Source organism: Bos taurus, chromosome 7, assembly GCF_002263795.3.
Source record: "Bos taurus isolate L1 Dominette 01449 registration number 42190680 breed Hereford chromosome 7, ARS-UCD2.0, whole genome shotgun sequence".
Taxonomy (NCBI): Eukaryota; Metazoa; Chordata; class Mammalia; order Artiodactyla; family Bovidae; genus Bos; species Bos taurus.
The window spans coordinates 63,613,507-63,685,595 of record NC_037334.1 but is presented as its reverse complement, the minus strand read 5'-3'; the positions used below and the strand labels follow the sequence as shown (position 1 = coordinate 63,685,595).

General features: G+C 39.5%; 1 protein-coding gene across 2 annotated transcripts; it reads left to right on the top strand.

Annotated features, from left to right (window-relative positions):
• Nucleotides 1–31,740: 31,740 nt before the first annotated feature.
• Nucleotides 31,741–49,446, top strand: NMUR2 (neuromedin U receptor 2). 2 transcript variants are annotated; one of them, NM_001035048.1, is given in 4 exon segments: nucleotides 31,741–32,565; nucleotides 41,214–41,298; nucleotides 43,759–43,884; nucleotides 48,378–49,446. In NM_001035048.1, coding segments are annotated over 4 exon segments (1,224 nt in total). In that variant the 5' UTR covers nucleotides 31,741–31,848; the 3' UTR covers nucleotides 48,674–49,446.
• Nucleotides 49,447–72,089: the final 22,643 nt, after the last annotated feature.

The window sequence follows — 72,089 nt, the reverse complement described above, 5'->3', positions numbered from 1 at the left end:
TTTTTTTTTTCTTAATAGTAGTTGTAGTAATAGTACAAGAACTAACAGTAACCAAGAACTAACATTTATTTAGGACTAATGCTGTGTTACTTAATTCAAACACATTGTCTCAACATTTCCAACAATCCTTTAAGGAAGATAATACAACTATTCCAGTCCTGCAGGTGAGAATCCCCAGGCTTGCAGAGATTAGGTAATGTTCAAGATCTCACTACTAATAAGAGGTGGAACCAGAACTTGAACTCCAAAATCCTTGCTTTTTATCTCATCTCCAGAGACATAGGAAAACCAATCCTTGCTTAAGCAAGCTCTCCAAGGGGAAAAAAAGAGAAAAAAACAATATACTTCTATCATGAGAGAATAAACTGTTTGTAAAAATATTTTCCCGTATACCTAGGAAGTCTTTTCCTAAAATATCTAGTAGGTCTTTAAAGAACTTTGGACCTGAGTGCCCATAATCCATTTTGGAACAGAGAGTTCTGTTCCAGAACTAAATGGGTAAGGTTAATCATAGCTTGGCTGTGCTTAGCCTTGTTCCCTAGCTGAGGACACCTGCATGAATCAATCATCAGTCAGCAGCAGTGTTGATGAAAGGTATAATCTCAAGAGGAAGATGACATAAGAAACTGTGATGAGGGCACTTTAAAATTTAGGGAACAAAAAATGACATCTTAATTCTTCCTGGTAAAAGTGACTTAACTGTCCTTAGAAACAACTTTCACAGACTTTTGAAATTACCTTCGTTTGCACTCAGTGTCCCTGGGGTAGATGTTCATATATCTACCCTCCTTTAATTCAACAACAACTATTTCATGCCCATTTTTCTGCTAGCACTGTAAAAAGACACAATAAATAATAAGAATTATGAAACATAATATTCAGAATAATAGAACTCCCGAAGTTCTATTAAAAATATTTAAGCACTGGTACAGCAATGTGCACTGATTTATCAGACCAGTGACTACCAGAATGCCATGCTGATACATACCAGAGAAACACAAGCCTTGCAGGAAGCATTATCATATTATTATATTGTTTTACAGGTCACAAGACTTTTTTATATCAAGCATCTCATTTGAATTTCATAAAAGGCAGTTAGGCATGATTATCCCCACTTCACATATAAAAATGATCAGAAGGGTAAATGATTTTTTCCACTGCTTTTTTTAGAGCTAGTAAATGGTATGGATGGGAATTGTCAGGTGTTATGACTCAATGATCCACAAATGTTCTACTATTCCCCACAGTCTCTGGCTCTAAGGAATCATCCTGTTGGAATAATACACATACACCTATGAAACAAAGAAAATACACTGAGTGGAGCAAACGTATATTAAACACAAGTGCTTTGGGCTCAGAGAAGGAACAAGGAGGACTGAAGGTTTAAAAACTGACCTTCCAAAAATGGTGGGAACTATCAAATAGTTCTGTGAGGATGTTCAGAGCTCCAAATATCCTTGATCAAATGCACCTCTGATATCCCCTCCCAACCTGATGCTCCCAGACTAGTCCAAGCCTCAGAGCCTCACTCCTCAAAGTGCAGTCCTCAAGCCAGCAGCCTCAGCATCAGCTTGCCTCACGTCTGAAAAGCAGAATCTAAACCCCTGTCTCCTCTTCTCCCTAAGACCTACTCAGTCTGAATTTTCACAATATCCCAAGGAGACTTGTAGGTGCCTTGAAGTTTGAGAAGTATTACTCTGGATCAACAATCATTACTCAGATAAGCTATGGACCTCCTCTAATATGATTTCACAGCCATTATTAACCATCACCACCATCCATTTGAGCTTTTCCTCTCAGTTCTCTAGAACTTATGGTTTATCCCAGAAAACTCCCTGATTCTTCCAACTTCTTTTTAGCTTCTCCATCACATAATGATGTGTGTGCTCCTTGTGAAACCAGGTTCCTTCCTGTGGAACTCCTGTCCCCTATAGGGCTCTCAGATGAAAGGTGTTTTTCCTTCCACATTGCACAGAGCCTGAAGGTGAGACTGGGCACTCTCCATGTTCCTCCCAATCATTTATAGTCAATTATTTCCTCCTTCTTTCTTTAAAAACCCACAATTTTTAAAGCATGAGCCATCAAGCTCTACCAGCCATCTTTCTGCTTTGTTGCAGTCACAAGCATCCCACCTTAGCTTCCTTAGTCAATGAAGACCTAACCTCAATGTATGTCTTACTCTGCACCCTTTCTATACTACTCTCTCACAGCCTCTTCACCTCCCCCACTCTATGACTACATCTTATAGTCTTGATCTTTTCCATATAAATGTCAATGTCACTATTCAACTCCTGAGCTTCTCCACCCTTTACTATCTCACCTCCAGTTTTATCCTTCATCTCTATGGCCACCCAATACCATGGCCATAGTTTGTTGTTGTTACTAATAACTGCATTGCTTGTGAAATATTTTTTCAAACATCTACTCTTATTTTTGCAACTATGTAAATTTTTACCCTCCCTTCTTCTCCTTCACAAATCATTGACCTACATCAGGACCTCCAGCCCACGGGACCCACCACTTTTCATTGTCCGTTACCTATCTCATTTCCCCAGTTCCTTCCTTATTTTTCTCCAATTCAATGATCAGTCTCTACAACCACTCCTTTTATATCTCCCCCAAATCCCTGTCTTCTCTCTCCTCTTTTACCATAGCTTGGCAAAACCTCAAGTTTAGTTTAACTCAATCCTCCCCCTAGTTTGCAACAATATTCAAGCAGCAGAAAGGGGCTGGAGAAAAACTCACTAACAGTCTAACTTGTCTCTCAGTAAACGTATGACCAATACACTAAAGTGGGCTTCTAGTACCACCCAGCAATTTCACTCTATGTCCGTAACTAACCCACTCTTTCAACCTCTGAGATGCATGTTCACATGTTCTCATCTCTTCTGAAATCTTCAGCCCTCTCTCCTTTTCCTCTCTCTCAGCTTTTGACATTTTATTTCGGTGAGAAAACCAAAGAAAACAAAAGAGAACCACTGTGTCTTTCTACCACCTAGCTTCTCAAGCCACCTGCCTCTTCTCTCATAAACTCTGTTTTCACACCTGTATAAAGCCAAATCCTCTATGTGTGTACTGGATCACAGACCCAAGAGTTTGCCCTTGTGACCCACATTTCTTTCTCCTCAGAATCAATTTTCTCCTAAATATGGGCTCATTCCCAAGAGCACACAAATAAACTGTGCTTTAATCTATATACTGAAAGATCCCTTCATTGGCCGCATGTCTCTCTCTAGCTATTACATTTCTCTACTCATTTTAGGCAAAAATTCTATGAAATATTAGTATCCTTTCACTCCCTCACATCCTATGCTCTTTTTAACCCACTTTGGACAGGTTTTCCTTCCACCATCACACAGAAGCTACTATAATCAGAATCACTAACAAATCCCATCTTGCCAAACCCAGGGCTAGTTCACAACTCCAGTCTGCTCTGCACTCCTTCCCCCGCTTTCTGGTACCTCTTGTGCCTCAGGCATCTTGGTGGGCCCTGGTGTGACCTCAATAACAACTGATTCTCAACAAACCTGAATGAAGTATTAATATTTCCAATTTAGCATACTCCTTATCCTAGAGAAAAGCAAATTTAATAACAGGCTTTTATTAAAAACAAAAACAGATAATAAAAAAGCAGCATGCTCCAAGGAATGTATCATGTAATGATATTTCAGGTATTATTACAGAAAGCTTTGTCATTTATTCACTTTGGAGACATAAAGCATTTCATGTAATCTCTCCAGGCCTCCATTTATCCATTAGTAAAATGAAAATGTTAGAACAATTCTAAGATAGTTGAAGTGTAAGAGAGAAATTCTAAGCATCCCTGAAAATGAAATGTATCATTGGTCGGTGGCTAAAGTAAGAACCAGTTATGTATGAAGATTAAAGAACTGGTTATATTACTGGTGTGAGGAGGGGGTGTCCTAATTCTTTGTCAAATATGAAAAATACGAGAGCCACCAATCTAGATTTATATCAGGGCCCTGGAAATTATGGTCCAATCACAGAACTTCATGGAAATATGCTCCCTCCTCACTTCTCAGAGCATGAAATTTATTTAATAGGAAAAAAGAGCTCTCATTTTACAGTTAGAGAGAAGGTGTATGATGCAGAGATCCAGGCCCATAGGAGGAGAGAGACGGAGAGACATCTCAGGAAGGATGAAGAGTGGGAAGGTCTGAGTTTCCAAAAAATGCTACCTACTTCATAGTTTACTGAATACTCGCTTTCTGACTTCTATATTGTAACTGAGAAAGCATAGCTATCTTTTACCAGTGCTCAAGAGTTCTTAAATATTTTAGGGAAAAAAAGTCAATTAATTGTTTATCTTCTTACAATGGCAAATATGCCTTATTCTATTCACTTTAGCATGGTTAAGTCATTATCGCAAGTCTTGTCAAATTCAAATCCAGGCTCCTGGTTCCATGGCTTCACCTCTTCAACAAGACCATACCTTCTTTATTTTGCCACTGGATGCAGGGTAGGTAATGACTACTGAAACTTGAATCTATGTCAAACATTTCCACTATTTCCAAAACTGGCTCTAAATGAGGACCTCCCTGCCAGGGCTGAGATGTGTGTAATCTGGGATGAAATGGGAAATTTGGAGGAATCTTGCTGGGAAAATTCTGGCAGACCTACAAAAAGAACAGATGGAGAACAACGTGAGGACTTAATACTGTTCCCTTCTGTTTGGCCACCACTCTTGGCTCCCAGTGTACTCTTGAAAAGACCCATCATGCTTCATGGACAGAGAATATTTTGTTTACTGGCAAGACATTCTGAAGCTTGATTTCCCCTCAGGGATTATAAATTTTATGGTGTGAATAATAACTGATTAATGGCAATTCTATTTTAACCAATATACCCGGACATGATTCCATATGACCACTGCTATTTTAAAAGTAATTGCCTTTTGAGGCTGTCCAGATGAACTGATGGATGGGAAGCCAACAATCTAGATTATATTTTAAAAATGTTCCAGGTGGAAAAAGATCTCTTTGGCTCCTTTGGTCCAATCTTCTCATTATAACCACGGGAGAAATTAAAGTGCCAAAGTAGGCACCTAACTTATCCAATATCATATTGTAAGCAGAAAGCCTTTCTAAGTCTAGAATTCAGATTTCCAGCTTTCCAGTCTTGTGTTCTCATGACTACAACTTTTCGTTTAGTAAATTCTGTAAGCCAAACTGAACACATAGCTCAAGCAAGCAAAGGAAAATATAAAACAAAAACAAAGAAGTAGTAGGTCTGAGAGACTAGGAAGTGACAGCCACAGAATGGAAGAGGCACATTTCCTCTCCTATTTGTAGTTGAGAGAGTGCCTAGGAGAGGTGCTGTTAGAGCATGTTTTTATCTATAATGAACCCAAAACTCCGAGAGTGATGTATCCATTCACTCATTTGTCATGTAGCAAATTTTATTGAGTGCTTGCTAGGTGCCAGTCATTGTGCCAGATGTTGGAAACACAGCCATAAGTGGAATACAGTTCCGACTTTCATGAAGCTTACTTTCCAAAGGAGTAGACAGACCGAAGAAGATAAAGCAAGTAAACACAATAGAAAAAAGTGATTATTACAAAAGAAATACAAATTGAGATTGCGGCAAAGATAAGAAATCAAAGGTTATAACAGGAAAATAATATGGTACACTTGATTCAGGGAAAATCTCTGAGCAAGGGATATTTAAGCTGAGAACTGAAGTAGGATAAAGAGGCAGTTTTGCAAGTCTCCAAGGGAAGGAACATTAGGGGCTGAAATAGATGCATAGGCAAGACCTGGAGGCAGGAAAGGAAGGTGGGTTGGAAGAACTAAAAGAAGTCTTTTTTTGCTGAAATGCATTGGGAAAGAATGAGAAAGGAGAAAGATGAGGGAGAAGTGGAGAGAGGCCAAATGGTGTGAGATCTTGTAGAACAAGTTGATGGTGTTGGGATTTATTCTAACAGCAAAGGGAAGCTAATGAAGGATTTCAAGTTGGGGAAAGATGTGATTCATTTTGCAATTTATGAAGATGACTTCTTCAAGATCAGATGGGCTACATTAAACTCCAGCCAGAAAAAAACAAATATCGTATATTAACACATATGTGGAATGAAATTTAGGAAATCAAATACAGGAAAAATGTATAGATGATCTTATTTACAAAGCAGAAATAGAGAACTCAGATATAGAAAACAAATGTATGAATACCAAGGGGGAAAGAAGGGGTGGGGTGAATTGGGAGACTGGGATTGACATATATACACTGTTGATACTATGTATAAAATAGATAGCTAATGAGAACCTACTGTATTGCACTGGGAACTCTAGTCAGTGCTCTGTGGTGACAAAGAGGGGACATATGTATACATATAGCTGATTCACTTTGCTGTACAGTAGAAATGAATGCAACATTGTAGAGCAACTCTACTCCAATAAAAATTAATTTAAAAAACAAATATATCAATTCCAAATAAATATATAAAACCCAGCCAGGACTAAAACTCTGGCGCCCCAACTCTGCCTGGTGATGAACATGTCAGTTTTCCCTCCAGTGTCCACCTCTCGTTGTTGGTGTCAACATTAAGTGAACTGACAGATACGAAATCCCTTTGAAGAAGCAATCTGAGCCAAATGGCTCCCAAGAGCGAAGAGGCCCCTTGTACCTTTCTTCACACAGCGCCAGTACACACGGGGTGCTGAGTATGAGCTGGAGACGGTGATAACCCTAATCCAGTTCTCTTGCTTGTCCTCATCTTTTCCTCACAACAAGCCTGACACGATATGCAATTCTTAGCCTGATTCATATATGAGGGAACTGAGGCTGAGAGAGGTTAAAGATCCTTGACATCTATCCCAAATCTCAATTAATTATATTCATTACTATGTCTCTTCTCAAACAGAAAGTTCTTAAGATCATCAGCTTTTGACAGTGGTAAAAAGGCAATACAAAGTCCCAAATTAACCTTACTATTAATAAAATAGATATACATTTCTACCAAGGTTCACCAATGTCTCCAAGAGACCCACATGTTTTGGTCTAAACTATAATTGTCACAGTAATACTCGGATATCATCCAATGATGTGAGGTCACCAAGTAGCAGTGGAGCCCTAGAAGGAACAGACAGAAATATATCAAAGGATGCCTAAGCTAATGGGCTTGGAGACGAAGAAACCAGAGATAAAAGAGTCTTGTTGTCAGATTGACTGAGACATATATTGAGAAGCCTGCTTTGAGCAATGATACTGCTCATCTCCTCAAGGTTTCCGGTCCATTAGTAATAACTTCCAAGTGAGCCAGGCTCTATTAGGAGGCTAGGTCAGTGGCTTTAAATGCCTAAATCAATCTTAATGTTGAGCGAGTATCTGGATTTATTTTTACCCCAATCAACTTTCTTCCCAACAAGGAAGAAAAGATTTGTTCCCTGAAAGCCTTTTGTTAAAGAAGAATTTAGTGGAAGAGCATATCAGAAAGAGAGAGAGGGGGAAAAAAAATGCTTTCCATTCTAAATTAATCAATCTGCCTCTTGGTTACTGAGTATCTTAAATGGTACCCATCTCTCCCCACCTCTAGCCCTTGTTTCCCCATCTACAAGTCAAAAATTCAGCTTAGGTTATATTTAACGGTTCTACTGTTCTAAAGGTCCTTGATCTTTATTTAAACTCCCAAATTAACTACTCTCAATAAGTCATGAATCTCAGCTATTTAGAGTCAGTAAAGTGCTTATAAGAAGCCATCCACGTACTCCTGGTTCCATTTGTTAACAGTGGTGAATCCTTGTGATACTTGGAGCATAGGAGAACAGTCTATGCCTATGCATAGAGAAGAGGGAAAGACTGTCCATTCTTCAAGGTACTGGGCTATGTCTTTGCTAATCTTCAAATTTTCATGAAATAGCTATGTGAGGACCCGTATCCATCCCATTAGCTGCCAATGGCTCCTCTCCAGTAACTCAAATATCCCTTTATTGAAGAAGCTCATACATAAGGAAGAAAGGAGATGGATTTACAACACTTTACTGATCCATTGCCTCTAACTTGGGATAAGTTCATGATGGTCTGTATTCAGGCCTATATTCCAGGATCACCATGGCAACACTTCCCATCAGTAAAAATGAGATGGTAATGAAGACAGCTGCTGTATAATAACTGCGCATAAACAAGGGCAGAGCTTCTAGAGGGTAAAGGGGAAGGAATACATACTTGTATTCTAAGGTTTATCAGAAGGGTGTTTCCCTGGAAGAGGTAAATTGATTATATGCAGTTCTTATGTCAAGATTTAGAGTTGAATGCTACATTTCTGTTCCCGATTTGTGGCACTGTCGTCAGGCTTGCCCCCTGTGGTCTGCTATAAATTGCACCTTGATTATCCAGATATTTGTTTCCCACTCGTATTATAAATGGGCCAGTATAGGGGAACTCATTTGGTGGTATATGGAGCATTATTTCTTTTCAGGGTCCAAGTCTATCTTTTCCTCACTTGCAGTAAATAAAAAGCAATCAAAGAGCTGAAAATCTTCTGAGAGTGCAGAAGGGAGTATCAACTGGGGAAACCCAAGAGTCTTACTTCGTCTTTCTATCTCCCTCATGTAGCACAAAGCCTTGCACTTGGTCGGCACTGGCTAGTGTTTACCAGATGCATGGATAGACAGGCAGATGGATATTAGGTTTCCCCTGCTGATATTCCTATTACACTGTTCTCTGCCTGCCCCAAAAAGTATTGTCTAGTTTCTCTGGTCCTGACACCTCTAACTGGGTAATTTGCTGCATGCTGCAGCACTTCCAGGAATGGGATATATCTTAGCCACTGCTGCTGCTGCTAAGTCACTTCAGTCGTGTCCAACTCTGTGCAACCCCATAGACGGCAGCCCACCAGGCTCCCCCATTCCTGGGATTCTCCAGGCAAGAACACTGGAGTGGGTTGCCATTTCCTTCTCCAGTGACTGAAAGTGAAAAGTGAAAGTGAAGTCGCTCAGTCCTGTCTGACTCGTAGCAACCCCATGGACTGAAGCCTACCAGGCTCCTCCATCAATGGGATTTTCCAGGCGAGAGTACTGGAGTAGGATGCCTAGGTTAATATAATCAGAATCTTGGCCAAAAATGACAGCTCTGCAATGCCTCATATTAATCTTGCTGCCTTTCTGCTTGAACTGCAGAAACGGCCACTCCATCACTCTCATACTCAGTTCAGTTCAGTTGCAGTCACTCAGTTGTGTCAAACTCTTTGCAACCCCATGGATTGCAACACACCAGGCTTTCCGGTACATCACCAACTCCCAGAGCTTGCGCAAACTCATGTCCGTTGAGTCGGTGATGCCATCCAACGGCCTCATCCTCTGTTGTCCCCTTCTCCTCCCACCTTCAATCTTTCTCAGCATCAGGGCCTTTTCCAATGAGTCAGTTCTTCAAATCAGATGGCCAAAGGATTGGAGTTTCAGCTTCAGCATTAGTCTTTCCAATGAAAAATCAGGGTAGATTTCCCTTAGGATTGACTGGTTCGATCTCCTTGCAGGCCAAGGGACCCTCAAGAGTCTTCTCCAACACCAGTTCAAAAGTATCTATTCTCTGGTGCTCTGCCTTCTTTATGGTCCTATTCTCACATCCATACATGACTACTGGAAAAATCATAGATTTGACTAGATGAACCTTTTTTGGCAAAGTAGTGTCTCTGCTTTTTATTATGCTGTCTAGGCTGCCCATAGCTTTTCTTCCAAAGAGCAAGAGTCTTTTAATTTCAGGGTTGCAGTCACCATCTCAGTGATTTTGGAGCCCAGGAAAATAAAGTCTCTCACTATTTCCATTGTTTCCCCATCTATTTGCCATGAAGTGATGAGACCGGATGTCATAATCTTTGTTTTTTGAATATTGAGCTTTAAGCCAGCTTTTTCACTCTCCTCTTTCACTTTCATCAAGAGGGTCTTCAGTTCCTCTTCGCTTTCTGCCATAAGGGTGGTGTCATCTGCATATCTGAGGTTATTGATATTTCTCCCAGCAATTTTGATTCCATCTTGTACATCATCCATTTTGGCATTTCACATGATGAACTCTGCATGTAAGTTAAATAAGCAGGGTGACAATATACAGCCTTGATGTACTCCTTTCCCAATTTGAAACCAGTCCACTGTTCTATGTGTGGTTTTAACTGGTGCTTCTTGACCTGCATACAGATTTCTTAGGAGGCAGGTAAGGTGGACTTCCACAGTTTGTTGTGATCCACAAAGCAAAGGCTTTAGTGCAGTCAATAAGGCAGAAGTAGATGTTTTTCTGGAACTCTCTTGCTTTTTCTATGATCCAACGTATGTTGGCAATTTGATCTCTGGTTCCTCTGCCTTTTCTAAAACCAGCTTGAACATCTGGAAGTTCTTGGTTCACGTACTGTTAAAGCCTAGCTTGGAGAATTTTGAGCATTACTTCGCTGGCATGTGAGATGAATGAGTGCAACTACGTGGTAGTTTGAGCATTCTTTGGCATTGCCTTTCTTTGGGATTGGAATGAAAACTGACCTTTTCCAGTCCTGTGGCCACTGGTGAGTTTTCCAAATTTGGTGGCATATTGAGTGCAGCACTTTAATAACATCATCTTTTAGAACTGGAAATAGCTCAGCTATAATTCCATCATCTTCACTAGCTTTTTGTCCCAAGAAAAGGAAATGCAAAAAGGCAAAATGGTTTTCTGAGGAGGCCTTACAAATAGCTGAGAAAAGAAAAGAAGCTAGAAGCAAAGGAGAAAAGGAAAGATATACCAATCTGAAAGCAGAGTTCTAAAGAATAGCAAGGAGAGATAAGAAAGCCTTCCTCCATGAACAATGCAAAGAAATAGAGGAAAACAATAGAATGGGAAAGGCTAGAGATCTCTTCAAGAAAATTAGAGATATCAAGGGAACATTTCATGCAAAGACAGTCACAATAAAGGATAGAAATGGTATGGACCTAACAGAAGCAGAAGATATTAAGAAAAGGTGGCAAAAATACACAGAAGAACTATACAAAAAACCAGATAACCACAATGGTGTGATCACTCACCTAGAGTCAGACATCCTGGAGTCCAAAGTCAGGTGGGCCTTAGGAAGCATCACTATGAACAAAGCTAGTGGAGATGATGGAATTCCAGATGAGCTATTCTCATACTGGGTACAACACACTACTCCATACCAGAAGCCTTACACCAGTTGCCTGATGGCAATTCAACTTGCTGCTGTCTTCTTCCAGCATGTTCTGCCTGCCAGACAAGGGTCTTTCAGAGCACCATGGAACTTTCCAGTTCCTTCCAGTGGATGTGACCACATTCAGTCATCTCAAACGGCTCATCAGAAGTCTTGTTGGAGACAGGAAGAGTTTCCCTGTCTGCTGATCTGCTTTATCCAAGGCCTGCTGTGCATGGACCTGCTTGGAGTATTTCTGTTAGATACTCTTGCCATGAAGAGCCAGTAGGACAATTCAAAAGCCACTGCTTCTCAGCTGAAAAGCTAAAACCTGGATTTTCAAGACAATCTCTTTAACAAGTGGTGCTGGGAAAACTGGTCAACCACTTGTAAAAGAATGAAACTAGAACATTTTCTAACACCATACACAAAAATAAACTCAAAATGGATTAAAGATCTAAACATAAGACCAGAAACTATAAAACTCTTAGAGGAGAACATAGGCAAAACACTCTCTGACATACATCACAGCAGGATCCTCTATGACCCATCTACCAGAATATTCGAAATAAAAGTAAAAATAAACAAATGGGATCTAATTAAAATTAAAAGCTTCTGCACAACAAAAGAAACTATAAGCAAGGTGAAAAGGCAGCCTTCAGAATGGGAGAAAATAATAGCAAATGAAGCAATTGACAAACAACTAATGTCAAAAATATACAAGCAACTCCTACAGCTCAACTCCAGAAAAATAAACGACCCAATCAAAAAATGGGCCAAAGAACTAAATAGACATTTCTCCAAAGAAGACATACAGATGGCTAACAAACACATGAAAAGATGCTCAACATCACTCATTATCAGAGAAATGCAAATCAAAACCACAATTAGGTACCATTTCATGCCAGTCAGAATGGCTGGTATCCAAAAGTCTACAACCAATAAATGCTGGAGAGGATGTGGAGAAAAGGGGACCCTCTTACACTGTTGGTGGGAATGCAAACTAGTACAGCCACTATGGAGAACAGTGTGGAGATTCCTTTAAAAACTGTAAATAGAACTGCCTTATTACCCAGCAATCCCTCTTCTAGGCATACACACTGAGGAAACCAGAATCAAAAGAGACACATATACCCCAATGTTCATCGCAGCACTGTTTATAATAGCCAGGACATGGAAGCAACCTAGATGTCCATCAGCAGATGAATGGATAAGAAAGCTGTGGTACATATACAAAATGGAGCATTACTCAGCCATTAAAAAGAATACATTTGAATCAGTTCTAATGAGGTGGATGAAACTGGAGCCTATTATACAGAGTGAAGTAAGCCAGAAAGAAAAACACCAATACAGTATACTAACGCATATATATGGAATTTAGAAAGATGGTAACGACAACCCTGTATGCAAGACAGCAAAAGAGACACTGATGTATAGAACAGTCTTTTGGACTCTGTGGGAGAGGGAGGTGGGGGATGACTTGGGAGAGTGGCATTAAAACATGTATAATATCATATAAGAAATGAATCGCCAGTCCAGGTTCGATGCAGGATACAGGAAACTTGGGGCTGGTGCATTGGGATGACCCAGAGGGATGGTATAGGCAGGGAGGTGGGAGGGGGGTTCAGGATGGGAACACGTGTACACCCATGGTGGATGCATGTTGATATATGGCAAAACCAATACAGTATTATAAAGTAAAAATAATAATAATAATAATAATTTTTAAAAAAATTCCTACCAGACAGCCCTGGGTTCTCATCTCAGTTCTGCTATAGCCTGAAGTAACCAAGTCTCTGAGAATCAGTTTCCCTATCTGCAAATGAGATAACAGTAATGGGACTATCCTGAAGAACAAATAATATGTAAAATGCTTAGGAATGACTGACGCTCTGGCAAGGAACAAAAGCCCTGCTGAGAATCACGAGATCACATACACCATCCTGTCTCCTCACTCGCTGCTGTTAGAATTACTGTCCCAGGCATGCATTTCATTCCTCAAAGACTCCGGTACCTGGTTTAGAGTGTCTCTTCACAAATCCCACCGTCATGTTGGTGCTTCACCTCCACATGTATAAATCCATATGACACTCTGCCCATTCAGTTTCATGACCATCTCATCTGTAGTGGCCCCCTCAACTCCATCTGAGCCAATCCATCTTGCACCATACTCTAGATTTTTCCTTTAACCATAATTATTCTATCTCTAAAATGACATATCTATGAATCCCACTCAAACCATATCCCCTATTTTTCCAGTTTGCCTCTTCAGCTATCCCCAAGGCAACTACCAGTTCATGAATTCATCACTCCTCTTTAAATTTCTATTATTTTAGTCTCCATGATCAATTATTTAAAATACACTTAATGATACTCAAACTCCATTGTTTCTCTGTTTTTTTTTTTTTTTAATTTACACTTTTCAGGCAAATCTCTATCCTATTTGTGAAACTTTACCTACTGTATTTATGACTATAATCCAACAATCAAGCATGATTGGTTAAAATCATAGAATAGAAAAGAGTAGTTTAGTAACATATCCATACTTGAAAGAAAAACAAGTCTTCTTGTGGAGCCAATAAGCCTCCATCACTCACCACCCTGTCACTAACAAGTAGGTTCCTCAATAGGAGACAGTTTCCCCTCTCACTCGCTACTATATCCTGGGGACAGAGCAATATCTGGCTCAACAGATGTATGCTGACGGATGGACTGACCGGTCTAACGTGGACCTTCATAACCCAGCAACCTTACAACTTTTACTGATTAACTCAGTTTCCTAATTGCTGATAAGCCTCTACTGTCCCCAAATTTCCACCTGACCTCTGACTTTTTGCCACCCATTTCCCTCTCCCAGTCACCTCTTTGATGCCTCAGTAGAAGTCATTTCTTTGTGCTTCACAAAGAAACTAGAAGCCCTCAGACACAGGCTGGAGTCACTCAAGTTTCTGCTACAAAATCTAGAAATCATCTTTCCTTCTGTCATGACAGAGGAGCTGTCTTTTCCTCTTTGTTAGGGTCAATTCTCCTAACTCTGGAGGTGTATGCCCCCTTTCCCACCTACTAACGAATCTTACACACATATAGTGTTCTTTTGCTCTTTTTAAGTTCTCTCTCTTCTGTCTTTCATCCATTTTTCTCTCTCTTTCAAAGGGATTCTTTCTGCTTTTAAAAAAATCTCTTTTATTAAAAATAGTAGTAATCCCATAACCCAAAATTTACTCTCTAGTCTCAATCTCATCTCTCTTCTTCCCCTTCACAGCCGAACTTCTCAAAATAACTTCTACAATCGCTGCCTATTCAAAAGTCCTCATTTCCTTACTTCCCTCTGTCTCCTCAGATCAGTGCAATCCACATTCCCCATGATTACAATTATACACCTTTTGTAGAGTCAAGAATGATTATCTTGACTTCTTAGAGAATCTCTTAGGCTCCTTCTATCTTGAAATTAAATGTTGGAATTCCTCAGGGATCCGATCTAGATCCCCTCTCATTTGTACTCTTTCCACAGGCAACCTCACCCACACCAAGAACTTTAATTGTCCTCTACCAACAAATCTTCACACACTTACATGTATAGTCAAGATCTTCTTTGTGAGTTCTAGTTATGTATATCCAACCACTCCTGGATTTTTACGAATAGCTGTAATCAAAATGTATCAAAGCCAACATGTCTAAAATAAAACATAATCCCCCCTAAGTTCAGGCTTATTTCCACCTTTTTTATTAATGTGAATTTACCTATATTTTGGCTGGTATGATTGACTAGATCATCATCCATTCAATTACACAAGACCAAACCTAGGAATCATAGTGATCACTCTCTTCTTCTCTCTATATCCAAATCACCAAATTTGTCTGTTTTACTCCTTAAATTTCTTCCAAATCTAATTCTTTTTTTTTAATTTTATTTTTAACTTTACAATATTGTATTGGTTTTGCCATATATCAACATGAATCTGTCACCCCATTGATCGTTAGGGTTGATTCGGCTGATCTGGCTGGCTAGGCAGGTGTCCCCTTCCTCCCTCACCGCTCCATGTGCATCCCTCCGGAAGCTGTGCACTCGGTCGAAGAGGATGACCATCCCCCATAGAGGAGGACCGGTCTTCGGTCCAAGGGTATACGAATAGCTGAGCTCCCGGCTAGAACCTCCAAACAAATCTAATTCTCTTTATCTCTGTCCCACAAATCTAGTGTAAGCCCTCCTCATTCATCTCATTTACTCCTACAATTATCTCCTGATATACTCTACATTGACTCCTAATCCCTCAAACTATTCATACAGTAACTGGAGGTATTATTTTAAAATGTAAACTTGGTCATGTCATTCCTATGCTTCTGATCCAATAGATTTTTATTATCTTAGGCTAAACACCAGAATACTTAAAATTATCCATTAAGTCCCACATGACTGCACCACACTCCCCAGGATGCTTTCATTTGTTCTCTGTATTTCAAGCACATGATCTTTCATTCCGTTCCTCAAATAAATCATGCTTCTGCTAGATATGGAACCTTTCCATATATTCATCTCTGTGTAAATTTTTATCCCTGAGCTCCCTTCACCTGGTTAATTTCTATACATCCTCTGATATCCTTATCTCCTCAGAAACTTCTTTGCCCTGCCAGGTAAGACCAAGTCTCCATATTACGTTCTAAGACTAATGAATTTCTCTTTCACCATAGTTACTCCAAATACAATCACACATCATCTTATGTGTTTATCTCACTAAATGATTGTCTTGCAACTAGATTCTAAGCATCATGGGGGCAGAATTATATTCAGCATAGTGTTTGATAAATAGCTTAAATATTAATACTGAACAAATTACTCAATAAATTGTAGTGGTGGTTGTGATAATAGTAATTATAAGGATGGTATTACAACACTCTTTCTATGGAGACAAACAAATCTAGGGAAAGAGAATACTCTGAACTCAAGCTTAGCCATATTCTCTTACGTGGCACACTGTTCTCATTTTCCTGGGTCCTAAATACACCCATGGCTTAATCTGGCAGATCAAAGAGGAAACAGTGAGATGACCATATAAAGACGTGACTTTCACAGGTTAGGTGATGGACCTGTGTTGTTATTGCCTGTCTGGTTCTCTCCTCCCATCTTCTAGTGGGGAACTGGACCTCTTCTATAATTCATAGCATTAGGCAAGAAACCTAAGCCAAGTCAATCTCTTTATTCCTTTGGAGAATGTCATTCTTAAGCAGAGATCCTAAGGGAGAGAATATAGTTGGAATCAGGTATCAAACAACAGTGTCCCAAAGACGCTGCTCATAAGCATCTACTGCCTGACTCTTCAGCGTTAACCTGGTTCCTCTCCTGCTCAAGGCTAGGTTGTTTAATCCCACGAATTACCCTTAATTCTGTGAATTGCAGAGTAGGCTACACCTAAACAAGTTGTGTTTGTTTGTTTGCTTCTACAGAATCATTGGTGCTCTCCATCAAAGAAAACTACCTGATAAGATGAAATTATATAGAACAGATTTTCTCATATCAAAAATACATATCCTCTTCAAGTTTTCATACAACATTTATACAAATGAATCATAGATTAGAACTAAAGAAAAATCGCAGTAATTTCAAAAGGCAGAAGTTGAATCAATATTTTAACATAAAAGATTTTAAAAATTCAATCATGTAAAAAAAATCACAGACTTATAAATTGCCTTCAACTGAAATGTGATTGAGGAAAAAAATCAATATTATATTTATGCATTCTACTTCAAACCATTTATTGGATGGTTGGCCTGCTTGGTACCAGTATAATGACCACTGATCAAGTCTTTTTATTAGTAGATCAAACTCCTTGAACTGTTAGTGCAGGAAAATAGCATTTATTGAATACTTGCTGTGATCAACATAGACAGCATATTTAAAAGCAGATACATTACTTTGCCAACAAAGGCCCATCTAGTCAAAGCTATGGTTTTTCTAGTAGTCATGTATGGATGTGAGAGTTGGACTATAAAGAAAGCTGAGCACTGAAGAACTGATGCTTTTCAACTGTGGTGTTGGAAAAGACTCTTGAGAGTCCCTTGGACTGCAAGGGGATCCAACCTGTCCATTCTAAAGGAAATCAGTCCTGAATATTCATTGGAAGGACTGATGCTGAAGCTCCAATATTTTGGCCACCTGATGTGAAGAACTGACTCATGTGAAAAGACCCTGATGCTGTGAAAGATTGAAGGCGGGAGGAGAAGGGGATGACACAGGATGGGATGGTTGGATGGCATCACCAACTCTATGGACGTGAGTTTGAGTAGGCTCTAGGAGTTGGTGACGGACAGGGAAGCCTGGTGTGCTGCAGTCCATGGGGTCTCAAAGAGTTGGACATGACTGAGTGACTGAACTGAACTGCTGTACACCAAATACTATGCTTAATTATTTATACCCATTTTGCATTTAATCCTCACAACAATGCTAATGAGTCAGGAATTGTTAATCCCACTTTGGTCTTAACTGGTATCTCAGTGGTAAAGAATCTACCTGTCAAGCAGGAGATGTGGGTTTGATCCTTGAATTGGGAAGATTCCCTGGAAAAGGAAATGGCAACCTACTCCAGTATTCTTGCCTGGGAAATCCCATGGACAGAGGATACTGGTGGGCTACAGTTCATGGGATCACAAAAGAGTTGGACATGACTTAGCAAATGATCACACATGCAATCCCATTTTACTGATATGAAATTGATGTTTAGATAGGGTACATAACTTGCCCAATGTAATATAGATTCAAGCAGCAAAGTTAAATCTAGGTCTGCCTAACCACGGAACCCTGGTTCTTCTTACTATACTACTGACAAGTTCAGTATCATCAATGAAAAAGCAAAACCTATGAAAGAAACGTGAGACCAGAAGACCAGAAAGAAACTTGGAGAAAACCTGATCATCACAAGTAAGACTCTAGTGTCACACAAGCTGAAAGCTTCCTGTCCTTCCAACTTTCTTCCCTCCTCCTTCCTTCCTTCAGGAATGTATCCATCCATTTAACCAGGCTTGATTGAGTGCTCTTTGTGCTTTCATGTGGCAATGCTGTCCTAGCCATGGAAGTGGAATAATGAGTAAGAAAGAGTGCCCTGCCATTATTAATCTTAATGTATTTATTGGGAAGACTGACAGCTTCTTTATTACTGATGTGTGTGTCTGTGTGTGTATTAGTGGCTCAGTCGTGTCCAACTCTTTGTGACCCCATGGACTGTAGCCCGCCAGGCTCCTCTGTCCATGAAATTCTCCAGGCAAGAATACTGGAGTGGGTTGCCATTTCCTTCTCCAGGGGATCTTCCCAACCCAGGGATCAAACCCAGGTCTCCTGCATGGCAGGAAGATGCTTTACCATCTGAGCTACTAGGGAAGCCCTGTAGTTGACAAGTAATAAACTGCAAAAATATCTTGGGAGCTACAAGTATTTTCCCAAAGTATTGTGAGAACTACAAAAGCTTTGTGAATAGGTGATATAAGAATAATCCATATGTTTCTGCATAAGGACATGGAAGTACACATATATAAAATAACTTGGCCAAGGACCCATTACGCTAAACATCCCTGAGATGGTGGAACTGGGGTTATATACAGGTCTTCAAGTCACTGGGATTAGGACTGCTAATCAACATTAAACATTCAAACAACTAAGATTATGGCATCCAGTCCCATCACATCATGGCAAATAGATGGGGAAACAATGGAAACAGTGATAGACTTTATTTTCTTGGGTTCCACAATCACTGCGGATGGTGACTGCAGCCACGAAATAAAAAGATGCTTGCTGCTTGGAAGAAAAGCTATGACAAACCTAGACAGTGTATTAAAAAGTAGAGATGTCACCTTGCCAACAAAGGTCCATATAATCAAAGATATAGTTTTCCAGTAGTCATGTATGGAAGTGAGAATTGGACCATAAAGAAGGCTGAGTGCCAAAGAATTGATGCTTTTGAATTCTAGAGCCAGAGAAGACTCTTGTGAGTCCGTTGGACTGCAAGGAAATAAAACCAGTCAGTCCTAAAGGAAATCAGTGCTGAATATTCACTGGAAGGACTGATGCTGAAGCTGAAGCTCCAATACTTTGGTCATCTGATGGGAAAAATCAACTCATTAGAAAAGACCCTGATGCTTGGAAAGAGTGAGACCAAGAGGACAAGGGGGCAACAGAGGATGAGATGGTTAGATGTGATCACCGACTCCATGTACATGAGTTTGAGTGGACTCTGGGAGATAGTGAAGGACTGAAAGCCTGGTGTGCTGCATTCCATAGGGTTGCAAAGAGTTGGACATGACTTAGCCACTGAATATCAACAACTTAACTCTTCCCCATTTTCTTCTCTGGTCTAGATCAAGACTTTTTATTGAAATGAATGGCAAACCTCAGCTGGAGAGCCTGAGGGCAAACTAAGGAAGAGTATGTTATGCTGAAAAGTTCTGGCATTCTTAGTTTACATTCCTTTCCATTTCAACTGCTGTTCATAGTGCTCTTCACAGCCTATTCCGTTAAGCCTGGAAAAGACTCCTTCTGTGGTATTACAATCCCCTCTCTCCTAGGTTTTGGTATTTGGCCCTAAGGACAGACACCAGACTAATTTAAAAAGCAGGTTAACCTGTGAATTGTGTGTATGTTAGAGGTGGAGAGGGAAAGAGATGGAGGAGCAGAGAGATAGCAAGCTAGGGAGAGAACAAACTTGGTTAGAAGTTGAAGTACAAAGAAACTATCAGTTTAAATTTTAACCTGGGCAAGCGACTCCCCCTTTCTGCCCTTGAGTTCTTTCTGCATAAAATAAAGCTATGGAAAACAACACTATAAATCAGATAATCCCCAAGTGTCTTTCACCCTGAGAATCAACTGTTGAATATTCACTCTGTAAGAAGCAACCCACTTCTTCCTGTATCACCACAGGCACTGCTAATAACTTGGTACGGAAATGCATGGAGAAATTAGAAAAACCCAACAAGCCCTGCCAGCTCAATGGGAGCTCCTCCACCATCCTCATGCCATGCCCAAGATCCTCCTCCAGAGATCATGCCTAAGTTCACAGGATCATTCCAATTAAAAAAGAACTGTCAAAGTTATTTAGTCCGGTGTTCCTCACACTTTAATATACTCTTGGGAGTCCTGCTGAAATGCACTCTCTGATTGAGGAAGTCTGAGCTGGAACCCAAATTCTGCAAGTCTAATAAGCTCCCATGTGACACTCACACTGCTGGTCTGTGGAGGGCACTCTGAAAAGTAAAAAACTCATTCATCCTTGTCTGATTTATAATCTTTTCCAGCACTTCTGAGAGGTCTCTAGGCTCCCTTGAATGTCTTCTCTGCTAGGAAAGTCCCTGCCTCTCAGACAGCTTCCTTTATTTGTATTCAGAGAACCATTAGAAATCTCTTCCTTATTTAACTTACTACATACCTGCTTGTAGCATCATTATTTGGGTCAAAGAAGCACCACGGGAGATGTTTATCTTCCACATGACAATCTTCCAAAGTGCTCTTTCCTCTAGCACCAATCCTCCTGGGGGCTTTGTACTGTCACTTTGATGGTTTCTAATCTCCTTACTACTTTGGTTGCCCTCATCTGACTCCTCAAAATTCTAACTATTTACTGGAATGTTGCCTTTTAGTCTGTTTCTATGGTGTTATCAAAAGTCTTCTTTGCTATGTATTACTTATGTTGGGCAAGTTGTGTGAAAAGGTGTTTCAAAGGAAAAAATAGAGACCATTAAACATGAAAAGATAGTCAAATTTAAACTAAAAATTAAATAATACTGTACCCCTAAAAGGAAACTTTGCTGATGTTTAGTGTTGGCAAGGTTTGGGTGGGGGGGGTGGGGATGGGGTGGGGCATATGGACTTCCAGTCTCCTCAGTGGGACTATAACTCTGAAGAGCTTTGGGGAAGGATGAAAATGTGAAAGTTAACTTTTTTTTTAGTCTCTCTAACACCAGGCTTTACAAAGAAGGCACAAAAGGAAGTTACAAAGAAGTATATTTCAGGTCAATTACTTTTAATTCTATCTTTTTGACCCAGGAATTTTACTTATCCAGTTATTGCAAATGTTTTCATCCTACTCAGCTCTTCATCCTGCATTTGGCAATATGACTATTATTACTATGACAACTTCTTCTACAACAAATATGAATAACAACTAATACTTACTTAGCATTTACCATGTGCCGGTACCCATGTCAACTCACAATAACCTTGAAGTAGATAGTATTATGGTTTGAATTTCTACAGAGGTGTAAACAGTGACTCAGAAAGGTTAAGGATTTTAAGGTCACACAGACAGGAAGAGGTGGCCACTTAGTCCTGTTGACATTCTTCTCTATTTATATCTCCTCCCATCATCTCCACTGCCGTGATCTAAGTCCAAGTGAATGTAATCTCTTATTTGTATTACAAGAAACAAGAAAAGCCTGTATCCCCTCATATTCCTCATCTCCATCCATTTCCCTACTACAGTCAAAAGAGATCTTTCTGTAGATTGTGTCATTCTCCTGCTTAAAACTGCCACTGGCTCCTTCAGTAGAAAACTGAAATAAAATCAAAGAAAGTCCTTGGCACAGTCTACACTTGGCCCTGCATTGGTCCCATCTCACAGCATGACTCCCCTGATTCAAAGGCCCCTCACCCCCTCCTCCTGTACTAGACTGCTCCCCTCCCACCACAGCATATTTGCACATGCTCTTTGCTTGCTGTGGCATGCTCTTCTCCCAACTCCCACCCTCAACACTTCCTTCTAGTTGCTTTTCATCTCTCAGGTCTTAGATCTAGATCACATCTTATAGTTTTCTTAATAAAGCACCTCTCTTATGCAACCCATTCAAGCTAGTTTTAGAAAAGGCAGAGGAACCAGAGATCAAATTGCTAACATCTGATGGATCATCAAAAAAGCAAGAGAGTTCCAGAAAAAACACCTATTTCTGCTTTATTGACTATGGCAAAGCCTTTGACTGTGTGGATCACAATAAACTGTGGAACATTCTTCAAGAGATGGGAATACCAGACCACCTGATCTGCCTCTTGAGAAACCTGCATGCAGGTCAGGAAGCAACAGTTAGAACTGGACATGGAACAACAGACTGGTTCCAAATAGGAAAAGGAGTACATCAAGCCTGTACATTGTCACCTGCTTATTTAACTTATATGCAGAGTACATCATGAGAAACGCTGGGCTGGAGGAAGCACAAGCTGGAATCAAGATTGCCAGGAGAAATATCAATAACCTCTGATTAGCAGATGACACCAACCTTATAGCAGAAAGTGAAGAAGAACTAAAGAGACTCTTGATGAAAGTGAAAGAGGAGAGTGAAAAAGTTGGCTTAAAGCTCAACATTCAGAAAACTAAGACCATGGCATCCGGTCCCATCACTTCATGGCAAATAGATGGGGAGAAACAGTGGAAACAGTGGCTGACTTTATTTTTCTGGGCTCCAAAATCACTGCAGATGGTGACTGCAGCCATGAAATTAAAAGAGGCTTACTCCTTGGAAGGAAAGTTATAACCAACCTAGACAGCATATTGAAAAGCAGAGACATTACTTTGTCAGCAAAGGTCCATCTAGTCGGCTCAGTTCAGTTACTCAGTCGTGTCCGTCTCTATGCGACCCCATGAACCGAAACACGCCAGTCCTCCCTGTCCATCACCAACTCCCGGAGTCCACCCAAACCCACGTCTATTGACTCAGTAATGCCATCCAACCATCTCATCCTCTGTCTTCCCCTTCTCCTCCTGCCCTCAATCCTTTCCAGCATCAGGGGCTTTTCCAATGAGTCAGTTCTTCGCATCAGGTAGCCAAAGTACTGGAGCTTCAGCTTCAGCATCAGTCCTTCCAATGAACACCCAGGACTGATCTCCTTTAGGATGGACTGGTTGGATCTCCTTGCAGTCCAAGGGACTCTCAAGAGTCTTCTCCAACACCACAGTTCAAAAGCATCAATTCTTCTGTGCTCAGCTTTCTTTATAGTCCAACTCTCACATTCATACACGACCACTGGAAAAACCATAGCCTTGACTAGATGGACATTTGTTGACAAAGTAATGTCTCTGCTTTTTAATATGTTGTCTGGGTTGGTCATAACTTTCCTTCCAAGGAGTAAGCGTCTTTTAATTTCATGGCTGTAATCACTGTCTAGTCAAGGCTATGGTTTATCCAATGGTCATGCATAGATGTGAGAGTTGGACTATAAAGAAAGCTGAGTGATGAAGAATTGATGCTTTTGAACTGTGGTGTTGGAGAAAACTCTTGAGAGTCCCTTGGACTGCAAGGAGATCCAACCAGTCCATCCTAAAGGAGATCAGTGCTGGGTGTTCATTGGTAGGACTGATGTTGAAGCTGAAACTCCAATACTTTGGCCACCTGATATGAAGAGCTGACTCATTTGAAAAGACCCTGATGCTTGGAAAGATTGAGGGCAGGAGGAGAAGGGGATGACAGAGGATGAAATGGTTGGATGGCATCACCGACTCAATGGACATGGGTTTGGGTGGACTCCGGGAGTTGGTGATGGACAGGGAGGCCTGGTGTGCTGCGATTCATGGGGTCGCAAAGAGTCAGACATGCTGAGAGAGTGAACTGAACTGAATTTATGCAACCCTGCAATAATTTTACACTATTTATGAGATTACTTGATTAATCTGTCTCTTCAACTAGATCACCAAAAACCCTGCATACTTTTATTCAAAATACTTCCCACAGTGACAAGGACACTGAATGATGTTATCTACAAGTGCATGCTTGCATGTTCAATAGTGTCCAACTCTTTGCAACCCTATGGACTGTGTAGCCTGCCTGATTCCTCTGTCCATGGGATTCTCCAGCCAAAAAAACTGGACTAGGTTGTCATTTCCTTTTCTAGGGGATCTTCCTGACCCAGGGATCGAACCCATGTCTTCTGCATCTCCTGCATTGGCAGGTGGATTATTTACCACTGATCCAACTGGGAAGCCATATCTATAAGTAGCCCTGTTATACAAAGAGCACTAATATGGAAAATTGCCATTTTCTTTAATTTGTGGGCCAATTTATAACAGAAAATCTAGATATGCTCCTACGTGAAAGTTTGACAGGTTCTAATAACTTGAGTGCTTAAAATTTAATGTTTTAACTTAAATCAGAGTTCCTTTAAAATGTGAACCCCCGAACTGAGTACATGTCAGCTATGGACTGACCTCCATGTGAATATGTTGGGTCCATAGTAATACTCTGTTTGAAAGTAGATATCCCAGAAATACATGGCTCAGTAGTTCACATGAGAATAAAATAGCATTTGTAGCATGATAATTCTGACTCATGAATAAGGCAAAAGCAATGGGTTAGGTCCTGTTCAGGTCCTGGCACTAATGATAATTTTAACTATGTGACTTCATGAGGCATTTAACCTCTCTAAATCCTGGATTTTCTTGCCTGTAAAGTGGAAATAATAAAATTACTTCTTCATTGTGTTGTCTCAAGGATTGTATTAGAGGATTCAAGGAAAGCTCTTATCTCAGTTCCTGGCACCTAGTTAACATTCTATCATGGAAGCTGGCACTGCTGCTGATGCTACCGCTGCTCCCAATAAGGAGGATGAGGCTGAGGAGAAGGATATTTTCCCTCAAAAAATATGAGAAACTTAAAGAAATAATATGATTTTAGCAATTTCAGGGCAGGACATTTAGCCAGTAGGGCTTTTCTCTACTTGTGAATCATACCACATAGTCTGAGGTTGACTTCCATTGAGCCCCCTTCTGATCTGCAGAGAAAACTATTCCAGGTGACACCTTCATAAAGAGATAATTACTAAACTCTCCATTTATTAGTGGTTTAAGCACCCTTAGTCATTTTCTCTTTCCAATTAATATAAGTCATTGAGACTGAAGCTGAAACTAACTTTATTTCCATCAGATAGTTTAGAAAGAAATCAACAGCTACCATGATTCTCTTTCTGGATACATAGCATCTCCTGCCACAGAAGCTCTCACTGATGTTGTGGGAAATTATGAATCCAGAGAAGACTTTGTGAAAATTAGGGTAAATCAAGGTCTGCTTCTTCTTTCCGTCCAATAAACCTACCAAAGTGCAGATCCACTGGGCTTTGTAAACAAAAGACAAGATTAGTCACCAAAGGTAAAAGGACTACCATATTTGCAAAATGCCATCAGTATTATAGAATATTAGGGCTTTAGGAGTCTTAGCCTTGGGATAAGGAAACTCACACCTCGAAAAATTTAGTAACTTATTTACAGATAACTGAAGACAGAGTCAAGACCATGATGAAAACATTCAGACATCTAGAAGTAATTATGAAATGGACTACAATGATTATATAAGGCAGCATAGATATGGTAAAAAAAAAAAAATGAGATGTCAGGTCACCAGGTGGAATCTCAAACTCATTTCTTGACTAAGTGAGTATTTATTGAGTGATTAGTCTATCCAAAGCGTTATGCTAAATACTAGTAATACTATCATTAGTAAGACTGGGTCCTGCACTTTGATATATGGTTGAATATAACACTGTAAACCTGGTGTTTTCTATAAAGAGCCTGTTACATACTGAGTTTTGTGCACTCCAAAATCCACATGTTGTCTAATGAGGTGGATGAAACAGGAGACTATTATACAGAGTGAAGTAAGTCAGAACGAAAAACACCAATACAGTATATTAATGCATATATATGGAATTTAGAAAGATGGTAACGATGACCTTATATGCGAGACAGCAAAAGAGACACAGATGCATAGAACAGTCTTTTGGACTCTGTGGGAGAAGGTGAGGGTGGGATTATTTGAGAGAATAGCATTGAAACATGTATATTATCATATATGAAACAGATTGCCAGTCCAGGTTCAACGCATGAGACAAGGTGCTTGGAGCTGGTGCACTGGGATGACCCTGAGGGATGGGATGAGGAGGGAGGTGGGAGGAGGATTCAGGGTGGGGAACACATGTACACCCATGGCTGATTCATGTCAATGTATGGCAAAACCCACTACAATATTGAAAAGTAATTAGCCTCCAATTAAAATAAATAAATTTCAAAAAAAAAATCTGAAAAATAAAAACAAAAAACAAAGTCCACATGTTGAATTCCTAACCCCAGTAACCTCTCAGTGTCATCTTATTTAAAGATGAGGCCTTATAGAGGTAATCAACTTAAAATAAGGTCAACATGGTAGGCCCTAATTCAATATGACTGGTGTCCTTATAAAAGGGGGACATTTTGAGACAGAATAGGACACAGGGAAAACACCATGTGACCATCAAGACAGAGCCTAGGGTGATGTGTCTACAAGCCAATGAATGCTGAAAATTGCTGGCAAACCATCAGAAGAAGGAAAAGGCATGGGACAGATTCATTGTCACAACCCTCAGTAGGAGCCTACCCTGCCAATACCTTGATCTTGGACCTCAAGCCTCCAGAACTGGAAAACAATAAATTTCTGTTGCTGAAGTCACACAATCTGTGGTTCTCTGATACGGCAGCCCTAGAAAATTAATGTACAACCCAATAGAAATTATTTGAGGTTTGGTGAACCACTCAGTCTTTTCAACTCTGTCTTTTGTCACACAAAAGCAGCCATAGACAAAGCATAAACAAACAAATGTGGCATTCTAACAATACTTTATTTACCAAAACATGTGACAGGATGTATTTGGTCTCTGGACTGTTTTTCTGACCCTGCTATCAAGTGTTAAAGTGAAGGCATATAAAAGGTAAGAGTAGCACACAAGAAGGACACCTCACCCAGCCTGGAAATACAGGCGATGTCTTCTCATAAAATGTTCTGTATGATGCAGACATGCTAACAGAGTGAAGGGAGATGGAGGAAGAGGGAAGATGACCTCAAGGAGAAGGAACAACATACACAGAGGTCTGACGATCTTTGTGGGGGAACTGCCAGCAACATACTGTGGCAAGAGCATGTTTGTAAAGGAGACTTAGGAACTAAAGTAACAGAAGAGAAGGAAACAGATCGTGAATCACTTTATGAGTCATATTAAGGCAATGGAGACCCTAGAAGGATTTGAAGTAGAAGAGATATATGGTCATATTTGTACTTCAGAAACATTATTCTAGCTACAAGACAAGACAGGACAGGAGATGGAGCAAAGTAGAAGTGAGGGACCAGCTAGAAATCCAGTGGAGAGATGATGGTGGCCTGGAAGAGGGCAGAGGTAGTGAGAATGGAGAATGGTGGATGATATATATATATATATATACATATACGTGTGTGGGTGTGTGTGTGTATATATATATTCACATGCATATATATTTGAGATAGAAAGGTATAATGGACAGGGAAGATTTGCACGCAAATCAGATGATAGTGCGTAAACGAGAAGGTAGAGTGAGTATAACACACACCTCTCTAGCTTGGACAACTAAGCACATGGTAATTCACTCACTGAACAGAGAATATAGGAGAAGCACTTTTTAAAGGTGGAAGATGATGCATAAACTTGGTTTTAGACATGTTAGCTTTGAGGCGCACCTTAGATACCAAGAGGAGATGCTGAGTAAGCAATAGCACCTGTGCAGCACAATATGACTGTTCTCAGGTATCTTAAAGGTAAACTAATACTAACTGACATAACCTGATAAAATATTAACAGATGGCCAATCAGCCTCAGTTGAGGGACTTTAGTGACATGGTTGATCCATTGCCACTGTAATCTACTCCAAATGCTCAAAATCTTCCTCTTTATATTGACAAGCTATTGCTCTCAGTTCTCCCCCAGGAAGTGAATTAGGATAAATCAAATTCTTCTTCCATTACAAATGTACATTTTTAAATAGTTGAAGGCAGGAATAATGTCTAAGCCAGGCTTCCTCTTTCCTAGAACAGTAACTCCAAATTCCTCTACCATTTCAGTTGTCCTCAGTAAACAATGTCAACTTATTAAGTCCCTCTTTAAAAGCAGGAGTCAAGACTAGAGCCAATAATCTTGGTCTGGCCTAATTAGTGTGTAACAGAATTGATGATAACCTTCCTTGTTTTACACACTACATTTTTGTCAATGTTATCCAAGGTCATGAGCATTTCCTGACCCAAGAGGATGCCAAAGTTAAAAAATGGGAATGTTATGCCTCTTTCTAAACCAAACTTCTGTTCTCACTCCAGAGTCTATGAGAAATGTGTTCAAACTGCTCACATTTGTAACAGAAAAACTTTCTTATGAGATGGTGACAATTTTCCTAATTACTCCTTCATCAAGTATGATTGCTTCATAGACAATTTAGTTTCTACAACACCTCTTTATTTATAATCCATTTGCTGAGTACATTCTCAATATCCAGAGCACTACTAGATGTTAAAGGATGAAGAAAAGTCCCCAGAAAGATGGGACTGAGAAGCTACACCCTCATATCTGGTCTTCCTAATAGTCTTAGCACTGTGTTTTTAATGGTAGACTTTTCCATATTATCCTGGATGAAGAGAGTATCTATAAAGCTTTTTCTCCCCAGCCCCATCAATGCATAGCCCAAAAAAGAAATCAACTTTTGTTGTTTAAAGTTACTGAGAGTTTGTGTGGTTTGTTACTGCAGCATAATGTAGTCCAATTTATTAACTCAAAACTGGATGTGGAAGAAGAGCACTGCTGTAACAAAAACTCCAAAATACATGGCATTAAATAAAAACTACAGTGAACTACCAAAGAACAAATGCTAGAAAAGGTGTGGAAAAAATGGAACCTTCCTATACTGTTGGTGGGAATCTAGGTTGGTGCACTCCCTGTGGAAAATAGTATGGAGGTTCCTCAGAAAACTAAAAATAGAGTTACCATGTGATGCAGCAATCCTGCTCCTGGGCATATATCTGACCAAAATAATAATTCAAAAATATGCATGCACCCTTAAGTTCATAGCAACACTATTCACAGTAGTGAAGACATAGAAACAACCTAAATGTCCATCAACATAAAGCAGATTTGGTCCATGTATATAATGGAATACTACTCAGCCATAAAAAAGAATGAAATAATGCCATCTGCAGCAGCATGGATGCAACTAGAGATTATCATACTAAGTGAAGTAAATCAGAAAGAGAAAAACAAATACCATACGATACCACTAAAATGTGGACACGAATGAACCTATCTATGAAACAGAAACAGAATCATGGACACAGAGAACAGACTAGTGATTGCCAAGGGGGAGGAAGTTTGTGGAGGGAGGGGGTGGGAGTTTGGGGTTAGCAAATGTAAGCTTTTATATACAGAATGGATAAACAACAAGGTCCTCCTGTATAATATAGAACTATATTCAATATCCTATGATGAACCATAATATTTTAAAAAGAATATATATATATATGTATATATATATAAATAACTGAGTCACTGTGCTGAACAGCAAAATTAACACAACATTGCAAATCAACTATATTTCAATAAAAACAATTTAATGCATTGCATTAGTTTAAGGATGAGATGGTGGCAATGAGAAAGATGTTATTAGAGGCTGGAAGAATCCACAGGGGAGGCTGATAAGTTGTCCTTTAATTTATAGGTCTCTGGAACGAAAGGAGCCACATACAGATCTGATGGAGAGAAAACCATGTGTGTACATATGTCCACAATAGTACCTAGGAAGAATAAGTGCTCAATAAATATTAGCTATTGTATTTTATTGAAAGCTTTACATAGATGCCACTCGTACCCCCACATCATATCCCCTTGCCCCCCTGATTTCTACTCCTATTCAGACACAACTGTAAAAGTCTAGGAACTCTGAGTGGTACATGGTTTTCTATCCATCAGATCTGCATGTGTCTCCTCCTGTTCCAGATACCTGTAAACTAAATAACAAATTATCAGCACCCCCCCGCCATGGGTCCTTCCAGCCTCTAATAGCATCTTTGTCATTGCCCACTATCATCCCTAGACGAATGCCATGTATTTTATTTTGGCCCACAGCTACAGAGAGTAGCCCTGTGCTTGTTCAGATTTACCTCTGTTGATAGAGGTACACAGTGAATTCATTCTGCATTTCTATTTTCTTACCGGTAATATGGAAGCCTATTCAATCCATAGGCAAAAACAGTCCAGAGACATAAGGGAATGATTGCCCCCAGTAGCAACCCTTGGAAAAGGCAATGGCACCCCACTCCAGTACTCTTGCTTGGAAAATCCCATGGACGGAGGAGCCTGATAGGCTGAAGTCTATGGGTTCGTGAAGAGTCATTCACGACTATGCGACTTCACTTCCACTTTTCACTTTCATGCATTGGAGAAGGAAATGGCAACCCACTCCAGTGTTCTTGCCTGGAGAATCCCAGGGACGGTGGAGGCTGATGGGCTGCTGTCTATGGGGTCGCACAGAGTCGGACACGACTGAAGCGACTTAGCAGCAGGAGCAACCCTCCTGCTCAAAACTGTCCAAAGATTTCTCTGCGGCTTGAACAAGATCCAAAGTCCCTGCAGTTTAAATAAGATCCAAACTTATTATCAGATCCTCGAAAAATGTATATAATATTGTCCCTTCCAGTCATTTTGATCTCAACTCTCATATTCTCCTGTCCACTCATTAAGTTCCAGCTGCACTGGCCTTCTTGATGTTTTTGAAACACATCAAGCTTGTTACTGCCTGAAGACCTTTGTACTTGCTATTACTTTTTCTGGGAATACACTTCCCTTAACTCTTTTATGATTGACATTTCATCAGTCAGAACTCAGCCCAAATGATATCTGAGATAAGTCTTCTTTGACCATTCTTTATTAAAAAAAAAAAAAGAATGCCTGTAGCCTTATGTTAGTATGGTCCCTTTTCTTCATAGCACATATTATGATCTGCAACTCTATTAATTCACTCATTAGTTTGTTTGGACATTTTCAGAAATCACTACCAGAAGAAAAGTTCACATAGGCAGAGACTTCATCTTGTTTGTTCACTGATGTTTCTTCAAAGCCTAGAACACTCCTTGGTATGCAGTAAATCCTCAAGAAGTATTTATTGAATATAATAACACAACTCTCCAGTTTACAGATAAGAAAATGTGGATCTGAGAGTTTGAGTTACTTTCCCAAAGTTTTACAGAATTTCTTACAGGTGTGCCTGATTCTAAATCCTACTGCCTTTTGCTTCAACAAGTTAACTGTCAAAAGTGAAGTGTCAGACAGCAGGCAGGGCTAGGTGGTGAGCCGGTGTTGGATTCTATCACGGAGGCAATCAAAGCCAAAAAGACATACGGATCACACTTTCCCCCAAGAGCCCTGAATTTTCAATGGAACAAGATACTTGAGAAATCTATTGATCTCCCATTTTTGTTATGCTGTATAGGTGACGAGGATCAACGGAGATTTGTACTTTTCTACGCACAACCTTGCAACCTCAATTTGTATTTCCACCCAGATTCCCACAACTTTATAGAATGCACTGCTCTGAGTGCCCACACCTTACCTAATTTAGTGCCACCGTTTGTGACAGTTCTGCTTTCCCAGCTCCTTCCAATTCAGAGAAACATCTCTCCTCTCCTGCTCCCTGCTCAGGAAACCAGCACGCCCCATCCAGCTATCCTCTTACTGAACGTCTGACAAGTACATTGGCCCACAGTCCGCGAAGGGGCGGGGCTTCTGTCTCGGGGGCTCTTCAAAAGGGATCCGAGGTCTGAGCAGTTTCTATCCCTCTCCAGGCCTCCTTCCCCAAGCCTGTGCTTTCCTGCCTGCTTTCTTTTTCCTTTCTGGCTCAGCTTGGGACAGAGGCTCATTCCAGAGGAGCCTCAGGTCTTGCATTTTAATAGCAGTGATGGAAAAACATGAGAATGTTTCCTGGATGTACCAACAGGAACTGAAAGATCCTTTCAAGAAATACCTGAACAACACAGATGACTACCTAGCTTTGCTCTGCGGGCCTCGTCGCAGCCACCTCTTCCTCCCGGTGACTGCGGTGTATACTCTGATTTTTGTGGTGGGGGTCGTTGGCAATCTCCTGGTGTGCTTGGTGATTCTTCGGCACCAGACGATGAAGACCCCCACCAATTACTACCTCTTCAGCTTGGCTGTCTCCGACCTCCTAGTCTTGCTTCTCGGGATGCCCCTGGAAGTCTATGAGATGTGGCGCAACTACCCCTTCCTGTTTGGGCCGGTGGGCTGCTACTTCAAGACGGCCCTCTTCGAGACCGTGTGTTTCGCCTCCATCCTCAGCGTCACCACCGTCAGCGTGGAGCGCTATGTAGCCGTCCTCCACCCGTTCCGCGCCAAACTAAAGAGCACCCGGGGCAGGGCCCTTCGCATCCTTGGCATCGTCTGGGGCCTCTCTGTTCTCTTTTCTCTGCCCAACACCAGCATCCATGGCATCAAACTCCACTACTTTCCCAATGGGTCCATCATCCCCGGCTCTGCCACCTGTACAGTCATCAAGCCCATGTGGATCTATAATTTCATTATCCAGGTCACCTCCCTCCTCTTCTACATCCTCCCCATGACAGTCATCAGTGTCCTCTACTACCTCATGGGGCTCAAGGTGAGTATCCAAGCTGGCTGCAACCCTTAGGGCGGCGTTCCTTCTCTTTTCTCTAAGTTCTGAGAAACACTTAGAACTGGAGAAATTCAGAACTGGAAGGGACCTTAGAGAAAAACAGGGTGAACTCAGAGGGGAAACTCAGAAGTTAACAGGCTGGCTTTCAGTTGGACAGACAGTAACCACAGCTATAAACCACTTCCTTTAACTCACCTTTCATCATTCTTCCCTCTGTAACTGTGGTTCTCAAACCTAGGTATTCCTACCAATCACCTTGAAACTTTACCATGCGAACTGATGTGTGAGTCACTTCCTACAGAGAAGTCTGATTCAGTAGGTCTGGGATAGAGCTTCATTTTAAATAGCACAAGACAGCCACCCCTGGAGAGACTGTTTCATATCCTGTGGTCTCTTTCCTGCCCTCACCTGTTTTGCCTGCATTGAAATTTTCCTCTGCACCAACTTGGTCTGAATATAAAATAAACTATCCCTGTGTAGTTTATACTCCAAGACAGATATACAGTTTTAAAGTCAGACACTTCCTTGTGGTGGTTGCTTTGATCCTTTCGTGGAAATATCAGATTAAAATGCAAAAATATGGCCTGAGTGAAATCAACTGGACAAGTGGAGTTTGAAGGACAAAGAGGTAAACAGAGTGCCTAAAACAGATTAGAAGACAGTGTGAATAAGATATAGCTGGAATTAATAGAATATTATTACTTAGTTTGTAACATTTTATAATTAGAGTTTACCTTCATGTGCTCATGGTGATAAACTTCTTTCTTTCTTTTTTTCTGGATCTAAATTATCTGAAACTGTTGTTTTGTTTTTAATGAAAGGAGAAGTGAGTCTATATGATTCCTTTCCTGGTATATTCTGCATCAAAAATCACAGAGAGGAAAGCTAAACATGAGAGTTTTATACCCATTTAGGGAGGTAGTTATGTAGGAAATAGTCATGAGACCATTTAGACTCCCACGTATGAAGCTCATATATAAGATGCCTTCAGGTAATGTCTCACAATTCTCTCTTGGAATTAGTTTCTATATTTATAAAATGAGAAGTTTACATCAGATCTTATGTATTAGCACTCCTGATCACTCTAACAGTCTGTGGTTCCTTAAGAAAAGGAAAAGGGAATCTTTGAGTGGGAGCAATGTGAGTTATAAGTGAAAGGAAAACAAAACAGGCATCACATTCACATTCTATGTTGTAAGATGGCTCTGGTACCATGTATTATGTGATAATTAATATACTCCCATCTCAGTGCATCTCTGAGAAAGTTGTGTGTCAAAAATGAGTGTCCCACAGGCGGTCCTTTCGAATAAATACTGTGCCTAAAGTGAATGGTAAAGTCTAAGGAGGAAGAACAGATTTTAAGTACATAGGAATAAATCTAATCATGCAGAGAACTGTGCCAGTTTCCTCCTGGTGGACTGGCCCCTGTAATTCCAGAGACATGTGTCAAACCAGACTAGCTCACAGTCACCATATCTTTAGCAAGCCCTGTGCATCCACTGTGGGGAAAGGTCTTCTGCATGATTCCATGAGCTCTATGAGAAATATCCACCCCAAATGTACCAATACAATCTCTACTAACAGTGAACAATCACTGCTACTGCTAAGTCACTTCAGTCGTGTCTGACTCTGTGCGACCCCATAGACGGCAGCCCACCAGGCTTCCCCGTCCCTGGGATTCTCCAGGCAAGAGTACTGGAGTGGGGTGCCGTTGCCTTCTCCGGTGAACAATCACTTGTCTCAGGTAAATTTGGGGGAACTATCTAACTCTGAATAGGAAACATGTTTCCCTTTCCAAACAGTTACTTTAAGTGTCACTTTGTTGTGTCGTCATGAATCTACTGCTCCCTGGTTATCAGGAGCTAGGTGATAGATAACAGCTAAGAAACCACCCTAGTTTGCTCTGTGTATGCAGTGCAACTTATAGCATCCTATTCTCAGGAAGGGTGAGGTGTTACCCAGAGGACATTGGAAAGGAACTATCTGCTCAGAATGTCTCTTCTATAGGAATTTAAAGATTTCTAGACTGGGAGTCAAAAGTAAACCCTAATCTGTGGCATTGATCTCAAGACCTTTGCACCTTTTGCTGTATTTTTGCCAGAAACGTCCCTACCGCCCACCATCACAATCCTTTTTGCCTTTCTAACTCTCACTTGTCCTTTAAGTCATACTTTACTCACACTTACTCCAGGAAGTTCTCCCTGATTCCCTAACTGCTTGATTCCCCTGTAGGTGCTCGTGATTCCTAGTGATTTCCCATCATTGCATTCATCACAATTTATAATTCTATACTTGTGGGTTCCTTAACTTCTTCCTCTCCAACTAGACTGTAAGCTCAGTGAATGAATGAATGAGCCATTTCCTTTATTGTTGGACTTCAGCTTCTCTACCTTCAAAATAGGAGACATGGAAATATTATCTCAGAGGGCCTTTTTGATCTGAAAGATTTTAAAGAGATTTGATCAACTCTGATGAGTACTGATTCTCATGGCAAGTCTAAAGATATGATTGAGTCTGGACAAATGCCTTCAAAAGGCAGAAAACCAAGACTGATGAAATCCCAGGAGCAAGAAAGAAGGAAGGGAGCTATATGTGTGCTCAAAATTGACCACTCAGAGATTCTTCATCATTCCAGGACTCAAGTCTCCAATGAGCTGCTCTTTATGGTTCTAACATGATGGAGATGGAAAATAGTCAATCCCAGGGCAAGTCCCTTCCCATCTCCTCCATGCAGCATTAATGCTTTAACTAGAGAGGATGTATTATGAATAGTAACAGAATTCAGCCAGGGCAAACAGGACTGAACTGATTTTTTTTTTTTAACTTTACATAATTGTATTAGTTTTGCCAAATATCAAAATGAATCTGCCACAAGTATACATGTGTTCCCCATCTTGAACCCTCTTCCCTCCTCCCTCCCCATACCATCCCTCTGGGTCGTCCCAGTGCTCTAGCCCCAAGCATCCAGTATCGTGCATCGAACCTGGACTGGCAACTCGTTTCATACATGATATTTTACATGTTTCAATGCCATTCTCCCAAATCTCCCCACCCTCTCCCTCTCCCACAGAGTCCATAAGACTGTTCTATACATCAGTGTCTTTTGCTGTCTCATACACAGGGTTATTGTTACCATCTTTCTAAATTCCATATATATGCGTTAGTATACTGTATTGGTGTTTTTCTTTCTGGCTTACTTCACTCTGTATAATAGGCTCCAGTTTCATCCACCTCATTAGAACTGATTCAAATGTATTCTTTTTAATAGCTGAGTAATACTCCATTGTGTATATGTACCACAGCTTTCTTATCCATTCATCTGCTGATGGACGTCTAGGTTGCTTCCATGTCCTGGCTATTATAAACAGTGCTGCGATGAACATTGGGGTACATGTGTCTCTTTCCCTTCTGGTTTCCTCAGTGTGTATGCCCAGCAGTGGGATTGCTAGATCATAAGGCAGTTCTATTTCCAGTTTTTTAAGGAATCTCCACACTGTTCTCCATAGTGGCTGTACTAGTTTGCATTCCCACCAACAGTGTAAGAGGGTTCCCTTTTCTCCACACCCTCTCCAGCATTTATTATTTGTAGACTTTTGGATTGCAGCCATTCTGACTGGTGTGAGATGGTACTTCATTGTGGTTTTGATTTGCATTTCTCTGATAATGAGTGATGTTGAGCATCTTTTCACGTATTTGTTAGCCATCTGTATGTCTTCTTTGGAGAAATGTCTATTTAGTTCTTTGGCCCATTTTTTGATTGGGTCATTTATTTTTCTGGAGTTGAGCTGTAGGAGTTGCTTGTATATTTAACCTTAAAAGCTTCTGTACATCAAAGGAAACTATTAGCAAGGTGAAAAGACAGCCTTCAGAATGGGAGAAAATAATAGCAAATGAAGCAACTGACAAACAACTAATCTCAAAAATATACAAGCAACTCCTGATTTTTTTTTTTAATAAACAGATTTTGTTCAGATGGTGGAGATACTTACACAAAAGCTATAATTATACCTTGGTATTCTAAAGTTGGACTTCCCTGGTGGCTCAGATGGTAAAGTATCTGCCTAAAATGAGGGAGACCTGGCTTCAATCCCTGGGTTGGGAAGATCTCCTGGAGAAGGAAATGGCAACCCACTCCAGTGGCAATCCACTGGATTGGCAATCCACTCTTGCCTGGAAAATCCCATGGACAGAAGAGCCTGGTAGGCTACAGTCCATGGGGTCGCAAAGAGTCGGACACGACTGAGCGACTTCACTTTCACTATTCTAAAGTTATACAAATGAACTCACAAACTATATAAATGAATCACTGGTAAAATGATTTTAATCAGCATAAACAGTTGATCAGGATTATCTGATTGATAATCAACCCCATGTCTCCCTTCACCTTTTGTCATACATAGCTAAAAGGAGTGGAGCAGCAAGACTTCTGAACTTCCTACAGAGTGATGACAATTTTCCTCTCCTCTTTTTGTAACCTCACTTTTAAAATAAATGCTTGGGGTTGGGTGGGAATAATTAATAGGTAAATATATACTTTGTTAAACATCTGAAGGGAAATGAAATTAGTCAACAAGAAATAATGCAGCATTTAATATTGGCTAAACAAATTGTTTGGATTCTATTCTGCTATGTTAACCCCTTCAAATTCTGTTGAAACCACGTGTAACATGTATAAATAGTCTGTTTCTTATTCTTCTTCTAGTTGAATAGTTGTGTCACTGTAGCCTAAGAAAGCCAAAATGTAAGTAATGATTAATACAGCCATGCATTTTCTTTTCAGTGCAAACTACACTCCAAAAGAAGCCTTTTCCTAAAAGGATTGTGCGAGCCATTTGCCAGCTGTTTGATTTAAGGAAACTGTTCCCTGGAGTAGAAAAATTTCTAATGAGAACTGTTGAATGCACCCAGAGAAGTGGCTAATAGGTCTTAATAATCTTTCATTGTTCTTGATTATAGACTGGAATCAAATAATGGAATAACTATCTTGTAATAAGGACAAATGTTTTAAATGGTATGAAATAATCAGAAACTTTAGTAGATTTAATTGAAGGTGAGTTAGAAAGATTAGTTTGATTTATTGCTCTAACCTTAAACACAAGTCTTTCTCTTCTCAGTGTATCTGGATCCTTATTTGTGTCAACACAAGTACAGCATGTGGGTGAGTGGTACCATGAGAAGAATCTCTAGAAGGGACTCCATAATACAGATGAGTGGGCCCACAGCTATAAATAAATATTTCATGAAAAATTTATTATGCCTTTTGAGTAAACTCAGGACAATAATCAGATTCACAATATATGATTTTTTTTTCTTTTGGCCACACCACATGGCTTGCAGGATCTCAGATCCCTGACCCTGGCCACAGCAGTGAAAGCCCAAGAATCCTAACCACAAGGCCACTAGGGAACTCCCAGAATCACAATATATAATTTACTGAGTATCATTTGCCAGCCAGTGAGTTAAGAACTCTACCTGCATTGTTTTCTTTTACTCTTATATTCCTAGGAAGCCCTTATTCTTATATAAATAACATCTTATCATCTTTAGTTCCTTCTCATTTATTCCTAATAATTTCACAATATTTCCCCCTATTTCTTTCCAAGTTCTAGATGACTGCAAAAGGTCAAATCTGATGGAAGCTTAGTCCCCTAATTTCTGAAGACAAAGGAATATGTAAAGAACACCAATATATTCAAGATGGCCAGGTTTATTAATCATCCATGCAGATACTTCAGGGCAGTGCAGCGTGGAGAGCTACCTGACTTTGAGGAGCATATCTGTCTTTAGGATATTGATTTGTTGAACTTTGGAGGCAACTTTTAATGTTCCTTTCTTCCAAGTCTTATTTAATTTTAAATACCTTCTCTAAAATATTTTGTAAAAACAGCATCTAGCCCAGGAAGGTCACTGATTCTTATAGAAGTCTAAGTCTGTTCCATTGTTCCACAGACCACACTAATTTTTTTTAGCTGGAACTGAAATATGTCTCCTTATAGCTCAATCAATTGATCCTAATATACACAGGTTATAAAATGGGTTGAATTTTCCTCACATTGATGGCCTCCTCAGTTTGTCAGGACTTTCCACACAGTGAAGAGGCAACTCCAACTCAATCTGATTAAATACAAGATGGAACATAGACCTGAAACATCTAGAGGGAGAGCTGGCTCTTGGGGAAGATTAATCTAGTAAGACACACAGTGACAGCAAGGATCTAGCTTTATTTCTGTTTCTTTGCTCTTCTGTCTGTGGTGTTGGTTTCAACCTCGAAATCTGCATAGCAGCCCATTGGTGGCTCCAAGCACATTCCTCATGGTGAGGAGGAAAAAAACAAACAAGCAAACAACGCTCCCTGGCAGTTCCAATAAAAGAGTAAGAAAGTATCTGAAATCTCATTGGTCTCAATCATCCAACCACTCTGACTGAAGGATGACAGCTAAATTATACAGGGACTAAACATAGTTCTGGGATTTTCCTGGTGGCTCAGTGGTAAAGAACCTGTCTACCAATGCAGGAGACATGGGTCTTATCCCTGGAGAAATGGTCACCCAATTCAGTATTCTTGCTGGGAAATCCCATGGACAGAGGAGCCTGGCAGGCTACAGTCTATGGGGTTGCAAAAGGGTCTAACATGACTGAGCAACAACAACAACAAAAACAAATCTGTATCTGGAGATGGGATCATTCAGATTCCTATTAATGACTATGAACTGGAGAATGAATAAATTCCCTAAAGGAAAATCAGGGCACTATTTTTAAGAGAAGGGAGAATAAGCACTATACTATCTTCTAGATATTTGATAGTAGTTTATTATGAGTCCTTAAAGCTTCTTTTATCTGGCTGAACATCCCCACAAACTTGAAATACATAAAGAGAAAAAAAAATTCACAACTAGACGAATGATGTAGATCTTCAGTGCTATTGAATTTCAGAGGAAGAAGGTGATAATGGTCTACAGTTGCCATAAAAGCCTCCAAGGAGTAGGTGGCACTTAACTGGTTGAGAGAGGCTGTATGTACAGGAAATGTTAATATTTGAAATTATCAGATGCTACTTTACAGATCACCATATCTGCCAGTAAGGAGAAATTATTTTAACATCTAAATTCAGAAACATATGAACCTTTATGGATAGTATTTGTAAAATAGAGTTTTCCAAATTGTGCTTCTCAAGATGGTACCAGGTATTCCACTGAAAAGGGTTGGGAAGGGTATTTTTTAGTCTAAGAAACATTATCCCCTGAGAGGATAGGAGATGTGGGATGTGGAAGGTGGAGGTGGAGGAAAGATGATACACTGTCTCCCATGAAGATGAGTTATACTCATTAGCATTTGAGGCTCAAAGAAGATCCATAATAAAGACTATAAAGATCATGAAGCAGAAATAATACCTGTTTCTGTTTTCTACTGCCTATCCATCTCATAGATGTCTAATAATTATATAATAAATGAATGAATCAATGGAAAAGCCTAACTTTTTAACTTTAGGAAATTTTTTCCCATGGAATGTCTATTAATAAACTACAAAACAATGGTTTTACAGAATGCTGTTTGCATCGCTTCAGTCGTGTCCGACTCTGTGCGACCCCAGAGACGGCAGCCCACCAGGCTCCCCCGTCCCTGGGATTCTCCAGGCAAGAACACTGGAGTGGGTTGCCATTTCCTTCTCCAATGCATGAAAGTGAAACGTGAAAGTGAAGTCGCTCAGTCGTGTCCGACTCTAGCGACCCCATGGACTGCAGCCTACCAGGCTCCTCCGTCCATGGGATTTTCCAGGCAAAAGTACTGGAGTGGGGTGCCATTGCCTTCTCCGTTTACAGAATAGCATAGGTTAAATGAAAGTGAAAGTGTTAGTCACTCAGTCGTGCCCGGCTCTTACAAATCCCATGGACTGTAGTCCACCAGGCTTCTCTGTCCTTAGAATTTTCTAGGTAAGAATACTGGAGTGCATTGCCATTCTCTTCTCCAGGGGATCTTCCCGACCCAGGGATTAAACCCAGGTCACCTGCATTGCAAGCAGATTCTTTACCATCTGAGCCACCAGAGAAGCCCATAGGACAAATGGTTGCCTGTAACTTGGCCCCATCTATACAGTTGAGTTAGGTGACCTGAGTCCAGTTCCACCTCCAACTTACTGTTAAACATTTAGCTAATTCTTACATTTCTCTGGGGCTTCCCTGGTAGCTCAGCTGGTAAAGAATCCACCTGCAATGCAGGAGACCCCAATTCGATTCCTCGGTCAGGAATATTCTCTAGAGAAGGAAGGGATAGGCTGCTCACTCCAGTATTCTTGGGCTGCCCTGGTGGCTCAGACACTAAAGAATGCACCTGCAATTCGGGAGACCTGGGTTCCATCCCTGGATGGGAAGATCCCCTGGAGAAGGAATAGGCTACCCACTCCAGTATTTTGGCCTGGAGAATTCCATGGACAGAGAAGCCTGGCAGGCTACAGTCCATGGTGTTGTAAAGAGTCAGACATGACTGACTGACTTTCACTTTAACTTTACATTTCTCTTAGGTTTTTTTTTTTTTTTTTAACTTGCAAAATGAGTGTTAGACTCACACTTCTTAGATCTTAATAGGAGGAAAAACTGTTTCCCTTTCTTTATATCTCTTTGCATTTTCCCTTGCAGCTGAAGAAAGACCAACACCTTGAGGCAGATAAAGTGACCGCAAATATTCAAAGACCATCCAGAAAATCAGTCACTAAAATGCTGTGTGAGTCCTCTATTTTGTAATTGTATGTTTGTTAAAGGAAAGCAGTTATATTTGGTATGATTAAGTGTTGCTGGTATCAGATCAAAATTCTCTTCAAGCACAATATCATGTCCTGTTCTTCCATGGCTTACTCAAGCATCTGCTGCTGCTGCTGCTGCTAAGTTGCTTCAGTCGTGTCCGACTCTGTGCGACCCCATAGACGGCAGCCCACCAGGCTCCACCGTCCCTGGGATTCTCCAGGCAAGAACAATGGAGTGGGTTGCCATTTCCTTCTCCAATGCATGAAAGTGAAAAGTGAAAGTGAAGTTGCTCAGTCATGTCCGACTCTTAGCGACCCCATGGACTGCAGCCTATCAGGCTCCTCCGTCCATGGGATTTTCCAAGCAAAAGTACTGGAGTGGGGTGCCATTGCCTTCTCTGACTCAAGCTTCTAGGGCCTGCCTATTTTGTTCTGTTTTAAAGACCTCAGAACAACACACTAAACTGCATCCATTATAATACACTCTGTTCAGTTTTTGGAAATCATATCCACTCTCAGAGCCTTCAAATATCTCTTTTCCCTTTTAAAATGAGGAGGTGGTTCTTAACCTATTTTTTATTATGAGTTTCTTTAAAAGTATTATGGAAATAGTGAATTTTCCACTCAGAAAACACATAAATGAGCATCCATCAAATGTTTGATAGTCCATTTCAGAGGATCACAAAACCCTCTGATACCAAGCTTGGTCTTCATGAAATCTTTTATTTCCAGAATAAGAACAGCTGGTTAAGAATATTCTAAGCAGTCATTCCTCCTATGACATTGCATGATTTTATATAAACAGTACACTCTTTTATATAGATAAGATTTTAAAACAAAATCTAAGCACTGATCCACACTCGAATGTTATAAAAATACAAGATCCAGCACTAGTCTAACAAGATACTGATCAATTAGAGAAAGGAGGTTTGTGATACACTTTCCAACTCAAAATGTGAGATTTGGAAGAAAAAAAAAATCTTCCAGGATAATATGCATATGAAACATTCATTGCAACTATGTGATATATATGAACAACAACAAAACCTGTGAGGTCAATAAAATATGTCTTTTCAGCTCTACTAATCATCTTCTTGGAAATTTTTTACCACGTGTTAGCACCTGATCTTCTCTACCAAGCAATCTAGTCCCTTCAGTATTTCTCTCCCTTCCTTTATGAACATAATCTTTCACTAAGAGACTTGAAGTGTACTCACATTAAAGTTACAATGATAAAATACACTGTGAACCCTTTGCCTTTTGCAAGCAGAGGGTTTAATTTTAACAGGAATTTAAATTTTTAATTAGAGGAAATTATAGACAGTAGTAAGCAGATTAGGGACATTTTATTCAAGGCTAAATTCAGAAGAATCTCCCAAACAGTCCTGAAACCACATAAAGCAGGCAGATCACTTACTCTGAGTATGTTTAGTGCCAATGGGAGACATATGTACTGTTTACTATGAAACACATCAAACGTGCTCATGAGTTCAGAGAACTGTAAAAGTGAACACCAAAGTACCCACCATCCAGCTTTAAAAGTTATCAATGCATAGCTAATCTTGCTTCCTCTACATGTCTATCTCTCCGTTAGCCCCTACAAGATTATTTTGAAGTAGATCTCAAAAGAAAAGGAAGGAAAAGTATTTTACAACTCCAGGAGAGAAGAAAAAACATACATATTTATATTCGTGCGGATTAAATGCCCTATAGAGAAACTCTGGTAGCACCAATCTCTGTCTGGGGAACTGAAAATAAGAAACTAGAAGGTGCAACTTCCTGTGAATCTGTAATGATTTAAAAATAAAAAGTAAAAACAAACATAAAGCAACTGGAAGGAATTCTGTGCCCTAGTAATTTATAATAGACACATCCCCATTCCAATCCAGAGATGCTTATAGTATGTTTATGGTTGTTCAATCTTTCTCTTTTCCCTGACTTCTTGCAGAATTTTAAATGATTAAAATCATAAAAGCTTCTATTTTTTCTAGAATAACAATATAAATTCATACTGCACTTCATAGTTTATTAATCTATAACTTCAAAGAACACGGACTTGCTTGAGCACAATCATTTTACTTATATATCCAGTTTGTGTGGTTACAACAGTCTACTGGCAATAATTTATATTCCACAGTAGAATGTTTTCTGGACTTTGAATACATTCAATACTATTTTAATACCTTAAAGGAAACTTACATTATACAAGAAATCTTGTACAATCATTTGGGAAACTGATTCTCAATACAGAACTTCTACACAGAATATAATTCATTCTTATGTTTACATATTCTGTGTAGAAGTTCTGTAGGATCTAGTGACCTTTAGGAAGTATAACTTAACAAAGATGAAGGGCAAATGCTAGCAGGAACTCAGAAGGAGTTGTATACCTCTTCTTGCTTTGACTGCCTTCTACTCTCCCCTTCATCCTCCTTTTCCAGTTGTCTTGGTCTTAGTGTTTGCTATCTGCTGGGCCCCATTCCACATTGATCGGCTCTTCTTCAGCTTTGTGGAGGAGTGGACCGAACCCCTGGCTGCTGTGTTCAATCTCATCCATGTGGTGTCAGGTAAAATTGTAGATCCTTTGGGTGCATCACAAGTGTTCAGGTAGCTGCAGGTTTTTCATCTTGCTTAGAGCAAGTAGGTTCTATCTGTATATGCCAATTTATCATAGAGATTTGCCACGCATATGTCACGTATATGCCACGTATATGCCACGCATATATATATATATATAATGAAGACATTTGATTTTTATTGTATTTGTATATATGTATATTTGTATTTTGTATTTATATTGTATATTTATTTGTATACAAATACATGTATACATGTATATGTATATTTTGTATTATATATACATATATATGTATATATATACATGTATATATGTATATATATGTATGTATATATGTATATATATGTATGTATATATATGTATGTATATATGTATATGTATATATATGTGTGTATATATATGTATATATATGTATATATATACATATATATATGTATACATGTATATATATGTGTATATATATACATATATATATGTATATATACGTGTATATATATATACACATATATATACATATACATATATATGTATACACATATATATACAATATGTATAAATACATGTATACATATATACATATACATATATATGTGTATATACATATGTATATATGTGTGTATATATATACATGTATATATGTATATATACATGTATATATACATGTATATATACATGTATATATATATTTTGTATTTATATTATATATTTGTATACAAATACATGTATACACGTATACAAATACATGTATACATGTATTTGTATACAAATACAATTTATATTGTATTTGTATATATTGTATTTGTATATATGTATATTTGTATTTGTATATATGCCACGCATATGTATATATGCCACAATATATATTGTATTGTATATATGCCACGCATATGCCACATATATGCCACGCATATATATATATATATATGTATATATATATATAATGAAGACATTTGATTTTTATTGTATTTATTAAATATTTAAATATTATTAGGCATTAAATATTGATTAAATAGGTTACTGGCTCAAAAGAAATATACCATATTACTACTTTAGACACTATTTTATGAAAACCCTCAACTCTAAATATGATGTCACAGCAGGAAAATGGTCTAAGGAATGATTCCTTTGGTTTTTCTGCCAGTGGCCATGGGATTTATTTGGTTCTTATTTATTAAACATCCGTGTCCCTGAAACCCACTATTGTCTTCAGCAAGTGTTACATCCTCCTGAAAGCCAGCCAAAGGGCATTCATGGGGCATCATGTTCTGCTTTTAGGCCACTTTAATGCTGCTCATTAAGGACATCATACACTATGTTGGAGAGTGATGGAAAGGTTGCTGAATCAGAGGGCCTGGATTTGCATCTCAGTACCTTTAATATTCTTAGCTATAAGCAAAACATGGATTCCTTCTTTCCCAAGTTTCCTCAACTATAATATGGCAATAATGCCTGTTCTATACACACCACAGGCTGATGCACACTAAGTCACTTCAGTCATGTCCGACTCTTTGTGACCCCATGGACTGTAGCCTTTCAGGCTCCTCCGTCCATGGAATTTTCCAGATAAGAAAACTGGAGTGGGTTGCCATTTCCTACTCCAGGGTATCTTCCCGATCTAGGGATCTAACTGCATGTCTTACATTTCCTGCCTTGACAGGTGGGTTCTTAACCACTAGCGCCACCTGGAAAGCCCACAGGCTGATGGTGAGAAGCAAGTAAAATAATAGCTATTAAAGAACTTTTTAAACTATAGTATATCTTTCTATGACTATCACAAATTGTAAAGTAAACATTATCATCAACATTTTATTGTTAAAGAAACAGTTCTACAAATAAGAAATGACTTGTCCAAAGGTAGTGGGCAAATAGTAAAAATTAAGATTCAGGCTTGAGTCACCTAACTTCAAGTTCAGGGTTCCTTCCTCTTGAATGGAGCAAAGGATGGCCCCCACGTCTTTCGTTCTCAGTTAGTGTAACTGTTAGCCTTAAGTTCAGACCGCTTTTATCCCTCTACCTCTGCTAGTCACTGGCTGGTTCTACAAGCTCTTTTTCAAAGACAAAGACGTCATTATGGAGGAAGGATAAGAGCAATTTGTAAAAATTAAAGTCCAGATATGCATAGAGCAATAACATTCATATGTATACTTAATACCATATATATTATCTGTTTTCTACCACCATTTTTTTTTTTTATTCAGCAGGGCTTGTGTAAAGCTTATACCTAGACATTAGGACCTTCCTCTGTGTTAAACTATTTATTATTCTGGACAATATCTCAAAAATGTTTATAGCTCTGATCTTTGTGGTTTGTCTGAGAAGTGGAAGTGTTTAAATAATATACACACTACTATATATATAATAGATAACTAATAAAAGACCTACTGTGTACCACAAGGATTCTATTAAATACTCTGTATAGGTGTATATGGGAATAGAATTTTTTAAAAAGGATATATGTATATGCATAATTGATTCACTTTGCTGTATACCTGAAACCAACACAACATTGTAAATCAACTATACTTCAATAAAAAAAGTGTTTTAAATAAGATAAATTATTCTTTAAAAAAATTGGAAAATACACAAGATCACATGAAGCTTCACTAGTTGATTACACTTCTCCAGAGGCATCAAGAAAACTATTTTAAGATTCCCAAGCTATGTCATTTACAACACAATAACATTTTCTTATTAAGACATAATTTTTCCCTCCCCAACCCTACCAACCAGATGATATCTAAACCTCTTAAATGCTATGCCCAAAACGCCCCCAACTTGCCTTCTGACCCTCAGATTATAGTATTTTCAATTCATAAGCCATATACTTTCCAAGTTGGTGAATTAGGGGTTTCTGCACGTCCTGCATTATTCTTGCACAATAAGTGTTCCCGTCTCAGTACACTGGTGCATGCTGTGCCTTCTACCTCTCTTCCACTCCTCTCTTGAGACCCCCTTCTCTCTTCCCCAATGTCTCCTACCCATTTCATGGTCTGGTTAGACTCCAGTCACCCCCATTATTATGGAGATGATTTGTCATGATTATTAGTGTTCTTGTGCTTAATGTGAATTTCCATAACATGACTGTTAGTATCACATATTTTGCTCTTGTCTTAACAGATATTGTTAGGTATCATCCTCTTGTTAATTACTGAAATCAGGCATAAATCTTATCTCTGTAATACTGTTCTAGATCCTTGGAGAACAAAGTCTAAATCCACTACCTTCCAGTGGGCCTCAAAGTCACATAATAAAAGTTCAATCAGTATTTCTTTATTGAACAAATTAACAGTGTACAGAAATGCACCCCCCACCCCTACAGGTCCACAGACATTCCTTCCTGGGTTTCCTAGATAGTGGTAAACAATTTCCTGCAATGCAGGAAACCTGGGTTAGACCTCTGGGTCAGGAAGATCCTATGGAGGAGGGCATGGCAACCCACTCCAGTATTTTTGCCTGGGAAATCCCATGGACAGGGGAGACTGGCGGGCTGTAGTCCATATGGTCGCAAAAGAGTCAGACAGGACTTTGCAACTAAACAACATTTCTCTGTGCCCAATTCTGTCCACAGGCAAATGGCTCTGTATGTGTCCTGAACTATACAAATGAGAATGACAATGAATGTGTTGAGGATAGCATCTATCATTTGTATCTTCTGTGGATAGTACCTCAACTTTATCCTCACAATAATCCAGGGAGGTGGGTTAAAATGGTGTTATCATCTCCATTTTACAAAGAACAAGAAATTGAAGTGCCAGTTCTGTCCAGGGTCACAGAATAAGCAAGGGCCAAGATCAGAAACTTAAGTCCTCTGATTCTTCAGGCTCCATGGGCCTTGAGGAAATAAAATAGGATATGGTAACAAATGAAAAGTGTGTATCAACCAAGAAAATGGCAATGTGTAAGGCATTTGGTGGAGAAAACAAATGGAAAACAATACAAGAATTCATTAAGGTTGGAAATAAGGTGGGAAGAGACATCAAGGGGAAGGAATTGGCAGGAAAAGGACACTGGGGAATGCTTCTTTGAAGAGCTATTTGGCATCATAAGGAGTCTTAACAGAGATTATGCCTTGACTGATTTACTATTCCTCCATTACTTGCAGTTTCAAATGATAGACTGAAGCATAAGATAAAAACATCTCTTTCTTCTGATACTTAAGCATCTCTCATTAATGCTATGGGAACATGTTCTTTAATTAAACAAGTGGGGATCAAAGGAAGTTGCTGAACATCTCAGAGAGATCCCATTCCAGCTTAAATTTTTCCGAGACTCTTTAATCTTTCTAGGTTTGGTTCCTAAAGTACACAGGTGGTAGATCTGTTCAGAGCATTTTGTATTCTCAATTAGAGTCTTGTATGTACTATCACTTCCAAAAGAGGCAATCAAAGGGATGTGAGGCCTTTATTAAATATTTATGCTTCTCCGTGTAGTGCCTCCCCCTCAGTTTTTCCTCAGCCTGTCTCTTAATCCTCTGCGTTCCAGGTGTCTTCTTCTACCTGAGCTCAGCGGTCAACCCCATTATCTACAACCTGCTCTCTCACCGCTTCCAAGCAGCATTCCGGACTGTGATCCCCCCTTCCTGCCAACAGCAGCACTCCCATAACCACTCACCGGGGCCGTCTATGCAGCGGAACATCTTCCTGACAGAGTGCCACCTTGTGGAGCTGACTGAGGACGTAGCTCCCCAGTTCCCTCGTCAGCTGTCCGTCCTTAGCTCGCAGCTCCCCACAGCCCTCTGTACTGGACAGGTGCCAAGAAAGGAGCTCGCAAAGAGCTGACATCCGTGTGGTTCTGTATTCTGGAGGGGTGGGGGGATGTCCCATAATTTACGCCTTCTTATATGATATGAAGGAGGTAAAATGAATCTTGGAACTTACATATCCAATTCTAGTTTTTTCCCCAACAAATGTGAAAATTGCTACTTAAATCTTGATTTAAAACCCAGAACCTCTTGATTTTTAGTTAGCATTCCACTGTCTTAACTGCTTCATGCCCTTCACTAGTTCATGCAAAGAGCATGACTAACACGTCATAGCACCTATACATTGAGTCATTCTCACAATTGGGAATGATTTGTCTTGCTATTCACACTCTGAGTCAGGCTGGCATTCTTACAACCAGTGGTCCCTATGAGCCACAGAGGGAGACATGGAAATGCTGTTAATGTAATTTGAGGGGCCCATACCAGCTCTTCCACGGCAATCTGTCTACCCTGCTTCATACTGTTCAATTACAATGTGATTCCTTGCAGTCTGAAGCCTTTGAGTTAAAGAGTCCTGATAACATAAGAATGCTCTTCAGAATTATTATTATTCCCACCATTCTATTAATGATCCGCAAGTCATTATCAGTCATTCCTCACCAGGGATGAAATCAGATACAAGTTCTACTTGGAGAAGAATGGGAAGAAAGAGAATATGGTGGAAGGTCCAAAGAGTCAACCTACACTACTTATTTGTTTTCATCATTTGGTCTAGACCTGGATTTCTATTAACTTGTGTCATAAATAAATGTATGTCTACTGTCTAATAAAAAGGACAAGTCAACTGATTACTACTGGTCTCAAACTCACGACTTTTCCTACTCAATCCTTCATTGTCTCTATAGCCCTCATCACTCCTACAGTGGCCGCCATTGCATCGTCACAACTACTACACACTTCTACTCAAGTTCAATTACTTGCTCTTATGAAGTCACACCCCAGTTTCCCCAGCTGCATATGTTTGCTTACAGAATGCTCTCTATACCTCCAATCTTCATCAGATGTGATCCTACCCATTCTTCAATATCTAGCTCATTGTGTTACCTCTTCCATAAAGCCTTGCTTGATTTATTCAAATAAGAGTATAATCTGACTTTTCTATCAGTTTATGTATCTTAAGCGTTTCCTTCAGCCTGCTTTGTATTTCCATGATTTATATTCTTGCTTTGCTAGAATGTAGATTTGTCAAAGACATGAAGTATCCTGTGTTCCTTTTTGCTGTTACTGGAGTCCTGACAATATATCAGTCACAATAAATACGTAGTAAATAAGTTGACCTCACATTCCGACATACTGAGCCAAAAAATCGCTCCACGGGAAACCATGTTAAAGAGCTGAAAGACCAAGATTCTGTTTCTGACAGGGACATCTGACCTTCAGTTGGCCATTTAATCAGCTGTGATTATAATGGCATGCCTGCTGTGTCTGCAGTGTGAGAAGACTCTTCTCTGCCCCAGGCCTTACTGAGGCTGAAACAAGCAAGCTCCAGCTTTTAGTCTGAATTTTCCCCAAGTTGAACAGACCATTCTACTAATAAATGAGGATATTGGTCTCTGACATTATTTTCTAACTGAACAGTCATCTTCAAAGTAATTCAATATATTTTTTAAATCTCTTAGCTAATTACAAGCCAACTTTAATGAATCTGAATTCTTAGTGATGCTTTATGTTGGTGAGCAAAAATTCTCTGGACATTTAAGGATTAAGTTGAAAAGACTCAACAAAAGAAAAACCTCAAAAACCGGACAATTGCGTTTCTTTCTTGACTTTTGAAGGTCTAATACAATTACTGTCTTTAACATCAACTCCAAAAGAAACAATACTAAAACTGAAGCTAGTAATCTGGTTGTTTGATTAAAACTTTAGTCTCTTTTTTAAAATCCTCATTTTCCTTTCTTCTCTTAAAGATGTAAAAATCAAAAAATGATTATTAATTCTTTCATTCAACAAATTTTCAGAACCCATTAGGTAATGGGCATTGTGGCATCACCTCACCTTTAAATTATTTATCTAGTAGAAGAAATGATTTTTTTTTGAAAATCATTACACAGTTGTTTAAATCTAATTGTGAAGTGTGCCACAAAATCCAAATATAAGCACTGTGGGACTATATATAAAAAAACAGTGTTTGATCAAGTCAGAGAGCAATAGGTTTAACTAAACATAACACTAAAAAAGGAGGGAAAAGTGTTAAGGCTTTGTCTATAGAGACATACATACATATGCACATATATACATACAGGAAGCTTATATTTCCTATAATATAAGGAATATTTCCTTCAATAAAAGTTGAAGTCCTAGAGTTACCTTATATAATAGTTGACACAAAATTAGTAGAATAAAGGGAGAAACTAAAACTTAAATTGTTCAGTGTTACTCAGTAGTGCACCTCATCATCTCTTGAGTTCCTTGTGATTCCTGAATTTTAGGATAATGATAGAAGAGGCCAGATAGTAAACACAATTAACAAAGTATTGGCAATTCAACTCTACTTCAATGACACAGTGATTTTTGAGCTCTCTAGTGATTTACAAACTTAGTGAACAGAAGCAAAGATATTTAGAATGTTGCTTGCCAAATTAGTTTGGCCCAAAGAGATAGCAGTGATTATTAATCTGAGACCCATGGAAAAGTTTCAGGAGATACAAGAATCCCTTGAAATCACAGTCATAATTCTTAGAGTGTACTTGTTTTTCTTGTAGAGAAAATTTATAGTTTTGATTTGCTCTTCAAAGTAGCCTATGACTTAAATGATTATAATCACTGTTCTAAAGGGTCCTTAACAGTCTTACATATAGCTTCTCTCTTAATGGATGAGTTGCAGTTGAAAGAAGGTACTGCAGGATAATTAACAAGTATCATTATTCCAACATAATTGTCCAGTATGTAAGAATTAGCTGTTTGTGTGCTGGCTTGAACTTGCTTACAGAAGTTTATTATTACCTGTTTAGAATTTTGAGAGGAAGCTGTCAAAGGATGGGTAGCTTGACATCAGCCACAGTGGAAATATTTATGCCATAGAAACTGCCCAACACTGCCCATCAAAGACCTGGCTTATCAGCACACCATTATCAATATGCTGACAACCCTCCATCTTGCTACAATATATGTGATTTGTTTGTAGAATAGATCCCCAATAGCACTGCTATAATTATAGACTAATTAAAGTTGCAGTTAACTCATTGAAAAAAAAAGTCAATGGACCAGATTTTGACCAAAGAGGTAAGAGATAAAAATAAGCTAAAGCATACTAATTATGACATGAAAGACTCATCAGCATTTTATAATTAACCTAGAGTGGAAGAATTACCCTTGGATGATATCCATTAAAATTAATGCAGAAAAAGCAACAGATCACATTTTCTTCCCTATACATCTGTTTTTAAATATCCCACAGGATTCATTGCAAAAAGATGCAAAATTTCTACATTCTCTCTCCTTGGCTTGAGACCTCATTTTTTAAATATGTGGAAAGTGCAAGCCAAGCAAAGGTTCAGTTCATCTAAAAAATCTATTTCCTCTCTTTTTATCCTTTTAAATCATTAAACCATATTTAGACTCTACATTAGATATGCATATGTTATACTTTGGAAATATTTTCCAGGTTATGTCAATGTTTGAAAGTTTTAACTAACCTATCCTAGAAATTGTTGCATATAGCCAAATTACACATGAGAAATATACACACTGAAAAAATATACATATGAATTTAGTAGGCTAAAATGTTTAGACTAAGCTGGTTAAAATAAAATAAAAAGCCCATTCTAAAAGAAAAGCACTTCATTCATTTCAAATACATGAAATTACTTGTATATTAAGAACCCCATGTTAATGCATAGATAAGAACATACTGTTAGTAAAAAAGAAATTTTTGAAACTAGATCTTAATGGAGCTTGGGTAAATATTGCTTATTTGAATATTATAGTAACACATAGCATATCATAATTTCATATTTCCCTTTATAAACACTGAAAAGTTTAATACTGACCCTAACTTGATAGCAATTCTTTAACAATAGAAACTGAAGTAAGTTTTACTTCATAACATTCATCTGTACTCTAGCTCAGTAAGTTCTCACAGCTTCACTAAGAGGGAGGTATTGTATTTCACCTTTACAGTTGACAAAATCTGACTTAGCCTCACTACACTCAGGGAAATAGACAAGCAAGCACAAAGTGTGAGTGAGACATACCATGGTAAGTATTTACGTCTCACTCATACACCTACAGGTTGTAGCTGGGCTGGCTCCACTCCTACTGAGGCAGAGCACTGATAAAGACCCAGGGCCACCTAAAGTACCTGCTTCCCATGGCCAGCAAGTCACATGGTCAACCCCAAAGTCGGGGGACCCAGCAGTACACGTCAATCTCTACGAGGCCCTGGCCCCACCAAGGGCGGGAGGTATAATAGCACTGCCACAGGGAGTGAAATGAGGGATCAAGGACACGCATCCAGTAAGCAGTACAGTGAGTTTGAACCCAGAACTATCTGACTCCAGTATCTGCAGTTCCCCACATCACTACACTGATTCCAAGTGAGACTCTTACTTCATCAAAAAGCCTCTCAGTTTAATATCATCCCCAAATATCACCTCTCCATTGACTTTCCATTAGATCATTAATACAGACAAGACAGCAGACACAGAATTCAAGTGCATGGACACAAGAGTCTGATGCCTGTGTTCAAGTTCTGGCTGTAAGATGATCAGTCGTGTGACCTTGGGCATGTTACCTAATCTCCCTGTGGCTCAGTTTCCCTGTCTATAAAATGGACATAATGACAGTATCTATATCTGAGTGATGACATAAGGATTAAATAAGTTAACACATGATTTGTAACGTTCTTAGGACATTGCCTGACACCTAGGAAGTGCTATAATAAGTGTGGGAAAATGACACATAGGAATGGGAACCTTTGTTTCATGAAGATATATTTTTTAACACCATTTTGTTTACAGTTTTTAGGAACTATAAACTCTTTGACAGCATTCAAATGTAAGGTGATTTGAACAAGTGCTATACCAAGAACTGTGTCAGGCGTTTTTGTTTTTCTTTTGTAGCCATTTCCTACCACATAAACAAGCTGCCCAAGATGCTATCACCAACTGCTAAGGTTTCATGAATAATGAAGGCACAAATATGTATTAAAGACTGTTTCTCTATTATGTAAAAGATTAATCAATATTTTGATATGGCAGTCAGCAGAACTACAAGGTATCAGGCTGCTAAGGAACAGCCATGCATATTAATTGCTTCTGAAGCCCTTCAGTCTGTCTTCATCTAGGGAATTAAATGTCTAATTTTTGGCTTTCCAAATGAGAAGACAGGGCTAAGGCTCCAATTAATGTGGTCACTCTAGTATAAACACCAAGCTCGGAGATGAAGTACCAAGGAGAAAAGCCACTGGGGTATTAACTGGTACACTATTTCCAGTACATGTAGAAAAGGATATTTAGCTGCATCCCCAAAACTCAGCATCAAATCTATATCATATGTGGCTATTTTATTGGACACTTACTAGGAGGCAGATCCTGGGCCATGTGCTTGACATCTTCATCAAGCAAATCTTAAAATAATCCCCATTTGACAGATGGGATAACTAAGGCTTGACAAGCATAACTGAGCTGCGATTCATACAAACAAATAAATGAAAGGGCCAGGAGCCAAAGGCAAGAAGTAGGACTAGAAATTTATTCGCTGCTGTGCATCTATATTCTATTCAGTGCCCCACCCCAGCAAATACTAAATACATGTCAAGTAGCAGACACTGAGCTCAATCTAAAGAGACAGAGAACCAGGGACTTCCCTGGTGGTTCAGTGGCTAAGATTCCATGCTCCCAATACAGGAGGACCACGCTCAACCCCTGATCAGGGAACTAGATCTCTCATGCCACAGCTGAGAATTTACATGTCACAACTAAAGATCCCACATGCCATAACTGAGACCTGAGACAAGTCAAATAAATAATAAATATTTTAAAAATAAAAACACAGAATGAATAACAAATAAGTCCTTATCCTTAACCTACTGAATCTATGGTTATTCAAATTTACTGATTGAAAGGAAATTTATATTCATTTTTTTCATTTGTATTCTTAACTCTTGACTTCTTACTTTTGCATTCCAGTCCCCTATAATGAAAAGGACATATTTTGGGGGTGTTAGTTCTAAAAGGTCTTGTAGGTCTTCATAGAACCATTCAACTTCAGCTTCTTCAGTGTTACTGATTGGGCACATAGCTTGGATCACTGTGATATTGAATGGTTTGCCTTGGAAACGAACAGAGATCATTCTGTAGTTTTTGAGATTGCATCCAAGTACTGCATTTTGGACTCTTGTTGACCATGATGGCTACTCCATTTCTTCTAAGGGATCCCTGCCCACAGTAGTAGATATAATGGTCAACTGAGTTAAATTCACCCATTCCAGTCCATTTTAGTTCACTGATTCCTAGAATGTCGATGTTCACTCTTGCCATCTCCACTTCCAATTTGAAGTTTGACCACTTCCAATTTGCCTTGATTCATGGACCTAACATTCCAGGTTCCTATGCAATATTGCTCTTTAAAGCATCCAAAATCACTGCAGATGGTGACTGCAGCCATGAAATTAAAAGACACTCCTTGGAAGGAAAGTTATGACCAACCCAGACAACATATTAAAAAGCAGAGACATTAGTTTGCCAACAAAGGTACATCTAGTCAAGGCTATGGTTTTTCCAGTGGTCATGTATGGATGTGAGAGTTGGACTGTGAAGAAAGCTGAGCACCGAAGAATTGATGCTTTTGAACTGTGGTGTTGGAGAAGACTCTTGAGAGTCCCTTGGACTGCAAGGAGATCCAACCAGTCCATTCTGAAGGAGATCAGTCTTGGGTGTTCATTGAAAGGACTGATGCTAAAGCTGAAACTCCAATACTTTGGCCACCTCATGTGAAGAGTTGAGTCATTGGAAAAGACTCTGATGCTGGGAGGGATTGGGGGCAGGAGGAGAAGGGGACAACAGAGGATGAGATGGTGGGATGGCACCACTGACTCGATGGACATGAGTTTGAGTAAACTCCGGGAGTTGGTGATGGACAGGGAGGCCTGGCATGCTGTGATTCATGGGGTCGCAAAGAGTCGGACACGACTGAGAGACTGAACTGAACTGAATTCTTAACTCTGACCTTGACTGAATGGAGACAAGTAACCTGTTTTAAACTCCTATATAACTTATGAAATTCATAGAGATTTAGAGAATGGAGTCTTCAAGATCATCTAACCCAACATTTCTTCCATACATCCATAATAGTTATTGATACTTTTCCAGCTACTGTACTAAGAGCTTTATATTTACCATCTGATTTAATCTTCCCCAAATCCTGAGAGATGAGCATTATTATAATCCTCATTCCACAGAAGAAAGATACATTTAAACACAGAGGTTATGGAACTCGCCCAAGGTCACATAGCTAATAATTGTTGAAGATGAAGTTTAACTCACTGCTAAGTATAGATCTCTAGCTCTGAGTTACAAATCTATACAACACACCTAAAGCACAAAACAGAAAAGTGCTTTGTCCGAGGTAAAACAGTGAGTGTTAAGGCCGGTATCAGGACTGATTTCCTCCCTCTCTTGTTCATAGCTCCTCTTATATCTCACTATGTCTGAATGAATGACAAGAAGCGAGAGCCTGGATAGTTCAGAAGATAAAGTATACCTTTAAAAACAGCATATTCTTCAATCTATAATATTGGTCTTTGGACCTCATGAAAGAAAATTTCATCAATGTGTTTATGTCTATTTGATTAGCTATAAAATTAGTTTCTATTCCCTACACACAGACCAATTCTTGACAGAAGGTTGCAGCTTTAAAACATGCCTAGGTAACTTTTACATGGTTCACATTAAGAGTTTAAAAAACCTAAATCATACTTTGACTCAAATTGAAAAAATGTCTGAAAATCTAGGTTTAATCTGTCTACTGAAAATTTTATTTACTGGAGCTGTCATTGCACTGTGGTGTTAAATGAAATAAAAATTGCACCAGACACATTAAAAATAGCAAGGAAGACTTTTTCAAGACTATTTTTATAAGTAATAGAGGCTATTACAATGGAGAGAAGAGATCAACTTATATATAAGAGGACCACATGGGGATTTATGGACATAGGCCTGGGTGAGGAAGTGGATATAAAATTACCAAGAGAAACATGGTTAGTCATCAAGGGTGGGGAAGGAAGAGCAACTTGATTAGATAAAGGATATAAATAGGAAGGGACTTCCCTGGTGGCTCAGATGGTAAAGCATCTGCCTACAATGCAGGAGACCTGGGTTCAATCCCTGGGTTAGGAAGACCTCCTGAAGAAGGAAATGGCAACCCAATCTAGTATTCTTGCCTGGAAAATCCCATAGACAGAGGAGCCTGGTAGGCTACAGTCCATGGGGTCACAAAGAGTCAGACACAACTGAGGAACTTTACTATAAATAGGAAAAGAGCCTGATTGGCTATCAGTGATAACAAAGATGATCTATAAACTGACTTAGCAGGATTCTTTGCTACAACTAGACTCAGACAAAGATGGGGATATATGCATACCCATGGCTGATTCATGTTGAGGTTTGACAGAAAACAACAAAATTCTATAAAGCAATTATCCTTCAATTAAAAAAAAAAAAAAAAAAAAAGATGGGGACCAAAGAGAGGCCTTGGCAAAAAGAGGGCTCCAAGGAGGCTGACGGAAGTCTGACCAAAGAGAATATCCTTGCCAATGGCTTTCAGGAGTTGAGAATGGTAACAGGAGGACCCTGTGGTGGACAGAGAAATGTTCCAAGTGCTACATAGTGCTGGGCCCTGGAATATTATGCTTAGAAAAGTTGTGACTTGACTAAAATTCTTCCATCCATCTTAAGAGAGAGAGACAGAGACAGAAAGAGATTAATCATGAGGAACTGGTTCATGTGATTATGAAGACAGAGAAAAGCCAGGATCTTAAGCAAGCTGGAGACCCAATCCCAGAGAACTGGTAGTGTAGTCACAGAGTCTACATCTGAAAGCCTGAGAATCAGGAAAGGCCGGTCCATCATATAACTTCCAGCCCGAGGACAGGAGAAGGCCGGTAGCCCAGCTTAATCAGCCAAGCAGGCAAAGTTCCCTCTAACTCAGCCTTTTTGTCCTATTCAGGTCTTTAGTTCACTGGATGAGGTCCACTTGCATTAGAGAGGGCAATTTGCTTTACTCATTCTTCTAATTCAAATGAATTCAAATGTTAACCTCATTCAGATACACCCTTATAGGAACACCCAGAAAACAGTCTGACCAAATGTTTGGACCCCACCCCATGATCCTGTCAAGCTGACACATAAAATTCACCATCACAGATGTGTACTTTCACACAATCACTTCTGTGGAGCCTGGAAATTATTCTCCAGTAGTTTCATTTTTTTCTGTGGAATAAGTATTTTTCATGGTTAATATGAATAGAGTCTTACCTCCATCCCACTCCCTGACAGTGTCACTGAAAACAGCCTCTCATCTCTAAGCCTTGAATTTCTGCCTCCAAAGATCCTTTTTCTTTTAAACTACAAATACTTGTTAAGTTAGTAACTCTTGTGTATTTATTAATTTATAGATTTTTTCCTTAATGGAAAATATCAAAATATTGCAGAAAGTGACTCAAAATAATGCAGAAATTAACTCTTGTGTATTTGTTAATGTATAGGTTTTTTTTTTTTTTTTTTCTTTTCTTAGTGGAGGAAAATCAAAATATTGCAGAAAAGGAAATCATTTTTGTTGCTAGATTAAGTACAGCTCTGCCTAGATCTGTGCTCCTCACAGTCCGGAGACATTTTGATTGTCACAAATTTCTGATATCAAGTGAGACTAGGGATCTGCTTATCACCCTACAAGGTCCAAAGCAACCTCCGCCATCCAACAACCATAAGGAATTATCAGCCTCAAATGTCAACAATGCTGAGGCTGAGAAATTCTTGTCTAAAGGAAAGAGAGTTGAACAGAACAAAACAGAACCTTTCTTGTTGGAAAACAATATCCAAACTAGAAGGGATCTTATCAATCAAGAATGCAATCCCAAACTCCTAATTTGAGATTAACATATACACACAACTATATATAAAATAGACAATCCACAAAGACTTACTTCATAGCACAGGGAACTCTACTCAATATTCTGGGATAACCTATATGAAAAAAGAATCCGAAAAATAATGGATATACACATATGTATAACTGAATCAGTTTGTTGTATACCTGAAACTAACATAACATTGTAAATCAACTATAATATAAAATAAAAATTAAATTCTAAAAAAGAGTATAATCATATTGCCTCTCTTTGTTGATAAGGAAACCAAGATTCAGGACTTAAACCTGGGGTTATACAGCTGGTCAGCACAGAGGAAAGGCCAGAACCCATGTTGACTGACACCAGGGCAAGACAGGTTCTGGTTATTCCACCCATAAAGTGGAAATCTGATTAAGTGCTGAACACTGTTTTAGCAATAACTCGAAAGAGAAATAACTTAAAATTACATAACTGTGAACTCTGTCTAGTGTTAGGCAGCCTATAAAATGGCCCCCTGCAATGATCCCTGTCCCCTGGAACTCATGTCTTTTGTAATTCCTTCCCCTTAAGTCTGGGCGAGATGATACTAATTTGCTTCTAATGAACAGCATATGATAGAATGTCACTTTTAAGATTAAATTACAGAAAAGACTGGCTTCTCTGCTGGCATGCCCTCCTTTTCCCTCTCTCTTAGCCAGCTTTCTCCAGAGGAGCCAGCTTCCAGTGAGCTTGAAATCAGATTGTCTCCCAGTCAAGCCCTGAAAAGACAGCAGGCCTGTGGACACCTTGATGGTAGAAATTCTGAGCCAGGCTTATCTAGCTAAATTGCACCCAAGCTCCTGACCCACAGAAACTGTGCAATAATAAAGGTTCATTATTTTAAGCCACCAAGTTTCATAGTAATTTGTTATATTATTATGGTAAAAAAAATAGTAAAAATTCTGAAACAGTTTAAGAGGAGAATAATTCAAGTGTTGGCTGATCTTTACAACTCAGGAATTTTCAAACCATCTTGGGACTATCTTAGTGTACTGAATATAATAAAATTACCATTTAGAGTTAACACAAATATCATTCAGCTTCTGGACATATCTGTTGCTGATAAAAGAGTTTTAATCTGTATGTTGTTTTTAAATCTCTGGGCATTACAGGGGGGTAAAAAGGAAATGAAATCGGTGTTTGCCTGTAATTCCTATTGTGTTTGTTTATGCACTAGAAGAAACCGTCACTTCTAAAATAAAAGAAATAACACAACAACGCGTTAGTGCTATTTCACTTACATCTAATGTATTTGCAGAGAAAATACTGAAAACTCCCTGGAGATACTGAAAAATACTTTACTACCCCCAAGTGGACATACGAGTTATTTTTACAGAAATAAAGTGCAAAAGTGGCATTGTCTTTGGAAAACAACAACAAATGGTATGCAATGCTTCTACATCAGACTCAGAATCTCAGAGTTGGTTGGGACTATAAAACTTAGAACTTTAAAATTTAGAATCCTACAATAAGTGAGATATTTGAATTCCCTCTACAATATATCTCATGCTTGAACTTTTTTTTCGTTATGTAAGCGTGCTGCCTACCCAGGTGGCTCATTCTCTCTGCAGACAGCTCCATATAGTTATTCTAGTAAGTCTTCATTTTCCTTGTGAACTGTCTGCAATCCATGCAAGACCGCTAATGTAGCCTATACTATTCTTAATGCTCTTAGTGATTTCCAGAAAAGGAGATGGTACAACTCTCCAGAAAGCATATTCAAATAAGGCAGAGAACTAGATTTTAACATTTCTGGGGCCTTCACCTAAAAACCCATTCAAATATTATTTCCTTTGTGAGAAAGACTCAACTGTCCCTAACATACAAAGAATTCCTGTAAAAAATTAATAAACAGAAATCTTAATTAAATAGAATTGGGATACCAGAAAGGGGAGTTCCCAGACCCTCCAGTGACAGTAGAACCCTTCAAGAAGAAGAAAAATTCCTCTCCCTTCCTGACAAGGATTCAGCCAATGAAAAGCCATGGACTCTCTGTTAACTACAGCCCTCCCAACTTCCTTTTCCCCCTATAAAGGCTTTCTCCTTCCTTTGTTATATGAGGCTCACATGCATCTCACCATGGTTGCAGATCCTGAATTGCAATTCCCTGCTAATCCTGGATAAACCCATTTTGGCTAGAGAAATACCTGGTAATCTATTTATTCTAGGTCAACATTTTGATGTTGACCTAGAAGGGTCAAGAGGGACAAGAGAAGACCACCCCTTCCTCCCCAAAAAAGGCTCCACAGCTGGTGAGCAAACAGGTCTGTTACCCAAAATTGAACCCACTGAACTCATTGTTTTTCTTGCTGATCCCTGGAGTTTAAATGTGTATCTTTTTCCTGGATCCAAGCTCACATCCTCTTTGCTTTTGAAGCTCCCCAGTCCCTTTAGGGATCTGTTTTAAGATTTGCTCTTTCTGGTTAAGGTTTTCTTCTGTATGCAAGTAGTCATTTGACACTTCAGTCTGATTTTGAGATCAGACTTTCAGGTGAAGCTGGCTGAAATGCCAGCAGCTCATTCCTTCAGGAACAAGAGCTGCTTCACTGAATCTGTGCCAATTCAGCCATTGGCCCATTCCTTTAAAATAGGGGCTATCAGAGACTAAGCTGCCTGCTTAGAATTGGCAGGTGTTAGGCCTGCAGGCTGTATGAGTTGCAAGCTGTCTACACTGAGCTGTGTGAGCTACTTGAAAACTGCTCTTTTACTCTAGAGAAAAATGTCCAAGAAATGGGATGCCAGTTATCTGAATATCTTGAAGGTGCCTCCCCCACCCCCGCCCCACAGGGACTCTGGCAGATTTTGTGTTTAAAAACTGTGTTCCTGCCTCCTGTGCATTTTTAACTAAATGCACCAACCTGACCAAAGGTAATTTACAGTATCAATGGTCATTATGGGAAACTTTTGAAATTCTCAAATGTAATTTTCTTAAAACTAAACTCGATTAGAATAGCTCAAAAATGTCCAAATTGGATGGAAAGCCTATTTCAACTGGTATCTTGAGGTTTTCTGACCTTTTCAGGAGTCTAAACTCTCCCCTCTGCAAAATAAGATTTTAAAGTAACGGAGACAAACAAATCACTGAAGAAAGAAAAACTGGCTCCTGAAGCCTCAGTCTAGTCTTCCTTGGCTCCTTTGTCTCAGTCTTGCCTCTGGTGCCATCTTGTTTCTCTCCCTTAGTTCCTCAAGATTAGACTCCACCTCTGGCACAATCATTTCCATTCCTTTCTATGCCACCATCCCTGAAGAAGGGAAAGACTATCCACTCCAGTATTCTGGCCTGGAGAATTCCATGGACTGTATAGTCCATGGGGTCGCAAAGAGTCAGACACCACTGAGCGACTTTCACTTCACTGCCACCTATGACCCTTCGATGCCCTCAGTTCCCCCATACCAATTCTCCTGCTAAACTTCCCCTTTCCTCTGAAACTCTCCCTACTCCCTTTTTCTCTGAACATCTCAGAACTTTTCCCTTTAAAATTAAGCTTTAAACACCTAATCTCTTATATTCCCTGGACTAAAGCTGATATGTCAGCCATAGTCAAAGTCTTTCCCAAAGTAACCAAAGATCCTCACAGATTAGCTGAGGAATGTTATATAGTCATTCAAATTTATCAATCTGGTTTCTCTGACTTGTATCAGCTAGCTCACATGCTTGTCAGTGAAGGCAAGCCCAGCACTGGATGAAAACTCCTGACTGGGAAAATCCTAAAAGGTCTCTAGAATTACAACTGGGAAATCAGCCCCCTAACTTATTATATGATTAGACAAGGCAACTTCATTGAGCAGTTCTTAGGGCTTTACAAAAGCTGGAACTTTGCATGCAAAAACATGATGAATCTATTCACGACTATTACAATTGACTTCAGATTATTTTTAAATAAAATTCTAGTTTTCATTCAGATGTTAATTCCAACCAGGTACTTTTAACTCTTTATTAATGGACTGAACTGGAACTCTTCTAATAAAAAGGACCAGGATGGAATAAAAAACTAAGTCCACTCCAGATTCAGTTGAGTCATCTCAAAGGAAGGCAGCCAAAATTCTTCAACTTCAGCAAATAAAAACTCATAGACAAAAGCAAAACCATCTAGTTTCTGCTACTATTGCAAATGCAGAACATTGGAAACAATATTCTTACAGATTTAAGCACTTCAGGTGGCTTCAGCCCTCCAAAGCCCTCCCAATTCTCAGTGATGGGGCTCCAAAGAGCTACAGGGGCTTGTCCCATTCCTTCCTCTTAACCAGCTTGAAAAACCTTTTCGCAGACTGGGGAAGAATATCTTCCAGTCCTAATTGGCACCAGAACCACACTCTTGATGCTCAACTCCACTAACATAAAACAGCCTCTGCTCAGAGCAAATTGTTCAGATACTGGCATCTTTAACAGACCTCAAGAGGTTTCAGTCTCTGAACCTAATTCCTTTGTTTAGGCCCTTTGAGATAGATGAGCGCTTTTGTCCTTAGTTCTTCTATGCCTATCTATCCATTTTATTATTCAAGACTTCTTAGAGAAACATGCCAGAATTTCTTATTCACAAAAGGGGGAAATAATTCTAGAAATTGACAGTAATGATCAAAGTAACAAGCCAGGGAATTTAATGACCCTTTTTTTTTTTTTTTGTCCCATCTCTGATGGCACTAGAGCTGATTCTGGAAACATCAATCATTTGTCCCTGTTGAATCAGCTACTACCTTCCTTATAAGCAAAAGCTCCAAGTGAGTGAAAATTCACAGTGCACCTCGCATCAAGATTCAAATAGATCTCTCAAAACCTCTACCCAGAATTAATCAGTACCTTATAAGTAAAGAAGTCCTTCAAGGCACAGAGCCCATAACGGAATATTACAAGGCACAAGGCCTCGTTTAGTCCCTGTACTAGTCCCTGTGGCACTCCCATTTTGCTGGTAAGAAGACCTAAGGGCTGAGGGTGGAGATTTGCCAGGAATCCCCACCCAATAAACAACCCTGTTAGCCCTCACACCCTGTTGTTCCTAACCCTTATACATTACTGATATCCACTTCTACTGGAAGCAAATTCCTTAACAGTAATTGATATATGCAGTGCATTCTTTAGTATTCTGGTTGATGAAGCTAGTCAGTACATTTTGGCCTTCACTGGGGAAGAACAATCCACCTGGACAGTAACACTCCATTGTTTTACTGCTGCTGCTGCTGCTAAGTCGCTTCAGTTGTGTCCGACTCTGTGCGACCCCATAGATGGCAGGCCACCAGGCTCCCCCGTCCCCGGGGTTCTCCAGGCAAGAACACTGGAGTGGGTTGCCATTTCCTTCTCCAATGCATGAAAGTGAAAAGTGAAAGGGAAGTCGCTCAGTCGGGTCTGACCCTCAGCAACCCCATGGACTGCAGCCTACCAGGCTCCTCCATCCATGGGATTTTCCAGGCAAGAGTACTGGAGTGGGGTGCCATTGCCTTCTCCAAAAGATTCCTTATTTCTCACAAAGCCTGGAGGCTGATCCATCTGGATGATATAAGGTTCCCTAGAGGTTCAACTTTGTTGCAGTATGTGGATAATTTGCTTCTTTGCTCTCCTTCTCAAACCTCTTCACAGGGAGACAGTATCCATGGCTAAAGTTTTTAACCTTGAAGAAACATAAGGTCACCAAAGAAAAACTGTATTTGCCCAAATCCAGGATTGATATTTAGAGAATTTGATATCAGAACTATATCTGCAAATAGATCCAGATATATTTCGTAGTGTCCCATGTTTCCAAAACCCAAAACTAAGGACCAACCATGACAATTTCTTAGGCCAGTTGGTTATTGCCTAAACTAGATTCCAGATTTCTCAATTATGATCAAATATCTGTATGCTTTAGAAAACAATAACAACCCCAACCCAATTTCATGGGAAGAACAGAACAATATAGCTTTTAAGCTCTCAAAGGAGAGTTTGATGAACCTACCTGCCCTTGTCATCTCAATTATCAGACTCTTTTTCCTTTTTATGAACAGAAAGGAAGGCATTTCCCTTGGGCTACTCACCCAAAAACATGAGGACCACCATCAGTTCAGAAGATATTATAACCAGCAACTGAATCCTGTGGCATGGGGATGTCCCACTTGCCTGAAAGCTAGAACAGCCACTGTTTTTTTTTTCCTTAATACCACCAAGAAATTTTCTGTGTCGTCTCCTTTAACCAGTTTTAGACCTCATACAGTAGAAGCTCTCCTGAATTCTTGTAACACTCAACATTTCTCATTCAGCCACCTCACCTCTTATGAAGTCCTTTTGTTAACTGCCTCTCACATAACTCTTTTATACTGTAATAACTACTCTTCTGTCCTCCATCACCAAGCAAGTCCCTTATGACTACTTAATACTAACTTACCACCTTCTGACTCCTCACTATGATCTACAGGAAACTCCCCTGGGTAACGCTGACTTCTCATGATTCAATGGTAGTTCTTATTTAAGAGATGACAATGGTGAATATTGTGCTGAGTATGCTATTGCAACTCATTTTGATGTTGTTGAGGCAGCATCATTACCTATGGTTACTTCAGCACAACAAGCTGAATTATACACTCTTACACACACAATTCGGAGAAGACAATGGCACCCCACTCCAGTACTCTTGCCTGGAAAATCCCATGGATGGAAGAGCCTGGTAGGCTGCAGTTCATGGGGTCGCTAAGAGTCGGGCACGACAGAGCGACTTCACTTTCACTTTTCACTTTCATGCATTGGAGAAGGCAATGGCAACCCACTCCAGTATTCTTGCCTGGAGAATCCCAGGGACAGGGGAGCCTGGTGGGCTGCCATCTATGGGGTCGAACAGAGTCAGACATGACTGAAGTGACTTAGCATACACACACAATTGTAGTCTGGTCAAGGGCAAAACTGCCAATATTTAACTGATAGAAGATGCTTTCAGAGTATCTTGTAATTTTGGACTGTTGCAGAAGCAACATGACTTCCTTATTTCCAGCAGAAATAAAATTTAAAATGGCCCCTATGTTCAGAAATTATTGGATGAAATAATTTTACCTGCCACTTTTGCTGTTATTAAATTCCAGGACAATCTAAACTTGACTCTCTGGAAGCTAAAGGAAATCATGTTGCTGATATTTCTGCAAGAAATTCTGTCCTTAAAGAGATCAAGAGCAGTCAAAATAGCTGCCATGATCTAAAAGGATATTTCCTCAAATGATAATTTAGAAAACATGGCAAGAGAAACCCACAACTGGCCTCAGAAAAAGAAAAATAAGACTGGAAATTCAACAAACGTCAGTTTGATAAAAAGAGAAAGCTCTGTCTTGGAACAAAAAACACCCCAGTCCTACTAAAAACTCTAAAATCCGCACTCCTCTCCATTGTATGTGGGTTAAACTATCAGTCTACTGACAAAGTGACAGCATTCGTGAATCAACATTGGTTGCTCAAGCATGAACAAGGCTACAAAAGTACCTATCTCACTTATCCTGCTTGTCCCAAATACAACACAGAGAAACTGATTTGAACTGCTGCTGGACATTTAAAATTGCCTAATGGACCATGGAGAAGGACCATGGAGAAGGAAATAGCAACCCACCCCAGTGTTCTTGGCTGGAGAATCTCAGGGATGGCAAAGCCTGGTGGGCTGCGGTCTATGGGGTTGCACAGTCGGACACAACTGAAGTGACTTAGCAGTAGCAGCAATGGACAATTTGAGATCTGGCAAATGGGTTTCATACAAATTCTTCCATCTGATGAACACAAATAAGTTTCAGTCATAGATTGTATGTTTTCTCACTGAACTGAACCTTCCCTTACAGATGGGCCACTGCCTCTTACAGGCTAAAATCCTTTTGGGGAAGACTGTCCCTATCTTTGGGAATTCCTGTCAAACTTCACAGTGACCAAGGAACCCATTTTACAGGTCAGGTAATTCAATAAGAGTGTGCAGTTGGACCGGCTTTACACTTTCACTGTGCTTATCACTCTCAATTGTCTGATTTAGTTGAATGCATCAAAGGTATTATTACGACTTAATGTACAAAATTTGTAGAGACCCTCCAAATACCTTAGCCAAAAACATTGCCCTTGGTCCCTCTAAGTCTCAGATTCACCCTGTTTAGAATTTATAACCCCTCACTCTTTGAAATAGTCACAGGATGCCCTATGCACTTGCCTCCTTTTTGTTTTGACCCATGGTGATAAAAGGAAAGATGGAGACTCCAATATGCAAAAGGCCAATTGTTTCTATTAAAAATAACCCTATTTTGGAAGAAAAATCTTTTCACAGTGTAGTCTTAGGAGACAAAGACCTGAAGCATCACACTTTGCAACTTGAGGATTCCATCTATTGGATAAGATACCTCCAGAATAACTCTCTTCAGCCTTGCTAGAAATGCCCCTGCAACCAAATTCCAAAGAATACACTGTTGGATTCACACCTAGAGAAGGCACCAAACCTTCCTGGGCCTGCACATTATCTTGTGACCTGACCATAAACATGAGAATATGACTATTCACAAAGATGTTAATTTTGGCATTACTGATTAAAGCAAATGTGTGTGGAGGGGGTGGGGGGGAGATTTCCCAGAATTGAAGCAGACATCTTATGAGATGGTTTTCCCAAGATATCCAGACAAGGCTTGTTGGAATTTACTGCCAAACCTTTGATGATAATGTAATGGCTTTCGATGCCCTCCAATGTCTATGATATTGATAACATATGGACTTTAGATAAAAAGTGCCTGAGAGTTCTTCCTTGTTACTCATATGTGACCTCATTAAGTTTCCAATCTGCACATTCCTGCCAACACTACACCAAGGAAAGTGTCTTCCTAGCATTGAGGGACCAAAAAATAAAAAAAAAACACTAAAACTGACAACTCTACTCTTGAACCACGATGCTTTCAAAGAAAGATCTTGATCAAAGGGGGAAGAATGCAAAATAAAATTAATTTATAAACCTTAATTATTGAATAAGGAAAAATAAAGGACAGAAATGGTATGGACCTAATAGAAGCAGAAGATATTAAAGAAGAGGTAGCAAGAATACACAGAAGAGCTATACAAAAAATATCTTTATGATCAACATAACCACGATGGTGTGATCACTCACCTAGAGCCAGACATCCTGGAATGCAAAGTCAAGTGGGTCTTAGGAAGCATCACTATGAACAAAGCTAGTGGAGGTGATGGAATTCCAGTTGAGCTATTTCAAATCCTAAAATATGATGCTGTGAAAGTGCTGCACTCAATATGTCAGCAAATTTGGAACACTCAGCACTGGCTACAGGACTGGAAAGGTCAGTTTTCATTCCAATCCCAAAGAAAGTAAATGCCAAAGAACGTTCAAACTACTGCACAATTGCACTCATCTCACATGCTAGCAAAGTAATGCTTAAAATTCTCAAAGTCAGGCTTCAACAGTATGTGAACTGTGAATTTTCACATGTTCAAGCTGGATTTTAAAAGGCAGAGGAACCAGAGATCAAATTGTCAATATCTTTTGGATCATCAAAAAAGTAAAAGAATTCCAGAAAAGCACCTACTTCTGTTTTACTGACTACGCCAAAGCCTTTGACTGTGTAGATCACAACAAACTGGAAAATTCTAGAGATGGGAATACCAGACCACTTTACCTGGCTCCTGAGAAATCTGTATGCAGATCAAGAAGTAACAGTTAGAACTGGACATGAACAACAGACTAGTTTCAAATTGGGAAATGAGTATGTCAAGGTTGTGTATATTGTCACCCTGCTTATTTAACTTCTATGCAGAGTACATCATGTGAAATGCTGGGCTGGAGGAAGCACAAGCTGGAATCAAGATTGCCGGGAGAAATATCGATAACCTCAGATATGCAAATGACACCACCCTTGTGGCAGAAAGCGAAGAAGAACTAAAGAGCCTCTTGATGAAAGTGAAAGAAGAGAGTGAAAAAGTTGGCTTAAAGCTCAACATTCAGAAGACTAAGATCATGGCATCCAGTCCCATTACTTCATGGCAAATAGATGGGGAAACAGTGGTAACAGTGAGAGACTTTATTTTTTGGGGCTCCAAAATCAGTGCAGATGGTGACTGCAGCCTGATATTAAAAGAGAGTTGCTCCTTGGAAGACAAGCTATGACTAACCTAGACAGCATATTAAAAAGCAGAGACATTACTTTGCCAACAAAGGTCCACCTAGTCAAAGCTATGGTTTTTCCAGTAGTCATGTACGGATGTAAGAGTTGGACTATAAAGAAAGCTGAGCACCGAAGAATTGATGCTTTTGAACTGTGGTGTTGGAGAAGACTCTTGAGAGTCCCTTGGACTGCAAGGAGATCCAACCAGTCCATCCTAAAAGAAATCAGTCCTGGATATTCACTGGAAGGACTGATGCTAAAGCTGAAACTCCAATATTTTGGCCACCTGATGTGAAGAATTGACTCATTGGAAAAGACCCTGATGCTGGGAAGGACTGCGGCAGGAGGAGAAGGGGATGACAGAGGATGAGATAGTTGGATGGCACCACCAACTCGATGGACATGAGTTTGAGCAAGCTCCAGGTTGGTTATAGACAGGGAAGCCTGATGTGCTGCAGTCCATGGGGTCGCAAAGAGTCTGACAGGAGTGAGTGACTGAACTGAACTGAACTGAACAACAGACCTTGAAGACCAGAAGGGAAAGCTCTCATGCCCTGTAAGAAAGCAAAGGCCAGGGAGAGAAGAAAGACTCCTTTACTGGCAAGGACTGGAAGCCGTGAACTTTTAAAATATATAGCCCTGTCAACTTGCTTTTCTCCCTTTCTTTCCTTGTTTCCCTTGCTTCATAGGGACTTATATGTGGCTCACCACAATTGTAAACCTCAATTTTTGATTCTCTACTGATCTTGAATAAACTTATCTTGGCTGCAAAAATACCTGGCATCTAACTTTCCATTCATTCCCTTCCACTTCCTTTATCCACAGCCTGACATGAAACAGTAATATTCCAGGATTTAAATCAAGGGAAGGATAGGAAGTCTCTTGTGTGGTCTTAAATTATAAATTGTGTGTTTTACTATGGCTTTTTACAGGAGAGCCCTGTATTGGAGTTTTGGACGCTTGAACAGCTACTGATAAAGTGGCAGTTTGTTCTCATTTCAGTTTTCCTTAGAGATACTGCTGTCAAGGGAATTTATGGAAAGAAGAGGCATCTTTCAGCCAAGAATTTGGGCATTTTTAGGAATCAGAACCATAATACTGTCCTATTAATAATAATCCTAAAACTTCATTCTTAAACCTGCAAAGCACACTTTATCCCCCTTTTAGGGATTCATGGTCATAGTGGTATTTTAAGGCTCTGTGAAGTCCTGCAGCAAAAGATTTGTTTAACCTTATTTACCTTGGAGTTTTCATGCTTGTGTGTTCACTGTATCCCACTGTGGTAATGTCACTGAGAGCACATTTTGGGAAACAGGAGTATAGACTTGTGGGTCAGCAAACTTCTTCTATAAAGGGTCATGTAGTATCAGGTTTGTACAGCCATCCACTCTCTTTCATAACTACTTAGTACTGTGGTTGTAGCATAAAAGGAATCACTGACAACATGTAAATCAATTAGTATAGCTGTGATTCAAAAAATCTTTATTTACAGAAAACAGGTAATAAGCCAGATTTGGTCTATGGGTTATGGTTTGCTGATCCTAGTATAGACTAAAAATAAGCAATCTTTTTTTTTTTTTTTTTTTTTGGCATTTTCTCCTAGGTTCACAACCTAATGCTATTTTCTGAGGTCTTATTTCTTTGATGGGGAAAAATATTGGAAGAAAAAGAAAAAAATTGATTCATCATTTTGAGCTAAACCAATTAGAGTTAGTTTTTGCTTTGAATTTTACTGTTTTGATTTTTCTGTTGTTCTCTCTCTTTTTTAATCTGCAATTAAGAGTTCTGGCCAGGACAACTTGCTTTCTGGAAAGGGAAATTCAAAAGCGCTGGGAAGAAACCCAAAACAGGGGAAAAAAGTATCATGGCCAAGAAAAAAATGAGAACAAGCGGGAGAGATCCTAAAAGAGACAAGAGAGCCTTTGCCCAGGACAGAGGTGCAGTTTCCCCCTTTATGTTTTCCTCTAGAACCTTTGCCACTAGCAAGGTGGCCTGGCTGGTCCTCAGAGTCCATTTCATCCCTGATCCACAGGCAGTCTTTCTCCTCCCTGGGGACAGTGAGAGGTGAAAGGAGTAAACAGAGAAGACAGTCTTGTGTCAGTAAGTATTATTGTAGGAATTAAGCAGTCTCAAGGGTCCATATAAGATTAAACGCCCAATAATTATAAATAAATCCATTCCCCTTCCTTGACTGTGTTTTTTTGAAATTTTGATCCTCTAAACAAGCATTTTTGTGCACACTATATACTTTCCCTCCATTTATTTGCTTCTCTTTTATAGCAAAATTCCATCAGAGTATATTCTTCGTCTCTACTTTATCAGCTTCCACCTTTTCTTGAAATCACTATAGTAAGGCTTTTTTTCTCCACTACTCCAAGGAAACCACATTTATTAAGCCCACCAGTGACTCCAGGGGTCAGTTACCAAGGCTCTTTTTGCTCATCTTTGCCACAGAATTTGTTGAATTCATCTTCCTCACTATTGAATTCTTTCTTCACTTGGCTCCGTGGATACTACACTCACCCTCTGTCCACTTCTCAAACATTTCTTCACTACCACTTTAATCCAAGCCCTCCTCCCTTACCTTATCAAAAAACTTCTTAGCTACTTTTCTCGATCCCACTTTTGTTTCCCATATACAGGAGATGGAGTGATAGTTGATTTCATGCTTTAATAAGTCTCAATCTGCCCAAAGTCTACTAAGGACATGCCAACACACTTAGAACAAAAGCCAAAACTACATCATGGCCTAGAGAGGCCACAGAATGCATAGAATGGATCCTGCTGGAGAATTTTGAATAAATGTGGTCCAATGCTGTAAAGAGCAATATTGCATAGGAACCTGGAATGTCAGGCCTATGAATCAAGGAAAATTGGAAGTAGTCAAACAGGAGATGGCAAGAGTGAATGTTGACATTCTAGGAATCAGCAAACTAAAATGGACTGGAATGGGTGAATTTAACTCAATGACCATTTTATCTACTACTGTGGGCAGGAATCCCTTAGAAGAAATGGAGTAACCATCATAGTCAACAAATGAGTCCGAAATGCAGTACTTGGATGCAATCTCAAACAAGACAGAATGACTTCTGTTCGTTTCCAAGGCAAACCATTCAATATTGCAGTAATCCAAGTCTATGCCGCGACCAGTAATGCTGAAGAAGCTGAAGTTGAACGGTTCTATGAAGACCTACAAGATCTTTTAGAACTAACACCCCAAAAAAGATGTCCTTTTCATTACAGA

Coding starts and splice junctions, on each gene's coding strand:
- NMUR2 (XM_015472330.3), top strand. CDS start 31,849: ATGGAAAAACATGAGAATGTTTCCTGGATGTACCAACAGGAACTGAAA. Junction 32,566..41,213: donor ACTACCTCATGGGGCTCAAG/GTGAGTATCCAA, acceptor TTTCCCTTGCAG/CTGAAGAAAGACCAACACCT. Junction 41,299..48,377: donor ATCAGTCACTAAAATGCTGT/GTGAGTCCTCTA, acceptor TCTGCGTTCCAG/GTGTCTTCTTCTACCTGAGC.